This window comes from Eschrichtius robustus, chromosome 4 (genome assembly GCF_028021215.1).
Source record: "Eschrichtius robustus isolate mEscRob2 chromosome 4, mEscRob2.pri, whole genome shotgun sequence".
Lineage (NCBI taxonomy): Eukaryota > Metazoa > Chordata > Mammalia > Artiodactyla > Eschrichtiidae > Eschrichtius > Eschrichtius robustus.
The window spans coordinates 114716574-114777521 of NC_090827.1; the positions used below are offsets into that span (position 1 = coordinate 114716574).

The window sequence follows — 60948 nt, forward strand, 5'->3', positions numbered from 1 at the left end:
AAACTTCCAGCAAAAGGCAGTAAATTATATTGAGAAAGGGGTATCTTTTTCTAATTAACACAAAATTGATGTTTGAGCCAGGCTCAAACGTAACTACATCCCAGGCTCTGCCCTAAGTTGTGGGACACAAGAAGAATCAAATATACATTCCTGTCCTCCTGGGGCTTACATTCCCGAAGAAGGACGAGGTGGAGGAGGAGGAGGAAGAAGGAGGGGAAGGGGGAAAGGGAGAGGGAAGGGGAAGAGGAAAAGGAAGAGGAAAGAGAGAGAGTGTGTGAGAGAGAATGACACCTTTGAGCCTCTACCCTGGTCTTTGCAGTTACAAAAGCCTTTTGCTAACACATATCTGAGTTGAGTTTCAGTTGTCACCTATGACTGAAAAAGCCCTGCCCAGAGCAGGGAGTAAACAAGGTTCAGTGGTGACCTGAGAACAGGGGAATGAACTGCCTGTTTGGGTGGGCAGCACGGGGAAGGGCAGCATGGAAGAGAGGACACTCAAGCTGGAGGGCGGAACAGAGTCCACCAGCATTCCTAGCAGTGGGAACAGCATGTGCAAAGGCTCAGAGGCATGAAGCTTCGTGTGTGAAAGGACAGATTTCAGAACTCCAAGACTCTTTCCTTTGTTATCCAAAATATCAGGTTTCTCATCATTTTGGGAAACTGAGAGTTTTCTCTCTATCCATAAGACCTTGGGCAAGCAAAGTAAATTAATATGCTGCCAGGGTGCTACAGCCCTTGTCTCTTCCATCTTCACAGGGAGCAGTCTGCCTGGTAGGGATGATGGTTTTGTGTAGGCAGTCGCTGCTCTCTCTCACCCAAGCTCTTTCCCACATATTTCAAAAGAGCTGGGTAACAGCTGAAAACCAAGGAGTCTCTTGGGTCAGCCTCAGAACCCAGCCACGTCTGCACAGACTCTAACCAACTAAGCAGCTAATAAATTCCTTCTCTTATTTTATCCCAGCTAGAGCCCTGCCCTCAGAGGATGACAGCAAGTAAGTGATCCTCTCACACTTTTGGCTCCTGCAAAATTGTACTAAGAGGATTTTCTTAGAACATTTTAGCACAAAGGGGGTTTTCGTAATCCGGTTAGCAAATAGTCCTCTATTTAAACTCATTGATCCTTCTTTTTCTGAAGATATATTTTAAATTGGATTCGCTTCGCTGAGACAAATGGCTAAATCAATGGGCCAACAGCCAGGATTTTGCTGCTGCTGCTGCTGCCGCCGCCTGTTGATGATATCAAAAGAGTCAACTCTGTTTTACACCAAGACGGGCTTAGTTCCTTGGCTATAAGGTACACCAAGGCTGTCAATGTACTCAGCTTGGCTCAGCCGAGCCCAGGCAGAAAGGTAGAGATGAAACATCAGCCTCCATCCCTGAGGCTGGAGAAGCCCCCTCAAGCACACATCCACTGATGGTGACCTGGAGGCCTCTTCAAACCCAAAGGCTGGTCCCCAGGCCCCCACCCCTCTCCCAACTCAGAAACACAGGAAGCTGAAAGCAGCCATTTCTGGCAAGAAAAAATAGCTATCCCAGAAGTTAGCATATTCATGTAGATAGAGGATGGAAGAGGGGTTTGCAAGTCAGACAGTCCCATGTTCAAATCCCTCTTCTCTGACTTACTAGCTGTGGGACCTTGAGCAAGTTACTTAACTTCTCTGAGCCTCAGTTTCCTCATCTTTAAAATGGTAGCACTAATACCTACTATGCAGAGATATTACCATTAAACAACATGCCATACTTAGGAAATGGTAAGCCCCTGTATTAGTCAGGTTTTGTTACCATAATGCTGTGTAACAAACAGCCCCAGGATCTCAGTGGCTTAAAATAATGAACTTTTATTTGTCGCTAATGGTCTGTGGTCAGCTGGGGAAGCTTAGCCCCGAAATGTGGGTCAGGTTCAGTTTGCTCTTCCACTCTCTCATTCCCAGGCCACTGATATCCCTGGGGCTTGCCTTCTCAGGATGCAGGGTGGGAGCCAAGAGGGTTGCCCCAGCCATTCACATGCTTGGAGCTTCTGGTTGGATGGAGCATATGTTAACTCAACTCATGCACCCAGGACCAAAGCAGGTCAGTGGGCGAGCAAGAACTACGCCCCGTCCACAGGGAAGCCACGGCAATGTGAGGAGGCCAGGAACAATTGTGAGCAAATAATATCAGCCACATGGTCTGCAATAAAGGAAACCACTATAGTTTCATTGTCCTCAAATGGCTCCAACAGCCAACCCCTTCTACCTGTCCCCTCTGCTACCCCCAGTTCAGGTCCTCATCGCTTCATGCCTACATGGTTGCCAGAGCCTCCCAACAGGTCCGTGTGTCTTGGTGTCTTCTCTCCCCTCCATCTCGTGCTCTACCATCGAGATGATCCTCCTAAAACACAGATGAGATGTCTTTCATCAGCTTAAACACATCCCACGATGCCTTGTGACCCACATTATTAATTATTCACCCAACTAACAAAAGTTAACCTGTTAATTCCAAACTTCTTAGCACAGCCCTTCCCACCTTGTTATCAGCCTCATCCCTTGCCTCCCAAGCCTTTCCCAGTAGACCCCACCTTCTACCCACCTCAAATTGTTCCCTCTTCTCCCAGCACGCCTAGTTCTTTCGGGTCTTCTGCCCTTGCCCTGGCTCTCTCCTCTGCCTGAGATGTCCCCACCCTTTTCTGAGTGGGAGTGAACTCCCATTCACGTTTCAAACCCAGTGCCAATGGACCACCCAGATGGGTCTTCCTCAAGACCCCAGGGAGGTAACCATTCAGTGTCGGCGCAGCGCATAGCACCTACCCCTGCTACAGTTCGCAAGCCCACTGTCATGTGATGGTCTGTTCACTTACTGTTTACTTACCTTTCTCTCCCTGCTGTAAACCACCTGAGGTGAAGTCATCTCAGCCTCTTGGAGTCAGCTTGGCTACGAGGAACCGAGTTGACATTTGTTGCATGGATGAACATACTGTGGTTAGAAGGTGTAAGGGTGCACCAACTACCTGTGTGTTCCCTGTGCTGCCCAGACTCCCTTGGACTTCTGGCAAATGGCAATGTGAGCAAAAGTGATGTAGACTTCCTTGCTGGAAGTATCTTAAGAATGGGCATGGGCTTCCCTGGTGGCGTAGTGGTTGAGAATCCGCCTGCCAATGCAGGGGACATGGGTTCGAGCCCTGGTCTGGGAAGATCCCACATGCCGCGGAGCAACTAGGCCCGTGAGCCCCAATTACTGAGCCTGCGCGTCTGGAGCCTGTGCTCCGCAACAAGAGAGGCCGCGATAGTGAGAGGCCCGCGCACTGTGATGAAGAGTGGCCCCCACTTGCCGCAACTGGAGAAAGCCCTCGCACAGAAACGAAGACCCAACACAGCCATAAATAAATAAATAAATAAATAAATAAATAAATAAATAAATAAATAAAATTAAAAAAAAAAAAAAAAAAAGAACGGGCATGACTCCTCGGCCTTCTCTTCAGCAATGATCTCATGCGGGGACGTCAGGGCTGCAAAGATGGAATCTCCCAGGATCCACTAATCTGCATCAGACTCTCCATGAGTGACACATATGCTTCTTTCTCCAGGTCACGCTAGTTAGCATGACTAATACACGGATGAGTAAGTGCTGCTCCATTTCTCATGGCTTCAGACTAAATGTTGCTCAGTACCCACAGGGTACCCAGATCTTGGTTTATAAACACCAGCCTTCAACAGAAGGACTCAGAGAAATGGCTGATGCCAGAGCTGAGCAGAGAAGGTACCACACAAGTCTGGGACATCTTGTGGTGCCAGAAAACAAGAGCGTGCTCAAAGAATGATGGAGACATGTGAAAAGGGCACAGCAACCAAGTTGAAAGGGCTCCCACTTGCTAAACCTGGGACAATGTGAGCATCAGAACTGATAATAATAACGGATTATAACATATTGAATAAAATTAAAATTCATGAATCCATAGTGATAATCCTTTTAATAAGAATAAAAAGGAAGAAGAGGGGGAGAGAGGGAAGAAGGAAGGAAGGAAGGAAGGAAGGGAGGGAGGGAGGGAGGGAGGGAGAAGGGGAGGAAGATAGGGAGGAAGGATGGGAGGGAGGGAGGGAAGGGGAAGGAGGCTTCCTTACGGTAGAATGACAATTAATAAACATCAAAGTGGAGAACAGTATGGAGGTTCCTTAAAAAACTAAAAATAGAACTACCATACAACCCAGCAATCTCACTACTGGGCATATACTCCGAGAAAATCATAATTCAAAAAGAGTCATGTACCACAATGTTCATTGCAGCTCTATTTACAATAGCCAGGACATGGAAGCAACCTAAGTGTCTATTGACAGATAAATGGGTAAAGAAGATGTGGCACATATATACAATGGAATATTACTCAGCCATAAAAGGAAATGAAATTGAGTTACTTGTAGTGAGGTGGATGGACCTAGAGTCTGACATACAGAGTGAAGTAAGTCAGAAAGAGAAAAACAAATACCATATGCTAGCACATATATATGGAATCTAAAAAAAGGTTCTGAAGAACCTAGGGGCAGGACAGGAATAAAGACACAGATGTAGAGAATGGACTTGAGGACACAGGGAGGGGGATGGGTAAGCTGGGACGAAGTGAGAGAGTGGCACGGACATATATACACTACTAAATGTAAAATAGATAGCTAGTGGGAAGCAGCCACATAGCACAGGGAGATCAGCTCGGTGCTTTGTGACCACCTAGAGGGGAGGGATAGGGAGAGTGGGAGGGAGACACAAGAGGGAGGAGATATGGGGATGTAGGTATATGTATAGCTGATTCACTTTGTTATAAAGCAGAAACTAATACACCATTGTGAAGCAATTATACTCCAATAAAGATGTTAAAAAATAAAGAAAGAAACGAGAAGAAAATTTTTTAAAAAAACAAGCCATTGGTTAAGAAAAAATAAAATAAAATAAACATCAAAGGAATCAGAGAATTAGAAAATCACATCTTGTGAATGGATAAAGAAGATATGGTACATATATACAATGGAATACTACTCAGCCATAAAAAAGAATAAAATAATGCCATTTGCAGCAACATGGATGCAACAGATTATCATACTAAGTGAAGTAAGTCAGACAGAGAAAGACAAATGTCATATGATATCACTTATACGTGGAATCTAAAATATGGCACAAGTGAACTTATCTACGAAACAGAAATAGGCTCACAGACATAGAGAACAGACTTGTGGTTGCCAAGGGGGAGTGGAGGGGAGGGAGGGATGGACTGGGAGTTTGAGGTTAGTAGATGCAAGCTATTACACATAGAATGGATAAACAAGATCCTGCTCTACAGCACAGGAAACTATATTCAATCTCCTGGGATAAACCATAATGGAAAAGAATATGAAAAGGAATGTATATATGTGTGTAACTGAGTCACTTTACTGTACAGCAGAAATTAACACAATATTGTAAATCAACTATACTTCAATAAAAAATTTAAAAATTTAAAAAAGAAGAAAAGAAAATCACATCTTATAACCATAATAGTAATAATTGATTTAGACAAGAATCATCACTAAGTAAAAGTTTGGAGAGGAACAGGATATCTGCATGGTCTCAAAGCACCTCCACTCATATTATTCAATAATTACAAAGAGAAAAAATGATAACTTCACTGTTGAGAAACCTTAATGAGGTGAACAAAGTTAACACCCCCAGGAGTGGGACAAACAGACACCAAGTGGCCCTCGATGTGATGCACCAAGGACACAGCATCTTTATGCAGCATCCCTGCTCCCCGAGGAAACATCAGACAAACCCACATCGGGGACCTTGAACAACTGACCTGAACTCTTCAGAAGTATCAATGTCACAACAGACAAAGAAGGGCCAAGGGACTGTTCCAGATTAAAGAAGACCGTGGAAGCATGCCAGGGATCGGGGGAGACCCTTTAAAAGATGTTATTGCGACAGTTGGCAAAATGGTCATGTGGACACTACATCAGACAATCATTGACAAGTAGACCATTGACAATCAACAATTATTGACAATTAAGACAGTTGTATGGCAGCAACCTTAAATTTCCTGAATTTGATGATTGGACCTCCCTTGTTCTTAGAGAATACCTGCTGAAATGTTTAAGGGAAAAGGAGCCAGATGCCTAAACTAAACTTCACATGCTCCAGCAGAGGATCCATAACAGATCACATCAGATCAGGCCATATATGCAGTAGAGACATGGTCAAGAACAATTGGTGCATCTGGGTAAAGGGTAAATGAAAGTTCTTTGTCTTACTACTCTTCTGTACGCTTGAAATGATTTCGAAATAAAAAAAAGTTTATGGAAGCAACCTAATGGTCCATCAACAGATGAATGGATAAAGAAGATGTGGTACATATACACAATGGAATATCACTCAGCCATAAAAAAGAATGAAATTATGCCATCTGTAGCAACATGGAGGGACCTAGAGATTATCATACTAAGTGAAGTAAATCAGACAGAGAAAGACAAATATCACATGATATCGCTTATATGTGGAATCTAAAAAAAAAGTGATACAAATGAACTTATTTACAAAACAGAAATAAACCCACATAGAAAACAAACTCATTACCAAAGGGGAAAGGGGGTGGGGGAGGGATAAATTGGGAACTGGGGTTTAACAGATACACACTACTATATATAAAATAGATAAACAACAAGGGCCTACTGTATAGCACAAGGAAATGTAGTTGATATTTTATAATAACCTATAATGGAAAAGAATCTGAAAAAGAATATATATATGTATGTATGTATGTATAACTGAATCACTTTGTTGTATACCTGAAACACTGTAAATCAACTATACTTCAATTAAATTTTTAATTAATTAATTGTTTTAAAAAGAAATTTTAAATAAATATATTGATTAAGGGTGCTATCAGCTGTGCATAACGGAAAGCCTGACTATTCGTGGTTTATGCACTAAAGACATACATAACAGGAAATTCAGAGGGAGCCGGCAAGGGGTGGTGCAAAAGCTCAGTGATACAACTGAGGACCCAGAATCTTTTCACCTTTTCATCCAAACGCTCCACCTTCTCAACGCTGTGGCTTTGTGCCCTTGAGCGTCATGGTCACAGGATGGCTGTTACAGCTTTAGGCATCATGACCAAGTTCAAACTCCAGGAGAAAAATGGGGGGAGACTATGTAAGGGGGACTTTTCTTGATGTGTCTCTCACCTGTCACCAGTGAAGAAAATCTTCTTAGAAGGACCTTATGTCTCCTTAGCCAGAAGGGAACCACGTGGCCACCCCTAGCTACAAGGCAGACTGCAAAATGTTTCCAGTATCAGGGAAAAGGGAACAAACTGCCCATGCTTGGCTTCAACAGACCGTGAGTCATCACCTGAGACCGGGCACTTTGCGTCCCCAACCAAAGTCAGGGTTTTCTTAGCAAGCAAAGGAATCGTTCTGGGAAGGCAATTAGCAGTGTGTGTCATCATTGACATTTGCTAAATACCTCCTTGGTCGACATTGTACTGAACATCAGAGATGAATTAAAGAGATGAAGACTCAGTCCCCATCCCTGGAGCTCACAGTCTGTAATTCCCCCATCACAGCCCTCCATCTGGAGTGTGGAAGCCCCTTCACAGTTCAATTAGGAAGTGGTACCAAGAAAAGGTGACCTCACAAAGTTTACCTGAGTTTTTCCAATAGGAAATAAATAAATAACTTTTTAACCTTCTTAGCCAAATATCAAGCAAATACATGTCTTCTTACTGAGTTTTCCATAGTATTGAAACTATCTTCCAGTTCCCCGTTTTTGTCTTACAAGATCTTTAAGCATTCATTCATTTATTTTTTTCATTAGACAATGATTATAGAGCTCCTCCTCTCCTGGGACTGAGGACACAGTCCTCAGGAAAAAAAAAAACATACACTGTCTCTCCCTCTTGAGGCTTACAGTTAAGTAGTTTTAAAAAAAGGACCACTATTCAAACAATCTGACACATAATTGTATGATTAAAAGGTACAATAGACACAGTGAAGGAAAGCTTCACTGTGTTGCAAAAGTTCATAGGGACACCAGACCTGGTCTAGGGGTGAGTGAAGACTTCCCTGAGAAACCATTGTTTGGTTGGAGATCTGAAAGATGAGTAGGAATTAACTAACTGAAAGGAAGAGGAAGCAGCAAGTGCAAAGGTCCTGGGGCAAGAGGGAACATAACACATTAAAAAAACTAAAGAAGCTGGTCAGTGTGATGGAGCACAGAGGAAAAGTGAAGCACAAGGAAAGTGATATGAGATCAGGCTGGAGAGGTGGTCAAGAAAGATCATGCAGGACCCGGGGCCAAGGTAAGTTTCTCTGTCTCAGCAGTGAGGGGAGGCCACCGGAGGATGTTGGGCAGGGGAGGGATAGGAGCATCTTGGCCTTTCTCAAACACCACCCCAGCCATAGCATGAAGGACAGACTGGTAGAGGCAAGGGATGCACTGGAGAAATGAGTGAGGAAGCTACTTTGGAAGACCAAGATGGAGATGATGGTGGCTTGGAGTAGGTGGTGGGGTTGGAAGTGGGGAGAAGTGGATGGAACCAAGGTATTTGGGGGTAGAAGTGACAGGTGTGGCTACTGATTGGAAATGAGGCATAAAGGCAGTGTAAAGACAGCCCTTGTACGTCTGACTTGAATAACAGACAGAGGCTGGCACAATCCGTGGGGATGGAAAATATGAAGGGAGAAGTGGCCAGAGGAGTGGGATATCTTGAGTTTGGTGTTGGACGCATTCAGTATAAAGTGCCTTTGAGACATCCAAGTATGCTGCTGGAAATAACCAGCCTGCAGTTGAGAGGTCAGGCTGAAAATGCAAATTTCAGAGCCAACAGTATCTGTACAGTAGGCAAACCCTTGGCCATGAACTAGACCACCAAGAAGAGCAGTGAGAAGCCAAGAGGACCCAGTATAGCCCCCCAGAAATTCCAACACCAAATGGCCAAGAAGAGGGCCATGAGCCTGCAAACAGCTCTGAGAAGGGAGGCCAGAGAAATAGAACCAACCCAGAGGAGTGTGTCATTGAAGCCAAGACCCGATGCATGCTGCTCACCTGCTCCATCTGCAGACAGGGAAACCAAGACCCAGACGGCTTGGTAGTGCCCTGGACCGTCCCGCTTTTTCCGGTGTAAAGGGAAAAGGCATTTCCTATGCATGCTATAACAAACTGCCACAAACTTTGTGGCTTAAAACATAAATTTATTATCTTACCGTTCTGGACATCAAAAGATCAAAATGAGTCTTACTGGACGGAAATGAAGGTGTTGGCAGAGCCATCAACAGAGGCCTGAAGGAGACTCCCATCCCTGCCTCTTCCAGCTTCTGGTGGCTGCTGGAACTCCTTGGCTGTGGCCACATCACTTCAGTCTCTGCCTCTGTAATCACATTGCCTCCTCCTCTTCCATAGTCAAATCTTCCTTTTATAAGGACGTTTGTGATTACACTGAGGGCCTGCCCTGATACTCCAGGAGAATCTCCCACCTTAATATTCTTGACTTAGTCACATCTGCAAAGTCCCTTTTGCCTTCTAAGGTGACCTATTCACAGGTTCCAGGGATTAGGACGTGTGGACATCTTTAGGGGGCATTGTCTTTCCTCCTGCGGGCTCTCTGGGCCATGTAGAGGACCAGCGATCTGAGAATTCTCGGAGCAGCACTTGTCGTGTGCAAAGAGAGACATCTGGTCCACACTCGGCAGCATCCCTGGAGGTAGAGACCTGAAATTGTCCGTGTAGCCATAATAAGAGCTTGCTGCCCGCCAGGCTCTATGGTTCCAGCTTTACATGCATCATCTCAGTTCATGCTTTCAGTGACCCTTTAAGGTGTGTCAGGCTATCCCCACTGTCTTATAGAGGAGAAAAACCAAGTCTCAGTGAGGGGACGGTAACTTGCAGCAGAGACCTGAACCTGGACTCAAAGCCTGTCCATCTCCCCAAACCACACTTCTGCCACGGAAGTACCATTCGTCAGGGACACATTAAGGGGCAGCCCCGGCTCTCTGTGCACCTGGGAGGGTAGAATCAGGGCCCTTTCCTGGAAGGCCCCGTCCCTAACTCTTGCTGGGATCTTGTCCTTTCTTCAGGGTCCAGCATAGCACTCAGGGAACACCCGGATTGTAACATCAGGGACAGAGCCCTCACCTGTTTCTGCAGTTCACCTGTGACCACGGTGCTGGCCACAGTCTTAAACACCATCATGCCATCATATCACCTTTATAAATTGTAGGAGAAATTGCACTTTCGGGGACGGTGCTCAGTCCAGGAAGGTGATCTGCCCTGTTCCTCCTTTGGCTACTCTTTGGCTCTGTGACCTGGTGGACACAGCTGTGGAGCTCAGTCCTGCCCAGTGAGCGGGCCACGCCATCCCCTGCCAGGCAGGGTGGGTGAAGGGCTGACCGCGGCCAGAGTGGAGCATGGAGGGGAAGCAGGAGCACCTTTCATTCCCTGGATCACATTCCTGGAAAAGGTGAAACCGTTTTTGTTAAGGTCATGTGCTCACAGGACAGTTGTTAGGACTACGAGAAGATATTGGAGGAAACAGTGGGAAGCATGATGTGGACATGGAGAAAAGGACATATCAGTGGGTGGGCTTTATGTGCTAATCCCCCAGCACCAACCAGCACTGCAGCACCTCCCCACTCTCAGGCTTACCCCTCCATGCTAGAGCCCAGGGGCACTTCTGAGCTGAGGCCGACTTCAGAGAATGCTAGTTAGGATGGGTCAGCTGCAAGTAACAAAATACCCAATGCACAGCAGGCATCAGCAAACTCCCAGGGCCAGATCCAGCCCACTGCCTGTTTGGGTCAATAAAGTTTTATTGGCACAGCCCCGTCCATTCATTGATGAATCACCTGTGGGCGCTTTCATGCTACAGGGGCAGAGGTAAGTAGTTGCAACAGAGAGCTTATGGTCCACCAAACCTAAAATATTTTCTACCTGGCCCTCTACAGAAAATGTTTGCCCACCGTTTGCTTAAACAACAATAACGTTTACCTCCCATAAGAAGGAGTTCAGAGGACGACAGTTCCAGGATCAGACAGGGGCTCAGCAGTGTATTCAAGGACTCAGCCTCCTTCCATCTCCTTCCTCTGCATATTGGCCTCTTATTCTTGGGCTTGCTTCATGGTCACAAACTGGCTGCCACAGCTCCAGGCTTGACTTCCTCCCACAACCACATTTAGGCAGGAAAAAAGGCTAACCTCCTCCTCATCTCTTCCTTATTAGGGATCCAAATCCTTCCAGGGCTATCCAGCAGAGGCCTCTTACCTATCATGGTCAAGACCAGGGGTCAGCAAACGTTTTCTGTAAAGGACCAGATAGTAAATATGGTAGGTTCTTATGGGCCATAAGAACCTTATGGTCTCTGCAGCATATTCTTTTTTGAATGTGGTTTTTTAAAAAACAACCTTTCAAAAATGTAAAACCATTCTTAGCTCACAGGCATAGGTTACTCCCAACTGGTCTAGAGCTATTCACATGCCCACCTCCATACCGTCCATACCGATGCCCAGCGAAGGGGAGGAGGGTGTCCCTATGCTTGGCTTAGACCAATCACCCAAGACGGGTGTTCTAGAAACATCTGCCAAGACATGTAGGCAGCCCTTGCAGCTGTCAGTCTGTCGGGGAGACGGTCGGATCACTTCCTGTCCCGGCGGGAAAAAGCGATTGGCCGCTGGTTCCTCCCTACGGAGGAGAACAGACCCCACCTACAGGCCTCCGTAGAACTGGGCGCCCCTGTTTAGCTTCTGATGCAGAGCAGGAAGAGGGGAGCACATCCTAATGCACGGTCTTGTCTGGACTCTTTATTAAGCACCAGGCTTAAAGCGCCCTCTTGTGCCTTAAAGGCGAACGAGGGTCCGCAGATGTGGACGAGAAGCGGGCAGAGAAGTTCTGCGAGGTCTGAAACAGGCCAATCACAAGCCTTCCCGGCGTCTCCCCACGCCCTGCAATAGTCTGGGGTCGAGAGTGCAGCACATGTGGTCATGCAACCCACGTGGTGAGGCCCTGGGGGAGAAAGAGGCAAAGCCCCACCCTCCCAAGAGAAAAGGACAAGAAAACAAGTAAATAACCACGCAAGTAACGGTAAAGGGCGCCGAGGTGAAGCACAACAGAGGGTCTGTTTAGACAGATGATCAAGGAGGGGTGGGAAGCACTGCAAAAGTCCTGAGGAGCAGAAGAGCTTGGAATATTCAAGGATGTGCACTGGGAGACGGCTGTGGCTGCAGCAGTGCAGGCGGGGTGGCCGGGGGAGGGGGAGGCCGAGGGAGGGCCTGGCTTGAGAAGAAGATGAAGCTGCAGAGGCCAGGTCCTGAAGATCCCAACAGACCACGGTTAGGAGTCTGTACATTCTTCTAAAAGCAACGGGAAGCTGTTGAAGGGTTTTTAGCAGGTGACTTGATTTGATTTACTTTTTTTAGACAATTAACATACCGTCATCACTGTGGTGTTTCCTATGTTATTAATGCGGCTGAAACACCACACCAGAACGACCATCCCTTTTGAGCATTAAAACACTACACTCATCATTCTCCTGTCTCCTCACCACGGTCCCCTCGGCTCTGCTTTTAGGACAAGCTAATGTCTCGGTCATTCCCCATCAGACCCCACGGAGTGCCCTCCCGCCAGCTGCTCTGACCAAGTTCCACCCCAGCCTCATAACACCCTGCATACACCCTGTTCCTCCAAACCTCCCCCAGGAAGTGGGAGGTGGTGAGGGCACGGGGAAGGAGCATCCTTGTTGAAACTAACTAGTTCTCAGCTTCCCTGTGAGAACTCAGAATTTTCCCAGCCCTCCGCTGGGATGGTGACAGCCATCTCTGACACATCGCAGAAACCCAGAGCTATGGATAGAGTACAATCGGGGCATTTTTACCCTTAGGCTGCTACCACAACATCTCCCCTCACTTTGGCCTGAAAGTGCAAGTGGACTCAGAAGGAAAGGCACCAGCGCCCCCTGCTGGTCATGCTCTTCCACAGCAACGCTCATAATCCCAGGGAAGAGCCAGCTGTTTGCAGCAGTTTCCGCTCGCTCTTCACCCTGTGAAGCTAAGTGTAGCAATTTACAACTGGGAGAAAAGGGAGACGTTCTGTCCGTGGATGCATTGGCCTGTACACACATCCTCAAGCAATTGTTTGAATGCTATTTTTACCGAATTGGCTTTCTTTTTAAGATGATATGTCTAATAGAGAGGAAAGGCAATGGGTTTTTAAAAGGCTCAGTGGTCCAAATGCTACAACTTCCTTGTGATGTAGGCGTGGTCAAAGGTTCCCCGCATTTTTTTTTCGCCGCACCGCGCAGCATGCGGGATCTTAGTTCCACGACCGGGGATCGAACCCCGTGTCCCCTGCAGTGGAAGCACAGATTCTTAACCACTGGACTGCCAGGGAAGTCCCACACCCCCCCCCCCATTCTAATAGAGTAGTAACGCTTATCCAGTGAGGTCAGCTGGGAGCTGACACTTCATAGAGACAGACACGAGGAGCTTGGTGAATTTGAAGGGTTACGCAGTAAGGCAGGCGAGAGTAGTAATTACTCCAGCTGGGCTTCATGACCGATGTTCCCTGTGGGGAGACAAAGGAGGCTAATCTGACCTCCAGGCAAGGACGACTGGGCAGATGCTGGTGCGGTTTAGTCCAGCAGTTCATAAAAGGTCTTGTGGAAGGGAAATCTTTTCTAAGGCACACCCAGGTGCCACGGGGCTAGTTGTGACCCTGGGTGTCCAGCTCCAAAGTTTTTGCCCTTCCATTCAGCCTCACCAAGAGCCATGGTACCCAAAAATCACGAGTTCAAATCCTGCCTTGACCAGGGTCAGGGATGAATGAGCTCAAGCTGCCAAATGCATAGGCTCTTCCCTGATCAGGCTGCCACAGGTGAGAACAGATGAGAAAGAGATTATCCTGGTAACTTGAGTGCCAAGGGCATCGGTCCCCACAGTAGAGAACCACATGGGAAAACAAATCCAGGTCGGGTTTCCTGATGAGCATGGAATCATCCCTCGGGAGCGGGAGCGAGTCGGGTGATGTTTACAGCTAATGGCATTGAGTTACTCCACCTCTGGGATCTACCTGCCGAGGAGGCCACACAGCAGTAGCCTTGACACCCTCCTCCCAACAATGGTGGATGAATATTGCAAGTTCACCTTCTCTGATGACTCTGAGTTCATCTTCCTTATGTTGACTTTCTTTTGTCTTTCTTTCAAATGTTTTTATTATGAAATATCTTGTGTATATCAAAAAGCACAGAAGAAACTATAATGAATACTTTTATACCAAACACTTTGTCTAAGACATCAAACATTTCAGACACTGCATGCACTCAGCTGTTTGTCTCCACTCCAGTCCTGCCCCTGCCTCCCTCCCAGCCCACAGGTAACCACTACACTGAACTTGGGGTGCATCCTATCTTCATGTGTGTTTATAATTTTACTGTGTATGGATGTATCCCCTAAATATCAGGAATTGTTTTGCCTGTTTTGAAACATTATATTATACCAATATACCATTATACCATTATAATTATACCAATTATACCTTCGTGCTACTTCATTCTTAATTCAGCATTGTCTTGAGGGATTACCCAGATTGATACATGTTGTTCTGGCCCATTCATTTATTTCACTCCTGTGAAAAAATATTCCATTGCAGGAATAGTCCATAATTTACCTATTCATACTCCTAACTGATGGACATTTAGGCTGTTTTCAGTTCTTCCCAATGACAAGGACTGTTGCTGTAGACATTTCTGAACACAACTCCTATGTGTGATGAACACACCTCCTATGTGTGATGAACACGTGTAAGTGAGGGTACCTCTGGGGCACACACACACCAAGTGGTATTGCTAGGTCTTAAGGAATATGCTCCTTTAGCCTTAGCCAACATTGCCAATTGTTCTTCCATGTGGCTTTATCAATATACTCTCCTACCACCCGTGTATGTGAATTCCCTTTCTTTCACATCTTGCCAACCAACCCTTGCCAATCTGATGAATGGGAAATAGTATCTCATTGTTATTTTAATTTGTATTGCTCTTATTCTAGCCCTGAGATCTGGACACTTGTTAATTGCACACTCTGGTTCCTCTTCTGTGAATTGCATTGATATTAAGGTAATAAATTTTCCTTGGTGCCTAAACTGGTTGAGTCAGGATGCTTAACTACTTGTGGGTCGAAGCTGCCTGGCTGGAATAGCCACCCCTGAGGCTGTGGGCTCTTCTTGTTTAGGGACATCTTTAAGATCACTCCTCAAAAGCCCTGAGCCCAGCAAGGCTGTGCTGACTTTTCTGAGCTCTGATGGTGCCACATGCCCACCCCAAAACCACCACGCCTGGACCAGCTGTTCCCAGCATTACTGTGATTCCCTATATCTCTTTGGCAGGGCCTAAAACCCACAGGCTGAGGCCCTAGGGCTGTACTGATGTGCTTAGAACAGGGGGAAATTAATAATGACCAAAATGGGATCTTTTGGAGAAATTGGCATTCACATGTAGTCATCTCACACAGTGTCGTTTACCAATGTGCACAAAGACTCAGCAGAAGATGCTTGCCATGGTGTCATTTATAGTACCAAACAAACAAACAAGCAAACCACTTAAATGTCTCTAAATGTCCAACATCAGGGTTTCACTACGTCAGGAATGGTACCTCCCTCCAAGGAATGTACTTGGAAGCCATGCAAAGTCACGTTGCAGAAGAGAACACAATATCGAGGAATGTCCTTCAGGAGTCTTAACTTGAGGTGCGTGGACTCCTGAGATGCTTCTGGAAGGGAGTTGGCATCACCTGAGATGCTTATTTAAGCATCCAGGACCCCGCTGTAGACCAACGGAAGCTGACCTTCTAGCTGGGAAGGCAGGAATCCTAACAGGCTCCCTAAATGATTCTAATGCATTCAGAAGTGTGAGAATCAATGTCGGGGGACCCTAAAATAGTTACAAAGCTTGCTGGTGTATTAAGATTTAAAAAGCAAGTTACATGCAAATACAATATATATAAAAGCAATCCCATTTGTGCCTGTGTGAGTGTGTGTGTGTCTGTGTGTGTACTAATAGGTACCAAAAATTGACAGCAGTAACCTCTAGATTGCAATTTCTCAACCTAGGCACTGTTAACATTTGGAGCAGAATAATTCTTTGGAGCACAATAATTCGTGGTGGAAACAGTCCCGTCCTGTGTACTGGAAGATGTTTAGCAGCTTCCCTGGCCTCTACCCATTAGATGCCAGTAACGCCCCCTAGCGGTAACAAAAATGTCTCCAGACATTGCCGAAAGTCCCCTGGAAGACAAGATCACCCACGGTTGAGAACCACTGCCCTAGATGGAAGGTATGATAGATAATGTTTTACTCTGCTTTTAGTCTATCTGCCCATTTCCTACTTTTTCCAAAAATGAATATAAAGTATTTCAGTTATGTAAAAATTTTGGTGTTTCTTAATGTCCCTCTGTCTGTGCTGTCAAAAAAAAAAATATATATATATATATATATACACACTCAGATGAAAAGATGTTCACATTAGTACTTACAGTAAGTTAACTAATTTTATTATGATTTTAAAAGAATTAAGAAAAAGCATATACAAAGCGATCCCAAATGTCAATATTCCTTCAGAGGCTTTAAACTATTTATAACCTTTGGATATGGCATCCTGATTTTAAGGATATATCTTAAGAAGCAATTCTAAATATACAAAATGTTTTACATATATGGTGGATTTTTGCAGAGTCACTGATAAAAACAAAAAGTTATAAACAGTCTAAAACCAACAATAGGAAACAAAGTTAATTACGGCACTCAGTAGAATATAATATAGTATGAAAATGATATTGACAAAGAGTTTATAACAATGTGGGTGGGAGGGTTTGTGCCATATTGTTGAGGGGAAAATGCAAAGAAAATTGAATATGTTGCATCATCACTGGCAAGTATAACAAAACAACAATGAAAAGAATCCTGTGCGTCCAACACGGTTAAAAGAAACACATCAAGATGTTTAAAAAATGACTGTCAAGATCCTTATCTTTAATTTTGTGTCTAAAAAATGACTGTCAAGATCCTTATCTTTAATTTTGTGTCTAAAAAATGACTGTCAAGATCCTTATCTTTAATTTTGTATCTATATAAGATGGCCAGTGTTCACGAAGCTTATTGTGATAATCATTTCATGATGTAAGCCAAATCATTAATGTACACCTGAAACTTATACAGTGCTATATGTCAATTACATCTCAATTAAACTGGAAGAAAAAGATGATTGTCAATTGAACAATGGCATCTTAGGGGATTTTTCTCTCTCTACTCCTCTGAAATGTCCTAATTTTCTAAAATAAGCATATATATATTTATAGTGAAAGATACTAAAAATGTATTAAAAAAAAACTTTACAAATGAAAATATGCCAAAATTTCAGGTGAGAAATATGTCTTTATATTGATCTATACACAAATTTCCGTCCAGACGATAAAAATAACTTTGTTCAAAAAAATGAAACGTATTCAGAAAGTACAATATAAACTAAATGTGATTTTAGCTACATTCGTCAGCTCTGGGAAAGATAAAATTTAAAGGTGATTAGACTATGCAGATGGTCAGGAAAAGGTTGTATATAGTAACATGATAACAGAAAATATTTTAATGAAAAACAAACTGGATATATTTTTTTCCAACCGGAAATCACATTATTCTAAAACAGAGGATCTCATTTCGAAGGAGATCAAATAATTTAGGTTCGATTAGAATTAACTAACCAAGGGCAGACTTCAGCCATCTCAGATTTTGATCTAACTTGTTTACACTCATCCAGGGTGATGGGCAATTCCAGCTCATGGGAAAAACAATTATCGCAGACAAAAGGCGGCCCTTCTCACATTTGTAAGGCAGTATTTGCCCGACCTCGACATTCCCAGGTGGCTCCACTGAATTCTCTTGTTAGCTCTCTCCTCAGTCTTTGATGTGGACACAGATTATATCTTACAATAGACCTCAAAGAGGGAGGCAGCTGCGTGCATTCGGTAGAAAATAGAAAAAGGCATGGCCAGGTTGACCACTATTATCCAGGGTTCAAAGCCAAAGACAATTTCCTCCAATCCATTGTCGTACTCTGGGCGGCAGCCAAAGGCGGGAGGGATCCAGAGCTGCAAGAGAAGAGGAGGTGGTCCCAGCAGCCGCCCGGGGGTCCCCCACAAACCCAGGCGCTGACCTGGACTCAGGGAGACCAAGTCACACCTGTCACAGGGGTAAGCAGCCCCTGCGTGTTTCCCATCTCTATGGAGCGCGTCAGTCCCCTGAGCCCCGATCCTGCACGAACGTTCTTCACACCTACCTGGTTCTCTCCATCCCCACAGCCCTCACCTTGGTCTGGTCCTCCGTCTCCCCCTCCCCGGACTGCTGCAATGCCTCCCATGATCCCCTCCACTCCAGTGGGCTCCTTCGATTCCCCCCCCCCCTCCAGCCCATCACGTGGCTTCAGAGTGATCTTTATAAAGCACGCATCTGACCTTGTCACTCCTCTGCTGACCACTCACCAGGGCTCCAAATGCCTTCAGGAGACAGTCAAAATTCCCTCAATGATCGGGAACACATCCACATCTCCACATCCCTCATCACGCCCTTCACTCTGGCCCTCCCAGGCTGTTCACAGCCCCCAAATGTGCCTTTCCCCAGCCTTCAGGGTTTTGCTCCTGCCTCTTCCTCTATCAGGGACTCCCTGTCTTCCTTCTTCTGCTAAGTCCTACCTTCTTCCAAGTCCTGAGACACCTCCCTTCCAGGAAGCCCTCCTTGATCTAACCAGTCAGGCAGGAACTCCCTGTGTGTTCCCATAGCCCCCAGTGTTTTCCTACAGTGGTGCTCCCTGTTTCCCACACCCGTCTTTACATTTCACCATTGGTGCTTGGGGGTCCCAGCCACATGGGTCTGGGCTGGTGAGTTCTGTGGTCCTTTTTCTGGCTTGTCCTTGGCTTAGAGAGGCAGCCCAGGCCCTGCCCACATCCCCCTGATCAGGAGGAGAAGCACATGCCGTGGAACCAGCCCTGGGTTCCTGCCACTTACAGACTACAATTTAACATCTCCAAGCCACAGTTTCCTCACCTATAAGATGGGAATACTAACACCTGCCTCAGAGGGCTCAGATGAGAATAAAATGGCAACTAAGTCTGCAAAACATAAAGCAATAACCTATTATTTTTGTTGCTCATGGAACCCACACACTGGTTCCCCCTTCTCAGCCTCCCTGTCCCAGCTCCTCCTTCTCTACCTCCCCTTAAATTGTTGGGCTCCTAGACCTGCTTCCCTCTCACACTGACATTTCTACAACTTTCTCCATCCCTACACTGTGGGAGGCAGCCTCTCGGGTGACCCCCAATGGTCCCACCTCCTGGGAATCTTGTGGAGCCCTGTCCCCTTGAGTTGGACTGAATCTAGTGACTCTCTTCTAACCAACAGAATATGACACAAGTCATGGGATGTCACTTCTGAGATTAGGTTACAAAAGGACTCTGGAGTCCATCTTGCTCACCCCCTCTTGCAAGAGAGGAAGCTGGCTGCCATGTGAGCCAGCCTATGGAGAGGCCACATGGCCAGGAACTGAGGGGGATCTCGGGCCCGCAGCCAGCAAGGAACTCAAACCCTCAGCCCAACAGCCCACCAGGAACCGAATCCTTCCAACAGCCACATAAGTGAGTTTAGAAACAGACCCCCTTCCCCTCCAAAATCAAGCCATGAAATGACTGCAGCCCCAGTGGGCAGTTTGGCCACAGCCTGTAAGGGACCCTGAGCAGAGCCACCCAGCTAAGTCACACTCAGATTCCTGACCCAGAGAAGCTGTGAAATAAGAAATGTCTGGGGCTTCCCTGGTGGCGCAGTGGTTGAGAGTCTGCCTGCCAATGCAGGGGACGCGGGTTCAAGCCCTGGTCTGGGAAGATCCCACATGCCGCGGAGCAACTGGGCCCGTGAACCACAACTACTGAGCCTGCGCGTCTGGAGCCTGTGCTCCGCAACAGGAGAGGCCGCGATAGTGAGAGGCCCACGCACCGCGATGAAGAGTAGCCCCCGCTTGCCGCAACTAGAGAAAGCCCTTGCACAGAAACAAAGACCCAACACAGCTAAAAATAAATAAATAAATAATAATAATAAATAAAAAATAAAGGAATTCCTTAAAAAAAAAAAGAAATGTCTGTTGTTTTAAGTTGCCAAGTTTAGGGGTCTTCTTACGCAGCAATGGGTAACTGATACACGTGGCTTTCATTAACATCTCCATATAGAACACTCGTGGCCTTATATCTCTAGCCCACTGTGTTCTCTGTGTTCTGGGTCCTTAAGGGTCATCCTCCCATGCCAGCTGGCTCTTCCCTCCCTCCTTAGCTGGTTCCTCCTCCTTTGCTCAGTCTCTTAATGTTGGCTGGTCCCAGGGCTCATTCATTCCTGGGTCCTCTTCTCTACCCTATACCCATGACCCCTGATGATCTCACCCAGTCCTGGTTGTAAATACCAGCTATGGGCCTACGACTTCCCAATCTAAATCACCAGCCTGGTCTACCCTTGAGAATTGCAGGCTCGTATATCCCACTGGCTACTTGGTTGTCTAAAATGCATCTCAAACTCAACATTACATTCCCATTTCTCCCCGCCTCCTCAGCAACATCTTCCTCCCAGAGGCTCAATCAAAATTTCAGGCATCATCCTCATGTTCTCACTCATTCTCATAACAATCCGCCTGCCACCCAATCCATCAATTCTCAATCCACCCATTTCTCTCCACTCCACCAGCCAGGCCACCACCCCCATCTCTCACCTGGACCATTGCAGTGGCTCCCTGCTTAAGCTCTCAGCCTACAGTCTATTCACCACTCATCGCCAGATTAATTATTTATGTAAGATGGTGTCCCTTTCCTGGTTAAACACCCAAGGGCTTCACAGCACATTTAAAATAAGATCTACCTGCTACACGGGATGGCAGAGCCCTCTGTTAGATGATCCCTTACCACCCTCAAACCCAGCTCCCCAGATTGTCCCCCACCCACCCACCCCAGTCACATGCCCTTCCTCCTCTTCTCAAAGGAGGCAAGCTCCTCCCACCCAGGGTTTTGCACTGGGTACTTCCTCTGCCTGGAGCATCCATAGCTCCTTCTGCCATCCAGCTCTGGTCTCTAATCCCACTGCCTGAGAAAGCCCTTCCCACCAACTTGGCCATGTGATCTACCATGGCCATCCAAGCACCAGCTCACGCACCATCCTTTCTTACTTCCCTGCAGGGCACACATCACTATAGGCATTTCTCCTGTTTGATTTTTTGTTGCTAGTCCTGGCATCTGGTTTATAAGCCCCACAGGAGGAAGACCAGAGCTCTGGGGCATGTTGCACCCTCATCACTCACAGGACTGCTGGCCCTCAGTGGGCACACAGAGGATATATTGTCAGGAAAGGAGGGAAAATGAGAAGAAAAGGAAGAGACCTTCAAGATGGCAGAAGAGTAAGACGTGGAGATCACCTTCCTCCCCATAAATACATCAAAAACACATCTGCATGTGGAACAACTTCTACAGAACACCTACTGAATGCTGACAGAAGACCTCAGACTTCCCAAAAGGCAAGAAAATCCCCACGTACTGGAGTAGGGCAAAAGAAAAAAGAAAAAACAGAGACAAAAGAATAGGGACAAGACCTGCACCTCTGGGAGGGAGCTGTGAAGGAGGAAATGTTTCCACACACTAGGAAGCCCCTTCACTGGCAGGGATGGGGGGTGGGCGGGGGGGAAGCTTTGGAGCCACGGAGGAGAGCACGGCAACAGGGGTGCGGAGGGCAAAGCGAAGAGATCCCTGGACAGAGGATCGGTGCCGACCAGCACTCACCAGCCCGAGAGGCTTGTCTGCTCACCCGCTGGGGCAGGTGGGGGCTGGGAGCTGAGGCTCGGGTTTCGGAGGTCGGATCCCAGGGAGAGGACTGGGGTTGGCTGCGTGAACACAGCCTGAAGGGGTCTAGTACGTCACAGCTAGCCGGGAGGGAGTCCAGGAAAAAGTCTGGAGCTGCTGGAGAGGCAAGAGACCATTGTTTCAGGGTGCACGAGGAGAGGGGATTCCTCCCCTGTCTGCCCACAGGGGGCAGAGCACCGCCTAAATGAGCTCCAGATACGGGCGCAATCCGCGGCTAACAGCTCAGACACCGGAGACAGGCATGAATCACTAACGCTGCTGCTGCTGCCACCAAGAATCCTGTGTGCAAGCACAGGTCACTACCCATACCCACCCTGGGAGCCTGTGCAGCCCACCACTGCCAGGGTCCCATGATCCAGGGACAAGTTCCCCGGGAGAACACACGGCACACCTCAGGCTGTTGTAATGTCACGCCAGCCTCTGCTGCCTCAGGCTCGCCCCTCATTCCAATTATGACTACCATACCCCTGCCTCTCCCCGGCCTGAGTAAGAGCCACCTAATCAGCTGCTGCTTTAACCCCCTCCTGTCTGGGCAGATAACAGACTCCTGAGGGCAGCCTACAAGCAGAGGCAGGGCCTAAACCAAAGCTGAACCCCAGGAGCTGTGCTAATAAAGAAGAGAAAGGAAAATTTCTCCATGCAGCCTCAGAGCAGCAGATTAAATCCCCACAATCAACTTGATAAACCCTGCATCTGAAGAATACCTGAATAGACAACGAATGTTCCCAAAATTGAGGCAGTGGACTTTGGGAGCAACTGTAGACTTGGAGTTAGCTTTCTGCATCTAATTTGTTTTTGGTTTTATGTTTATCTTAGTTTAGTATTTAGTGCTTATTATCATGGGTGGATTTGTTTATTGGTTTGGTTGTCCTCTTCCTTTTTTTAAAATATATTTTTCCTTTTTCTCTTTTTGTGAGTGTGTATGTGTATGCTTCTTTGTGTGATTTTGTCTGTATAGGTTTGATTTTACCATTTGTCCTAGGGATCTGTCTGTTCATTTTTTGTTTGTTTTTGTTTTTGTTTTTTTTCTCTCTTCCTTTTCTTCTGAGCCGTGTGGCTGGCAGGGTCTTGCTGCTCCGGCCAGGTGTCGGGCCTGAGCCTCCGAGGTGGGAGGACCAAGTCCAGGACATTGGACCACCAGAAACCTCCCAGCCCCACGTAATATCAATCAGCAAGAGCTCTCCCAGAGAACTTCATCTCAACACTAAGACCCAGCTCCACCCAACAGCCAGCAAATTCCAGTGCTGGACACCCCATGCCAAACAACTAGCAAGACAGGAACACAACCCCACCTTTTAGGCAGAGAGGCTGCCTAAAGTCATACTAAGTTCACAGACACTCCAAAACACACCACTGGACATGGCCCTGCCCACCAGAAGGCCAAGATACAGCCCCACCCACCAGAACACAGGCACCAGTCCCCCCCACCAGGAAGCCTACACAGCCACTGAACCAACCTCACCCGTTGGGGGAAGACACCAAAAATAATGCGAACTATGGACTTGCAGCCTGCGAAAAGGAGACCCCAAACACAGTAAGTTAAACAAAATGAGAAAACAGAGAAATATGCAGCATGAAGGAGCAAGGTAAAAACCCACCAGACCAAACAAATGAAGAGGAAATAGGTAGTCTACCTGAAAAAGAATTCAGAGTAATGATAGTAAAGATGATCCAAAATCTCTGAAATAGAATGGAGAAAATACAAGAAATGTTTAACAAGGACCTAGAAGCACTAAAGAGCAAACAAACAGTGATGAACAACATAATAAATGAAATTAAAAATACTCTAGAAGGAATCACTAGCAGAATAACTGAGGTAGAAAAACGGATAAGTGACCCGGAAAACAAAATAGTGGAAATAACTACCGCAGAGCAGAATAAAGAAAAAAGAATGAAAAGAATTGAGGACAGTGTCAGAGACCTCTGGGACAACATTAAATGCAACAACATTTGAATTTTAGGGGCCCCAGAAGAAGAAGAGAAAAAGAAAGGGCCTGAGAAAATATTTGAAGAGATTATAGTTGAAAACTTCCCTAACATGAGAAAAGAAATAGCCAATCAAGTCCAAGAAGTGCAGAGAGTCCCATACAGGATAAATCCAAGGAGAAACATGCCAAGACACATATTAATCAAACTATCAAAAATTAAATTCAAAGAAAAAATATTAAAAGCAGCAAGGGAAAAGTGACAAATAACATAAAAGGGAAACCCAATAAGGTTAACAGCTGATCTTTAAGCAGAAACTCTGCAAGCCAGAAGAGAGTGGCAGGACATATTTAAAGTGATGAAAGGGAACAACCTACAACCAAGATTACTCTGCCCAGCAAGAATCACATTCAGATTCGATGGAGAAATTAAAACCTTTACAGATAAGCAAAAGTTAAGAGAATTCAGTACCACCAAAACCAGCTTTATAACAAATGCTAAAGGAACTTCTCTAGGCAGGAAACACAAGAGAAGGAAAAGACCTACAATAACAAACCCAAAACAATTAAGAAAATGGTAATAGGAACATACATATCAATAATTACCTTAAATGTAAATGGATTAAGTGCTCCAACCAAAAGACATAGACTGGCTGAATGGATACAAAAACAAGACCTGTATATATGCTGTCTAAAAAACACCACACTTCAGACCTAGGGACACATACAGACTGAAAGTGAGGGGATGGAAAAAGATATTCCATGCAAATGGAAATCAAAAGAAAGCTGGAGTAGCAATTCTCATATCAGACAAAATAGACTTTAAAACAAAGACTATTACAAGAGACACAGAAGGACACTACATAATGATCAAGGGATCAATCCAAGAAGAAGATATAACAATGTAAATATTTATGCACTCAACGTAGGTGCACCTCAATACATAAGGCAAATGCTAACAGCCATAAAAGGGGAAATCAACAGTAACACAATCATAGTAGGGGACTTTAACACCCTACTTTCACCAATGGACAGATCATCCAAAATGAAAATAAATAAGGAAACACAAGCTTTAAAAGACATATTAGACCAGACAGACTTAATTGATATTTATAGGACATTCCATCCAAAAACAACAGAATACACTTTCTTCTCAAGTGCTCATGGAACATTCTCCAGGATAGATCATATCTTGGGTCACAAATGAAGCCTTGGTAAATTTAAGAAAATTGAAATTGTATCAAGTATCTTTTCCAACCACAACGCTATGAGACGAGATATCAATTACAGGGAAAAAAAGCTGTAAAAAATACAAACACTTGGAGGCTACACAATACACTACTAAATAACCAAGAGATCACTGAAGAAATCAAAGAGGAAATCAAAAACTACCTAGAAACAAATGACAATGAAAACATGATGACCCAAAACCTATGGGATGCAGCAAAAGCAGTTCTAAGAGGGAAGTTTATAGCAATACAATCCTACCTCAAGAAAGAAGAAACATCTCAAATAAACAACCTAACCTTACACCTAAAGCAACACTCCCAAACTCATTCTATGAGGCCACCATCATCCTGATACCAAAACCAGACAAAGATACTACAAAAAAAGAAAATTACAGACTAATATCACTGATGAATATAGATGCAAAAATCCTCAACAAAATACTAGCAAACAGAATCCAACAGCACATTAAAAAGATCATAGACCATGATCAAGTGGGGTTTATCCCAGGGATGCAAGGATTCTTCAATATACACAAATCAATATGATACACCATATTAACAAAGTGAAGGCTAAAAACCATATGATCATCTTAATAGATGCAGAAAAAGCTTTCAAGAAAATGCAACACCAATTTATGATAAAAACTCTCCAGAAAGTAGGCATAGAGGGAACTTACCTCAACATAATAAAGGCCATATATGACAAACCCACAGCCAACATCATTCTCAATGGTGAAAAATTGAAACCATTTCCTCTAAAATCAGGAACAAGACAAGGATGCCCACTCTCACCACTATTATTCAACATAGTTTTGGAAGTTTTAGCCACAGCAATCAGAGAAGAAAAAGAAATAAAAGGAATCCAAATCAGAAAAGAAGTAAAGCTGTCACTGTTTGCAGATGACATGATACTATGCATAGAGAATCCTAAAGATGCTACTAGAAAACTACTAGAGCTAATCAATGAATTTGGTTAAGTAGCAGGATACAAAATTAATGCACAGAAATCTCTTGCATTCCTATACACTAATGATAAAAAATCTGACAGATAAATTAAGGAAACCCTCCCATTTACCACTGCAACAAAAAGAATAAAATACCTAGGAATAAACCTACCTAAGGAGACAGAAGACCTGTATGCAGATAGACACTGACGAAGGAAATTAAAGATGATACAACCAGATGGAGAGATATAACATGTTCTTGGATTGGAAGAATCAACATTGTGAAAATGACTATACTACCCAAAGCAATCTACAGATTCAATGCAATCCCTATCATGCTACCAATGGCATTTTTCATAGAACTAGAATAAAAAATTTTACAATTTGTATGGAAACACAAAAGACCCCAAATAGCCAAAGCAATCTTGAGAAAGAAAAACGGAGCAGGAGGAATCAGGCTCCCGGACTTCAGACTATACTACAAAGCTACAGTAATCAAGACAGTATAGTACTGGCACAAAAACAGAAATATAGATCAATGGAACAGGATAGAAAGCCCAGAGATAAACCCACGCACATATGGTCACCTTATCTGTGACAAAGGAGGCAAGAATATACAATGGAGAAAAGACAGTCTCTTCAATAAGTGGTGCTGGGAAAACTGGACAGCTACATGTAAAAGAATGAAATTAGAACACTTCCTAACACCACGCACAAAGATAAACTCAAAATGGTTTAAAGACCTAAATGTAAGGCCAGACACTATAAAACTCTTAGAGGAAAACATAGGCAAAACACCCTATGACATAAATCACAGCAAGATCCTTTTTGACCCACCTCCTTGAGAAATGGAAATAAAAACAAAAATAAACAAATGGGACCTAATGAAACTTAAAAGCTTTTGCACAGCAAAGGAAACCATAAACAAGGTGAAAAGACAACCCTCAGAATGGGAGAAAATATTTGCAAAATGAAGCAACTGACAAAGGATTAATCTCCAAAATATACAAGCAGCTCATGCAGCTCAATATCAAAAAAACAAACAACCCAATCCAAAAATGGGCAGAAGACCTAAACAGACATTTCTCCAAAGAAGATCTACAGATTGCCAACAAACACATGAAAGGATGCTCAACATCACTAACCATTAGAGAAATGCAAATCAAAACCACAATGAGGTATCACCTCACACTGGTCAGAATGGCCATCATCAAAAAATCTACAAACAATAAATGCTGGAGAGGGTGTGGAGAAAAGGGAACCCTCTTGCACTGTTGGTGGGAATGTTGATACAGCCACTACGGAGAACAGTATGGAGGTTCCTTAAAAAACTAAAAATAGAACTACCATACGACCCAGCAATCTCACTACTGGGCATATACCCTGAAGAAAACCATAATTCAGAAAGAGTCATGTACCACAATGTTCACTGCAGCTCTATTTACAATAGCCAGGACATGGAAGCAACCTAATTGTCCATCGACAGATGAATGGATAAAGAAGATGTGGCACATAGATACAATGGAATATTACTCAGCCATAAAAAGAAACGAAATTGAGTTATTTGTAGTGAGGTGGATGGACCTAGAGTCCATCATACAGAGTGAAGTAAGTCAGAAAGAGAAAAACAAATACCATATGCTAACACATATATGTGGAATCTAAAAAAAAAAAAAAAAAAAAAAAAAGGCTCTGATGAACGTAGGGCCAGGACAGGAATAAAGACACAGACATAGAGAATGGACTTGAGGACACGGGGAGGGGAAAGGGTAAGCTGGGATGAGGTGAAAGGGTAGCATTGGCATATTTACACTACCAAATGTAAAACAGATAGCTAGTGGGAAGTAGCTGCATAGCACAGGGAGATCAGCTTGGTGCTTTGTGACCACCTAGAGGGGTGGCATAGGGAGGGTGGGAGGGAGACACAAGAGGGAGGAGATATGGGGATATATGTATATGTATAGCTGATTCACTTTGTTATACAGCAGAAACTAACACAACATTGTAAAGCAAATTATACTACATTAAATATGTTAAAAAGATAAAAAGAAAGAAAATGAGAATAAAAGAAGAGATTATGGACCTCTTTCCTGAAATCCAGATCTTTCCATCTGTTGTGAAGTTGGCTATAATTCTTGCTACTCATCCCCTTGAAAGGCGATCTATGCCCCCTCCCCTTGAATCTGGGTGGATGCTGTCACTGCTGGACCCATAAAATATGGCAGAAATGGTGCCGTGCAATGTCCACACCCAGACCTTAAGAGACTGGCGCTTCCAATCCTTTGGAAGCTGGCTCTGGGTCCTGAGCCATCACCTAAGAAGTCCACCTCCCCTGAGACCGCCGGGCTGGAGAGTCCCCACGAACATGCTGCAGCCAGAGTCCCCGCTGAGTCCAGCCTTTCAGCCTCCCCAACCCAAGGCACCAGATCGTGGACTTTCCAACCCAAGCAGCCCATCCAGTAGCTTCAGTCAGTTTCATTAGGAATAGAATTGTCCAGCCAAGCCCTGCCAGAATTCCTAACCCACAAGGTCCTGAGACATAATAAAATGGTGGTTGTTTTTGTCATGCATTTGGGGTCACTGGTTACACAGCAATAGAAAACCAAAATATCTGCCTGTTGGTTATGTCCACTTGGATGTCCAAGAGACCTTACCACTGAATGTGTCCAGTACTAAACCCGCGTGCTTCCTTCCACCTGAGCCCCCTCCCAAGCCTGCTCCCCCTCCAGAGACCCTAATCTCCATAAATAGCATCACCATGTACCAGGAACTCAAGGCGGAACCTGGGAGCCGCTCTTGGCATCCCTCTCCCTTCACAGGCTACAACATGGATGAACCTGAAGGTCCTTGCACCACGTCAGATAAATCCCGTATGATTCCACTTATATGAGATACCCAGAGAGTCAAACTCATAGAGAAAGAGAGTAGAACGGTGGTTGCCAGGGGATGGGAGTGGAGGGAATGGAGAGTTGTTTCATGAGTACAAAATTTCAGTTTTGCAAAGTGAAAAAGTTTTAGAGGTGGGTGGCGGTGATGGTAGCACAATCATGTGAATGCACTAAATGCTACAGAATCGTGCACTGGAAAATGGTTAAAATGGTAAATTTTAGATTATGTGTTCATTACCACGATTAAAATTTAATTTAATTTAAAAGAATAAAAACACGAATCAGATCTTGTCACTCAGAGCATAAAACCCTTAGATGGTTTTCTGTTGCATTTAGGATTAAGTCCTGGCTTGTGGCCATGGCTTACCAGGCCACACCTCTCTCCTCTTGCTCTCCAAGTTCTAGCCACGTGGGTTTCCTTCCAGGTCTTGAGCGCATCCAGCAAGCCCTGCCTTGCTCTGCATCCGTGGCTTCCCCGTACCTGCTGCTCCGCCCAGACTGCCCCACTCCACGAAGAGGAGGCCTCCCCTGAACCCCAGTGTTCCCACAGCACCCAAACTCTTCCGTCATCACACCCACCACCCTTTACTGTCCACCCCACAGCTGCCAATTGCCCCACGTGGTCGTGCACACCAGCACCTCCAGCCGCTGCCTCTGTGCCAGCTCCTGGTCCCGGACAGAAACAGTTCCTGCCTCTGTCAGATGCCTTTAGCACAACATGGGATGAAGTGCAGGGTTTCAAAGTGCTGCCCGTGGAGTTGGCTCAGGTCATCATAAGACATCAGCCTGCAATGACTTCCGTCCTCTGGCTCACTCCCCAGGGAACGGAGGCAGTGCCTGGGGCCATCAGGGGCAGAGCACAGAGATGAAGAGATAAAACGTGTCCTTCTCCTGGTCCAGAGCCCTGGACCTGGCCTTCGGGTCCCAAGAGACCATCAGTTGCCACTCGATTCTAGTATAGCAGCGCTATTCTCGGTCAAGCTGGTCCAAAAAAGCAAGCCAAGTGTATCACCTGGTGATCAAGCAAAAAACCAACACAGGGAAAGTGGTCTTTCTGAACTCACCAAAAAGAGAGATCTTCATACCTTGGGTGCATAAAAAAAAATACGCTTTAGGGGCTTTCTAGAACCAACTCTGACTTTATAAGAATCTAAGCTGATACACCCCTCTCTGGAATGTAAGCCTTACCTAAAATGCAGCCCCATTGTAGTTATTAATATCTCTCTCTCTTGTTTTCCTGTTTTAAGTCCTTTGTTCACTGCTGTACCCACATAGCTCCTGACACAGAGCAGGTGCCCCATAAATGTCCATAAGATGAAAGAAGAGGGCGCACCTAGAGCCACACTCTTCTGGGACCCCTTCTCCCTTCAGAACTCCCCATATGTGTCTGCCGACCTGGAGGGGGACCAAGGTCCAGGTGACCCAAAGCAAGAATCAGATGTTGTTGGCAGACACATGGTCCTTTCAGCTTCAGATGGACCCTCCCAATTTTGTGGCCTTAGGGTAATATCAAAAGTTGCAGTCCCTGGGCACGCACCAACTGATATTAGGGAGAGGAAGCAAAAAAGCCAGTAAGCTTCTGGGGAAACAGAGCAGCCCTGATGATATGGAGGCTGGTAGCAGAGAGTTGGCTGTGATGATGGGCGGGCCCCGTGGGCCGGGGCGTCGTCACCATTCCACCAGCCACAGTCACTGCAGATGCCTGTGTGCACCAAAGGCTGCTTCTCCCTCCTTTTTACCCAGACCTGCCGTCCTTCTATGTACCTCTAGAACAAATCCCAACAACACCCAATGCTTTGTATTCCTTTTCCTTCTGCCCATCCCCACCAGCACTGCCCTGGTTCAAGTTCCCATCATTTCCTATCTGGGCAGCTGTGTGGGGCTTCTGCTCCGGTTTCCCTGACTTTGATCTTACCTCCCTCCATCCTTCCTGCACGTTGCTGCTAGAAGATCATTCTAAAACACAAATCTGAGAGGGTCCTCTACTGCCCTCAGAGTGAAGACCAGACTCAGCCAGGCTTATGAAGCTCTGAGCAAGCCAGACCCGTCTAACCAGACCCTCCATCCTGTTTCCCGCCATCCTGCTTCACGTGTATGGAATTCATGACAAGCTGCTGGTGCTACTCAACTAGGCCATGGTGTCCTTTGCCTCTGTGTCTTTGCACACTGTGTGCCCTCTGCCCCAAGGCTTTCTTTTTCTTGCCTTGACCACAGTTGGCAAACTTCCAACTGTTCCTTGTGGCTGAGGCAGACAACATTGAGTGGCTGATTATACATCTTTTTCTACCTTGTTACCGTCTATTATAGAGGCTAGAAAGCAAAGCATCCACTTCCCCCTCCTCCCTTGCAGTTAGGGGTGGTCACGTCAATTGCAGACATTGCCTGGCACCAATCCTTCCCTCTGTCTTCCTGTCTTGAACCCAGACGTGATGCCTGGTGCTGCTGCAGCCATCCTATGGCCATGTGCCAACCACATTCAGTAGAAAGGTGAACAGTGCCTGGATCCTTGATGATAGGGTTCAGCTGCCAGGCCAACCCTGAACAGCCAACTTCCAGAATTCTTGTCTTTAAGACTGAAGATACTGCTGATCAAGCGTTCTGCTATTTGCAGCCAAAAGCACTCCTAATGGAGTCTCTGTCTCACCTCAAGCATCCCCTACTTATTGAAGTCCCTCTTTGAATCCATGCTCCCATTCCACCTTGCAGATAGCCCTGTCCCAGCATTTGCCATATTCACCGTACTATATTTTCTCCTTGTCTCCCTCTCCCACTAATACTGTGATCTTTTTGAGGAAAGAGATTACGTCTTCTCACCTTTAATTCTTAGTTCCCACCCCAGTCCATGGCACACAGATACTCAGTAAGCGGATTTGTAGAATATAAGCCTACGTTCCAGTCTAATATTTTAACCTTACGTTTCAATTATTTTGATTAAAAGCTGCCTTCATTCCTTATTTGAAAACGGCAAGGAAAATAGATTAATCAATATTTTTAAATAAAGAAATAACTTGCAGATTACCGAAATATTGCAGAGGAACAAAAAGGCTGCAATATTCCTTAAGACTCTTCTCTGGGCATTGCCCTGCAGGAAATGGGGGTGGCAGGCTGGGCCCAGGGCCCCTTCCCAGCTCTTCTCCTCTTCCTCTTTGCTACCAACTTCTCTCAGACACATATTTCCATTGGCCGCATGTGGCATCTCGCTGCCCTGGGGAGCCACGTCCCCGGCTGCAGGTCTGCTCTCAAAGCAAGAAGAAGGGAGGGATGTGGCATTGCCATTGCAGACTGTGACCACCTGCAGGGTTCTGATGTCCTTGGAGAGCTTCTCCGGCTCTCGGTGAATGGACTCAATGATGAAGAGGTTCTGGATGTATTTCTCAGCAACCACCAGGATGGAGTAGGGCAGGTTGTACCAGGTGTACGGGGGGCGGGACTCGGCACAGAGGATGGCCAGGATGGAGCCCCAGGAGATGAGCCAGGAGCTGGAGGCAGTGCCCACCAACAGGTCCGCGTCCAGTTTGCGGGCTGGATTTTTGGACTCATCTAGTGATTGCTCATCTAGCCTGTAAATCCGGATCCCAGCCAGCCCTGCCGCCCCCATGAGCATGAGCAAGATGATGGCATACAGGTAGAACATGATGAGTGCTGACTCACTCCTGGTTTTGGAACGCCCGATCCAAATCAGATACACCACCACGACCCCTATGGTGGCAGCCAGTGCAGTCAGGCCCAGTATCGAGCCCAGCATGACCCCGTGAGACCTGAACTGCATCTTCTGATGCTGATGACTGTCAACTTTGCGTCCGATGTTTTTCCACAGGACGTAGAGCATCGTGGAGGCCAGTATCTGATACTCTATGTTGAAAGGGTAGAGGTAGTAGATCCTGTGGGAGATGGCAGAGCAGAGGGTCGGGGGTGTGCAGTTACACGGAGGCGTGTGGTCATCTAAAACTAGGGGGGAGACAGACCACAGGGGAGGGCAATTAGCACATTCAGTGGCAAAGCAGAAAACCACAAAAAAAATATTCTCACTGTGGATTCATGCTTGGGTTTGCCATTGAATTAAAAGCTTTATTTCATGGCTTTTTGTCATGTTTAATATCATGGCTAAATTGACAGCCATGAATACTCCCCAAAGAGTACTAATCACACGAATTAGATCTTATCCATACATCAGAATATTGTCCAGCCATTGCAAATGGTATTTTAGAAATTTACTTATCAACATATAAAGACATTCAGAAGATATTGTTGAACAAAAGCAGCTTGCCAAAGAGGCTAGAGTATGGCTCCGTTTTTATAAATTATAGATATCTTGGTGATATATATATACAGAGAGAGAGAGATAGGGAGATAGACAGACATAGAAAAAAATATGGAAGGACATAAACTAAAATGTTAACAATGGTTATCTCTGGGCGGAAAAATGGCAGGTGATTTTTTTTTTTTTCAGTAAAAGAAACTTCTATTGAGATATAATTGACATACAACCTTATGTAAGTTTTCCTCTAGATTTTGCTTTGCTGTATTTTCTAAACTTTCTATATGAATATGATTGACCTGTGTGATTTTTAAATTACTTTTAAAAAACAACTTTGTGAGGGAAAATGCCCCTTATCAGCAAAAATTTTCCTCTTGAGAATATCCAAAGCCAGCAAGTGTGGCACGAGACAGGCCCCACCTTCTGAAAGACACTTGGCAATGGTATAAAGGACCATTTCATAACAAGGACGGGAAAAGCTGTAAGTAAATAATGAAATATGCAACAAAAGCCTTAAAGATGATAAAGTCTCTGGCCTATAATTCCAATCTATTCTAAGGGACAAGTCAAAAATATAGTCAAAGCATTAGATAAAATTTTGTTGTGTGTTTTTGAGAAAGAAAGAGAAACACCTCAATGTGTAACAATTTAGAAAGTGTTAAATGAATTTTGGTACCTCCTTACAATAGAATAGTAGGCAGCCATAAAAATTATAATTGTGTTTTAACGATACAAGAAAATAATTGTTACAATAACAATGGGAAAAAAGTAAGAACAAATTGTATATCCAGTATTTGTAAATGCATACCACAACCCAGAACTCAGTTGTGAAATCAATTTACAGGGTAGCAACCAATATTTTTTTTAATGGAATTGCAATGGAATAAAACAGGATTGAATGAATGGAATCAAATACAATAGAAATTTGAGTGTCTCTGATATAGTAAGATTATTATTTCATGTGTACACACATACAGGTATGTATGCATTTGAGCTGCAATGTAAAATCTATTTCTTATTGTATGTTGTAGAAAAAACTGATTGAATATGTACAGTATGATCTCAACTATAAATAAATAAATAGCACAAGACCAAAAAATAACCAGATGTTAACAGCATTTAAGTGCACTTCTGGGTAGGTGCTATTGTGGATTTTTTCTTTACGTTTTGTCATTGTTTTAATTTATGATATATTTTAATTTATGTGATACTACTTATAAAATCAGACAAAAAAGCTTGGTAGTAGCATTAATTACCCTCACTTTTGCAGAACACTGCAATTTTCAATTCATAAGGAGTTTCCCCAACACTTGTAACACAATACAATACAATGCAAAAGACAAGGGAAGTACTCAGGAGAAAAGGTTCAGATTAACAGAATGTTAGAGCTGACAGAGTCCTTTTTTATAAATTAATCTAATCCCATCTTCACCAAGGTCTGTGGAGCCAGATTGCTGGAATTCAAATTCCGGCTCAATCGTCCATTTGCTTTGTGATCTTGGGTTAGTCACTTAACTTCTCTGTGGCTCAATGGCTTCATCCATATAATGAGGTCACTGTTGCCTACCTCAGAGTGTTGGGACAAGAGTTTAATGTGCCAGCCACTCAGAAAATGCTTAACAAAACTTTTTGTTATTGTTGTCACTGCTGTTACTGTTATTGATACCAATGAGGAACTGGGGCCCAAAGAGAATGGCCTTCCCAAGAGTGGGCTGCTGGTTAGGGGTGGTGAAGAAATGTGAGTGTGTCCCCCTGATTTTGTCATCCCCACCCCACTGGTAAGGAAACGGGTTTAAAGTTGCTCTCTGGGACTGAACTGGGTTTGTACAGAGAGGATAGATGTGCATTGCATTAACGCTGGAAGAACTCATGGAAAGTACATGGTTCAAGTCCCCTCACTTCATAAAAGAGAAAAGGGAGGCTCAGAGTGGTTGAATGGTTTCCAAAGGTCACACAGCTAGAATGTGATGGGAACAAGACCCAAACCTGAGACATCAGTCCCCTGTACCTTGCACCTTCCTCTACCCCATGTTCTTCTCAACCCCAGTGCTCTAATATAGAAGCAACAGGTCACAAATGCTAAAGAATTTTGGAAGAAAATGAAGAGTCATGAGACAGGCACTCCAATAGGAACAAGGGGGAATAAAGATGGGCCAAAATTATAAACTAAGTAGAGTTAAATGAAAACTTCAAATGAACAAAAAGCAATTAACCACAACATACCATTAGACTTCTATGGATTTTTTAAAGCTATACTTTTAGTAGAAAGAACTGGTAATAGAGGTTTAATTAAAAACACAAACAGAAACAACCACCAATCTTCCACAGTTGTAAACAAAGACATTCATTTCCATACCAAACTGGACCGTGAGAAATGGTGATCAAAATGATGACCCCTGGATCTGACAAGTCCCTGAGTCACTGAAGAAACCTTTAATTATGCTCAGCACACCCTACTTATGGAAGCAGGATGAGAGACTTAGGAGGTTTTGAAAGACTTTCAACAACAGAGGATTGTCTGGCCGATGTTGAACTGGGTGGACCCTGCAGGTCTTTGAAACCCGTACCTCCATCTATGGACATTCTGGTCTCTGCAGGTTTCCAAGCTGTTCCAAGATGGCAGCTGGGCAACTCTTACCACTCACCTATTGTTATGTTCCCGAAGCCCAGGGTGATGAGGCGCTCCTTGTGCTCATTAAGCTGGTGCTTTGATTCATTCAGGACGCTGTTCACCCAAAGAAGCAGGTTGGTGAACACTGAGTGGATCACCCCAAACCTGAAAAACACAAGGACTCACTTCCTGAGCAGCCCTGGGAAGCTCCTAGCCCCGTGAGGTGAGATGGAGACATTGCACACATGTACACGGGCACACGCACAAGCTTCCTTCTTAGCAGTGATTGTGATTTCATCTGGCAGCTCAGGCTCTGTGTGGGTCCCCTGTCTGGCTGGGAGAAGCAGTTCCATGGGACCTTCCAAAACCACAGCCTTGGCATTCTGCCTTAATCTTGAACCTGCCAGTACTCAACTCATTGTCTACGGGACAAAACAAAACAAAACAAATCTGGGTCTTGGAAGCAGGGATACAGGGATGGAAATTTACTAAAAACAGGAAACCAACCCCACCATACCCCAAACCCTTTCTTCCAAAAGGGAAGAGAACAATGAAGGAAAGATGAAAGGGCTACATTGGAAATCTGGAGAACTGGGTATGCCTTTACTGTTGGGTTGCCAACCCAGTGATCATTATCCACCCCCTCTGTCTTACCACTTACTTCTAAAGACACCAAAACAAACCAGAAGCTCACTATCTGGCCTCCCTTGAAGTTAGGCATGGCCACTGTGGCCAGTAGGATGTGAGATGAGGTCTACTGGGCACTACTGAAAAGCTTTTGCTTTCTTGACGGAAGAGATCAGAATGAGAAAAGCCTACTTATTCTCCTTCTCCCTGTTTTTTCCAGCCTTCAATACAGACATGAAGGCTGGAGTTGTGGCAGCTATCTTGTGACCATGAAGCAACAAGCATGGGATGAAACCCTCACCCACTGAGGGTGGCAGAGTGGAAACATAGAAAGATCCTGCTCTGTGACGACACTGTTGAGCTGCTGGAGTCTTGGATAGGTTCAGGAATTAGGCCATATTATTGACAAATAGAATAAGTAGCTGCATTTGGGGTTTGAAAGTTAGGAAGCGATAAGGCTATTCTAGTCTGACCTCAGAGTTCTGTCCCTGCCTCTGACCACACTGCCTCCTAAAGAAGAAGAAAAGAAATGACATAGAGGGTGGACTCTGGACTCTGGAGAACAGAGGAGGGATCTGGGAGAATATGGTTCCAATGGAATCACTGTCTGTTTCAAAACCTCCAAAGACTCCCCATGGCTGCCAGTTTAAGATGTATTCAGTTTGGTAGCTTCCAGGGTGCTTAACAATGGGCCTTGCAATGAGCAGGTGCAGCAAATACAGGTGATTTGAGAGAGTAATTCCTTGAAGCCTGTGTGTAACTGATCACTTCTCAGTTGGAGAGCAGAGGCCCAGAGAATGTGAGCCCCCTCCCCGTGTAACCAAGAGCACCCTTGTCCATAATCTCCCTACAGGAAGAATGGTACAATTGGGTCCTCAACCCTGACCTTGCCTCTCCTCTGAGTTTTAACCCCAGATGACCCCCTGGGGTTCCCACAAGCAACTGCAAGCAAAGTCTTTCCTCATTTGAACTCCAGCTTCCTTTGGCAGCTTCCCAGTGTCCAGGCACAGGTGGAGAAGGAAACAGCCGCCTGGGGGTGTCTGAGTCAGCTGTTTGCCCATCTGCTTGCCCCTCATGCTTGCCCAGTTGCTATAGATTGTGGCCAGCCTTCCCCGGGACATCTGGGAGGCACTGTATAGAGACTCTGACAAATGCAGACAATACTGTTTGCCTCGGGCTGGCTGGCTTTTCTTTTACTTATAATGCACACAGCTCCCCTTTCTTCTGCTCTTTCCTGGTCCAAATGGCGTTGTCTAATCCCAGGTCCACTGAACCTGAGCAGGTAATACCAATGCCGCCCACAGCTGCAGGATGTTGCCACAAACGCTCCCTGCGAGCTGGCAGCCTCCTGTTGATTTGATCTGGAAATTGTCCTACAAACTAAAGGCAGGCGTTGTTTCCTCATGCCAAGCTGCCTTTCTCACACTTGGATCCGATAACCCCAGACCACAATAAAGAAGGGTTCTGTGAGCCATTTTCTAATCTCAATTTATGTTTCCAGCTCTCTTTTCAGAACTGCAGCTCCTCGAAACTTCACTCCTGAGAAAAGAAAAGGACTCAAACCAGTAAGAGGAATTCTCACACAGGAGAAAAGTCCCTGTATGCACTAAAAGCACGGATGGTGGAATACTGGCTCGAAAGATCAGAAAAAAGGGTAAGTCCAGGAGAGGGAAGTTTTGAAAACTCCAGGGCATGGCAAGAAATGTCAATGAATAAAGCAGGCCTGGGATAACATTAGGGAGTGCTGGGGACTGTAGCTAACTGAGCAGCCACCCCCCCCATCTGGAGGGAACAACCCCAACTTGGCTCTAGCTCTTTGTTGCCATGCACATCTTGGATTATCAAACCTCCCAATTTTTCTAGAGACATCTAAATCTAAAACTGAAAGATGGGATTTCCCTGGTGGCGCAGTGGTTAAGAATCCGCCTGCCAATGCAGGAGACATGGGTTCGAGCCCTGGTCCAGGAAGATCCCACATGCCGCGGAGCAACTAAGCCCATGCACCACAACTGCTGAACCTGCGCTCTACAGCCCACAAGCCACAACTACTGAGCCCGCATGCCACAACTACTGAAGCCCGCGTGCCTAGAGCCCGTGCTCCGCAACAAGAGAAGCCACCGCGATGAGAAGCCCACGCACCACAACAAAGAGTAGACCCCACTCACCACAACTAGAGAAAGCCTGCGCGCAACAACAAAGACCCAGTGCAACGAAAAAACAAATTAAAAAAAAAAAAACTGAAAGGTGGTAACTCAAAAATGGTTAACACTTTGCCCTATTTAAAAAAAAACAAAAACAAACAAACAAAAAAACAAAAAACAGGCTAAATCAAGATATGAGCATATCTGGTTCAAACTACTCACTATCTAGTTTAGGAAAGAGGCCCAGAGACAGGGAGAGACTTGTCTCCAATTGCTCAACAAGCAAGGCCAAGGCAGGACTAGGCCCCAGTCCTATAGGGTTCCCTCAGATGAAAAATCCTGGTGGGAAATGTCTGCATACATGGCCTAGAACAGCATTATCCCCCAAAAGATAATGCAAGACACTGATGTGAGCCACATATGTAATTTTTAATTTCTTAGTAGCCACATTTAAAGAATAGTAAAAAGGAACAGGTGAAAATAATTTTAATGATATTTTGTTAATCCCAATATATCTAATATACTGTGATGTCAACTAATCAAAGAGAAAGATTTCACCCAGCAAACCCTGCTGGCCACTGCAGCCACTGCAATGCCATGGAAATAGCAGTAGATTTAAAGTCAGCATTCAGATCCCGCCCAGCTATGCACAGGCGGGCTGCCTGACCTTGGACATTTACTTCATTTCTCAGTTTCCTCATCTCTAAGTGGGATCATGATCATACCTACTGTCCCTGACAGGACTACTGTGAGAGGTTCTCATAAGTAACACGTGTAAAAGAAAATGCTTTATGAATGGGAAAGTCCATTTCATTCAGCCAGGAGTTCCCAGTAGGTCAAACTACCCAATATACATTTGTTGAAAACATCTCACCTTTTATCCCCACAATCCTACTTCTAGGAAGTTAACTCAAGAAAATAACCAGAGGATAAACAGCAAGGTCCTACTGTATAGCACAGAGAACTATGTTCAATATCCTGCAATAAATTGTAATGGAAAAGAAATATACACAAATGAATCACTTTCCTAGACAGCAGAAATTAACACAACATTGTAAGTCAACTATACTGCAATAAAATAAATTTTAAAAAAGAAAAGAATCAGAGATGTTCAAAAATATTTTTAGCCAAAGACGTTCATCACAGTACTATTTATAATAACAACAAAAACTTTCAGACAAATTCGATGTCCAACAAGAGGTGTTATGGACTGGATTGTGGCCCCTCAAAATGTATATGTTGAAGCCCTAACCCCCAATGTGACTGTACTTGGATGGAGTATAAGGAGGTAATTAAGGTTAAATGAGGTCATACGGGTGGGGCCCTGATCCAATAGGACTGGTGTCCTTATAAGAAGAGGAAGAGACACCAGAGAGGTCTCTCTCTCCCTGCCCAGAGAAAAGGCCATGTGAGGACATGGCAAGAAGGCAGCACCTGAAAGTCAGGAAGAGAGCCTCACCAGGACCACAACTGTAAAAAGAAAAAAAGAAAAAAATATATATCTATTCACCGAAAAAAGACTGGAAGAAAACAGACCAAAATGTGAATAGTAGTGACCTCTGGGTAGCGGCTGTCTTAGCTGTGGTTGCTGTAACAAAACAACAGACATTTATTTCTCACAGTTCTAGAGGCTCAAAGTCCAAGAGCAAGGTACCAGCAGAGTTGGTCTCTGGTGATGCCTCTCTTCTTAGCTTGCAGATGGCTGCCTGTCACTGTGTCTTCACGTGGCCTTTCCCCTGGGTGCGCTCAGTGCAGGGGTTGAGGAGGGGGGAGATCTGGTGTCTCTTCCTCTTCTATAAGAACACTAATCCCATCATGGGGAATTAGTGGGACCTAATGACCCTCATGACCTAACTACTTCCCAAAGGCACCACCTAATACCATCACATTGGGGGTTAGAGCTTCAACATATGCATTTGGGGGGAGGGACACAAACATTCAGTCCATAACAGTGGCATTATGATGATTTTTAATTCCACTGTACCCTTACAAGTTTTATCAGGAAAAAAGTGATATTTTTTAAAGAATGTCTATGGAATAGATGAAGTGAAACCCATGCCCCAGAACAAAATCAGCAAGTGTTCTCCTGAAGCTGCGAGTGGAGCCCAGGCTCACTGATGGAAGGAGGACCAGGTGACCTGGTCCAGCACACAAAATGGGAGAAACTGGATGGAAATCCCCAGCTGGCCACTTGCACTCTGGAGACCCAGGTAAGTCCCCTAAACTGCCACATCCATTTAATGCAGAGAAGAATAGTTACCATAGTTACCCTAGCAGAGCCTAGATTAAATGTGAGGATGGATGTAGAAGTCTTTGTCCTGCCCAAAGGGACAATTAAAGCTGCCTTTGCTGGGTCATCGGGGCCTGGACTTCATTCGTCCCTGACTTATCCATTGGACCCCATTTGTCCATTCTCCTCCCCTGGAGGCAGAGCAGTGGCGCCTTCTGTCAGGAGGCGTGGCTTCTCGTGTTAAGATGGGACTTAAAGATCACTGCCAAGGCCACTGCTTGGGGCTGCACAGGGGAGAACACAGGCTGCACATTCCTGGAATGACGCTCAGATGCCTGGATATCTCGGCCCTTTACCTCTGCATATCACCACCAGTGCCTGGCAGCAGGCTCTGCACACAGTAGGAGCTCAATAGATGCCTCACTCCTTGTCGAAGCTGATCCTTTTTGCGTAATGAGGTTGGTGAAAGTTATTTATAGTTCAATAGTCTATTAAAATAGTTCCAATCAGTGGTCTTACATAAGTCACTCTCTTAAATAGCAGTTTTCATTTCAAATGGTACTGGGGGACTTTTCTGTTCCTCACTGACAGTTTATATGATGAGGGATCTTTCTAGAAACCAAATAGTGATCCCTTGATTCCTCTGTATGTGTGCACAGAGGCTTTCTTACATGATAATCATACCATGCATTTAGGTAATTCACCCTCTTATCCTATAGATTCTCTCCCTTGACCCTCACAGTCATCTCGAGAGAGAGGAGGACAGAGGTAATAATAGAGCCACAACACTTACTGAGTCCTTGTTCTATGCCAGGAACAAGCTCTACATCAATTATGTCATCCAGTCCCCAGAGGCTGGCTATGCTATTATCTCCATTTTACAAATGAGAAAAACTGAAGCTCATAAAGGGGAAGTTTCTAAGACAGCAGAAGTGAAATCCAACCCACAATACCCTACTTCCAGAGCTGTCCCAGAGAGGCCAAAGTGGAGGGTCCCCTTCCCAGGCCACAAATGAAGGCTTTGCTTGTCAGGGTGGAGAGGAGACTCGGTCTCATTTAAAACCCAAGCAAGCTACTTGGCAGAGTCCAGAATGTTGCTTTTTCGCCATGGCTGACACCATATCATAACTCAGAAGACACAACGTATGCCAGCGACCAGGAAACCGAGGGCTTGCAGTGTGCTCAGAGCCGTTTCAGGAGGTGAAATCCGTTACAAACAAACAAAAGGATGTGATCATTCATTGTAAAGCGCTTTGTAAAATTCACATTTACAGAATAATAAAGTCAGTTCAAACACACACATAAAAAAAAAAACCCAATCAAGATGGCAGTGATGAGTTTTGTTCGTTCCAAATGAACATTAAATTCAACACGTAAGCAATTACCCACGATCTTTACCTTTCCAGTGTTTTGAAAGATTGGATGATATCCTTTGCGTGTCCCCAAAGAAAGTACACCTAAACGGAAATAAAGGAAGAAAAGAAAGATATATCAATGGGAAAGCCATCACTGTATTTGCACCCTTGAGAAGCTATAAAACCTAAGGGAAAGATGTGAAAAATTTTGGGGAAGTCAGTGCAGTGACCTCCCCCGCCCAAAAATGGCAAGTCACTATCCTCACCTCTGGTGGCAGTGCCATTCCCAGGGGTGTGGGGGGGGAACAGTGCTGCAGGGGCACTGCCATGAGAATCAGAGGGAGGCCTCCGGGTTTAGGAGGAAACAGTGCGAAGTCTGCCGTGGGGCGGGGCTTGGGGAGTGGCAGCATGCCTACTGTAACCCTTGTTCACGTGTTTATGTCATCCTTATCGGGCTTCATTTGAGAAATATTCACTGAACTGTTACTACGCCAGTGACCGGAAACCAGATTTTGAGTGCTTTAAATGAGGAACAGAATTAATTCAAGCTGGTCTTTTATTTCACTCTGTTATATACGCTGCCCAGGCCCCTGGCCAAGCAGTCACTAGAAGCAACTCAGGATGGGGGCTGTATCGGACCCGTGTGCAAATCCTGGCTCCCTCGGCCTTGGGCAGGTCTGTTTTCCCATCTATGAAATGGGTATAATAGTGAACCTACCTTGGAGGGTGTTGTGAGCAGTGAAACAGGATAATCCATGTCAACTACTTAGAACAGTGCCTGGAGCAGGTACCTTTTCAGTTAAATCTCTCTGCTCTCAACTCACTCATTTGTGGACATTGAATGAGCACCTCCTCTGTCCCAGGCACTTTCTGAGCTCTAAAAGCATTTGGGGCCTCATTTAAACACAAACGCATGTTGAGCACCTACTACGTGCCAAACACAGCTGGGCACTTTATAAATTTGTCTCATTTAGTGCTATAAAAAAGAAAATCAAACAACACACAAGAAATTACACTTACACATACTCTCTCTTCCACATCATTTCACCTAAGATTTACTATCCTGCTCTAGAAAACACTTTCAGGCATGATTCTCGAAACATCTAACAATTTAAAAAACAGATAGCAGTGACTCCTGGTAAAGAGGACATTCAACCCAACAACAGGGAAACACTGAAGTAAATTAGCTTTTATCTATGAATTCTAAGTTAAAGGACCACTTAACTGATGCTTAATAAAGACTACACAGCAACACAAAAATGTTTATGATTTTTTAAGTGAAACACTCAAAACAGTAAATTCTGCACCTTACATGTAAAACTTTGCCAAGAATGTACCCTAGAGTACAAAGAATGGAGGGAACACATAAAAACAGCAACAAATATTTCAGTTAATGGGCTTACAGACACATTTTTAGTCTCTTTTTCAATTTTTTCAGTAATGTTATACTATATTTTTTAAATAAATATTGTTTAATTACCATACAACCCAGCAATCCCACTTCTGGGTACAAATCCAAAAGAATTGAAAGCAGGGTCTCAAAAAGATATTTGTACACCCATGTTCACAGCAGCATTATTCACAATGGTCAAAAGATGGAAGTAACCCAAGTGTCCAACAGTGGATAAACAGATACACAACACGTGGTCCATCCACACAACGGAATAGTATTCAGCCTTAACAAGGAAGAAAATTCTGACACGTTAAGACATGGATGAACCTTGAGGACATTATGCTAAGTGAAGTAAGCCAGTCACAGAAGGACAGATCCTGTATGATTCCACTTGTCTGATTCAAAGAAACAGAAAGTAGTCAAATTCATACAGATGGAAAGTTGAATGGCAGTTGCCAGGGGCTAGGGGTGGTGGGAATCAGGAGTTAGTGTTTAAAAAGGACAGAATTTCCTTTGCAAGATGAAAGAGTTCTGCTGATTGGTTGCACAGCAATGTGAATATACTTAACACTGCTGAACCATACACATAAAAATGGCTAAGGTGGCAAATGTTATGGTATGTGTACTCTACCACAATTTAAAAATAAATAGTACGTTTTAGAAAGTAATGTTTTTTATTCTCCCATCATCTAATGTCGCAAATGCACGTAGTAAGTGTCCAATAGGTATAGAAAGATTGATTAATTGACCTACTGACCAAATGCCTTAAATGAGGAAGAAAGAGATCCCCAACCCACCAAGTAACAGTTTTTGAAAACTCACATCTGTCCAGGTTTTTCCTCTGCCCAGAACATTCAATGGCTCCCCATTGCCCTCAAGGTAAAGTCAAAGCTCCTAAGCGGCTGTCAGCCTTGACCAAGCGCTCACTGCAAAGTGTTCTACACACAGCACCTTAATCCTCACAACAACCCCATGAAGGAGGCATTTTTAGATGAGAACCATGAGGCCTAGAGAGGTTAAGACATTTGCCCGAGGTCACACTGCTGGTGTGAGCCAAAGCCAGGTCCATGCTTATAAGCCCTACACTAAACCATGGCTCCAGTCCGGGCCCATCACCCCTGCTCACCTCCCCCCACAGGCCACACATCTTCTCCCCATCGGGTGGAGAGACTTCACAATCCCAAATGTCCTTTGTAATGGTGTCTGACACACCACACCCCTCTCTCCTTGACAACCACCCCGCACCCCAAAGCTAGTGAGAGGCCCTCCCTGGCGCCCCCTCTGGGCGATTATGTCAAAGCATTGACAGTGCTGACAGAGTCTGTTTTGGTGACTGTCTCCCGCTCTGACACCTCCACAGGGCACAGACCACAGCTTTTCAACCCTGGACTCACAGTACTGAACACAGGGTTTTGCCCCGTGTGGAAGGAAGGGAGGGAGGGAGGGAGGGAGAGCAGAGTGGAAGGAGGGAGGAAGGGGTGGGGGGAGGGAGGAGGAAGGGAGGGAGAGAGAGAGAGAAGAGTGGAAGGGGGGCGGGGAGGGAGGAGGAAGGAAGTTCTTTCTGGTCCCCTAAGGCTTTCCATATTGTCACTGGCATCACTATAAGACTGTCATCATGGGATTGGACGCCCCTGGAATAAATAGCCAATTAACTCTTGTATTCCTTTACTGGCATTTCCAGAACAAAGTACCACAGACTGGGTGGCTTAAAACAACCAAAATTAATTTTCCCATAGTTCTAGAAGCCGTAAGTCCGAGATCAAGGTATTGGCAGGCTGGTTCCTCCTGAGGCTCCTCTCCTTGCCCTGCAGACGGCCACCTCCCTTCAGCGTCCTCACACTGTGTGTCTGTCCTCCTCTCCTCTGCCCATAAGGATGCCAGTCCTATTGGATTAGGGCCCACCCTCATGACCTTATTTAGCCTTAATTACCTCTGTCAAGACCCTATCTCCACACAGTCACATTCTGAGGTCCTGGAGGTTAGGACTTCAACATATGAATGCAGGGGACACAATTCAGCCCTTAACAACTCTCAAGACACAAGGCGACCCGTTCAAACAAGTCTCCCTGGAAGCTGCCACCCTGTTCCACCGATGTTGCCACCATGTTCTCCCGCGGAGGCAAACTGCTGCCAGGCTCATCTCTCACAGAGCTTCACTTGTGACAGTGTGTTTGATCTCAAGAAACACCGTAAGGTCACCAAGAGCTGACTGGCAGTCACCTGGGTGCAGAGCGGAGACCACTTTCTTATAAAAGACTGAGATTAAAAATGGCATCCTTGGCATTCGGAGGTGAGAAATAGGTCCTGAAGGATGTTCCTAAATCGGGAATGCAGAAATATTTTGAGCAATAACAGTATCCCTGGACCAAGTTCATGGTCTTTCTGGGTGACTTCTGTGGAGAAGAATCATGGAGAATGTAATATATATATATATGGATAAGATTGTGTGTGTGTGTGTATATATATATATATATATATATATATATATATATATATATATATATATATATGTGTATGTATAAAGAATGTATTCAATATATCTGTAAAAGAATGTGTGTATATATATGTATAACTGAATCACTTTCCTGTACAGAAATTAACACAACATTGTAAATCAACCATACTTCAATTAAAAAAAAGAATCATGGCATCTTGGCTGTGACTTAGGGCAAGTCATTTGTCCCCTTTTCTTCCTTAGTGTGACAATCCAACAGTTGTTCTCGTGGAGTTGTTGAAAGCATTACACGAAGTGAAAATGAAAAGTACTTTGCAAAAGTCCTATAGACCTACTACTTATTACTTTTACTGTTATCTCAACTCTGATAGCCATTTCCAGGGATTTCTGCCAAGGATGGAAGCTACATTGGAGATCCATCTAAGGTTTTTTTCAAACATGAGATTTTTCTGATTCTAAGCTATAGGTTTAAATTATATATCAAATCCTCATTTCTTACCCACACCAAGTTGACCAAGGCTGAGAATGAACCTCTCATTCATTTCTAAAGAATTTAATCCACAAGTAAGCAAGCAAACAAACGAACAAAGAAAAGGTCTCAGTGACTCAGAGGAGTGACTGTAATGGCACAAAGTTTCTTTTGGGGGTGAGGAAAATGCTCTAAAATGGATTGTGGTAATGGTTGCACAACCCTATGAATATACTAAACCACTGAAATGTACACTTTAATCAGTGAATTCTATAGTATGTGAATTATATCTCAATAAAACTGTTAATTAAAATTCCCCGGAGCCTTTTCTGGTGGACTCTGACTTGGCAGAGTTTCCTGATTCTTCATCAGTTCTGCCACTTAAGATTCCCACAAAAATGGCCAAGAGGACACAGTCCCACTTTACAGTGGAGGCAGCTGAAGGACTGTTTTATATACCCTGGGATACACTTAACAGGAATCAAGGCAACAAGCAACAAGCAACAAGCATCGTGTGGTTTACCTGCAACAGAGTATGTACCGCGTGGGTAACAGGGAAAACTCCTTCTGTGGCTGATAAACATTCAGAAAATCCAACGAAGTACCCAATTTTAAGGCATCCCAGGATGATGGTAATGACTGCAAACAATGTGATACTGCCTAAATTGGGGGAGGGGGAAGGGTAGAAATACACACATATAAGTGTTAATATGCACTAATATCATTTCAAAATAAATTATATTAAACCTTCACATAAATGGTCAAATGATTTTTGACAAGAGTGCCAAGACAATTCAATGGGGAAAGTACATTTGTTTCAACAACTAGTGCTAGGAAACTGGGTATCCACATGCAAAAGAATGAAGCTCGTTGCTTACCTTACAGTATATCAAAAATTACCTCAAAATGAATCAAAGACTTAAATGTAAAACCTAAATCTATAAAAATCTTAGATGAAAACATAGGGGGAAATCTTTATTTTGTTGGATTTGGCAATGACTTATTGGATATGACACCAAAAGCACAAGCCACAAAAGTAAGAAATAGGTAACTTGGGCTACAACAAAATGAAAAAAAAATTATGCATCAGAGGACACTATCAACCCACAGAATGGAGAAAATATTCACAAATCGTATATCTGATAAGGTGTGAGTATCCAGACTCTATACAGAACTACAATTTAACCATTAATAAAAAAATAAACAAAGGACTTGAATAGACATTTCTCCAAAGAACATATGTAAATGGATAATTAATACATGAAAAGATGCTCAACATCACTAATCATTAGGGAAATGAAAATGAAAATCACTACGAAATACCACCTCAGGGACTTCCCCAGTGGTCCAGTGGTTAAGACTCCATGCTTCCACTGCAGGGGATGCGGTTCGATCCCTGGTCAGGGAACTAAGATCCCACATGCTGTGTGCCATGGCCAAAAAAAAAGAAAAGAAATACCACTTCACATGCATTAGGATGGCTGCTACCCAAAAAAGAGAAAGAAAAGGGGTGGAGGGAGGGGGGAAGGAGAGGGGGAGGGGAGCGAGGGGAAGGGGGAAAGGAAGGAAGGAAGGGAGGGAGAGAGGGAGGGAGGGAGAGAAGGAGTGGGGAGAGAAGTAAAATAATAACAAATGCTGGCAAAGATGTGGAGAAATTGGAACCCTTATACACTGTTGATGGAAGGTAAAATGGTGTAGCCGCTATGGAAAACAGTATGGCAGTTTCTCAAAAATTTAAAAACAGTAACTCCACATGGTCCAGCAATATACCCAAGAGGATCAAAAGCAGGTACACAAAGCATGTACACCCATGGTCACGGCAGCATTATTCACAATAGCCTAAACGTGAAAGCAACCCAAGTGTCCATCAATGGATGAACGGATAAAGTGTGGCAGGGACTTCCCTGGTGGCGCAGTGGTTGAGAATCCACCTGCCAATGCAGGGAGCAAGGTTCGAGCCCTGGTCAGGGAAGATCCCACATGTCGCAGAGCGACAAAGCCCATGAGCCACAACTACTGAGCCTGTGCCCTAGAGCCCGCGTGCCACAACTACTGAGCCCTTGTGCCACAACTACTGAAGCCCACACACCTAAAGCCCATGCTCTGCAACAACAGAAGCCACCGCAATGAGAAGCCCGCGCACTGCAACAAAGAGTAGCCCCCGCTCGCTGCAACTAGAGAAAGCCCACGCGCAGCAACGAAGACCCAATGCAGCCAAAAATAAATAAATAAATATGTAATAAATAAATAATTTTTTTAATTGCCCTGTTTTAAAAAAAAAAAAAAAAGTGTGGCATATCTGTGCAATGGAATATGATTCCGTTTTAAAAAGGAAAGGCATTCTGACCCCTGCTACACCGTGGATGAACCTTGAGGACATTATGCCAAGTGAAATAAGCCAGTCACAGAAGGACAGATGCTGCATGACTGTGCTCCTATGAGATGCCTTAGAATAGCTCAATTCGTAGGGAGAAAAAGCAAAATGGTGGCTGCCAGGGGCTGGGGTGAGGGGGAAATGGGAAGTTATTTAATGATACAGACTTCTAGTGTTACAAGATGAAAGAGTGTTGGACATTACAATTGTAATGAAGTCACAATATGAATGTACTTAACACCACTGAACTGTACACTTAAATGATTAAGTTGGTAAATTGTATGTTATGTTTATTTTATCACAATTTAAAAAGTTTTAAATATATATAAAGCAAATTCTACTATTGGCCTCACGAGCTGAAAGTAGAAGACAATGTTATGTCTTGTTTATCATCGTACCGACCTCATGCATATTCCAGGGTCTGATAAGGGACGTACATTCAACAAAGTTTGGCCAAAACAACACAAGTCCTCTAGAAGTTTTCCCCCAGAAATGATCCATCTAAGAGTGTCACTGTTCTGCTCAAAAATCTCAGTTCTCTGATCCTAAATTCCTGCTCTAAATAATAAAAGTAAGGGGTATAAGGTATACAGGAACTTTCTGTACTATCTTTGCAATTCGTCTGTAAAATAGAAAGTTTATTTTTTCAAAATGATAGGGAGGGGTCTAGAGCAGTGGCATGAAAAGGGCTGTGCTAGTGAAGTGAAGAAAGGCAAGTTCTCTGACGATACATCCAGCATAGTTGACAACAAATAAAACAAACGAAAAATATGCATATGAATAAGACTGGGAAGGAATATGCAAAATACATTAAAAAGAAACTCGTAACCAAATGAAAAAAAAATAGCAAGAAAACCATAATGATGGTGGGGACTTGATCAATGTCACAATCCCTAATCCCCCTTCTGGGCCAACATTAACCACCATTCATACATTCTCTCCCACGAACAGAGGAAACTGGATCGTGTTTGACATGAATTTTGGCAAGAGAAGAGAGAAGGGCATGAGTCATAACAGGGAGCTATAATATTACAGCTCTGGCCTAAGAAGCCTCCAGTGAAGAGTAATGCAATCGCCTGGCTCCTTTCCATTGCTCAAAGCGTTATAGAAACAACTCTAAGTCACATTTTCTTATATCCTGGAAATGCCCCAGTGAAATCAGAAACTTCGTAAGAGTGGAGAATGAATCCCAGGGCTTTGAAATGGTTTGACAAATGCATGGTTCGTTCTGATTACAAAGAGAAATAGCAAGATGAGGTGAGGCAGCCTGGTTGGGTGGCAAGGGCACAGGCTGTAACTCTGGGAACCTGGCTGTGCCACCAATGGAACATGGGAGCTCAGACAGGTCACTTCCATGCTCCCGGCCTCGGTTTTCCCATCTATAAAATGAGATTGGTCCACAGCAGTGGCTCACAAACTGCAACAGAATCACCTGGAGGGCTTGTTAAAACACGGAGTGCTGGGCTGCACCCCCAGAGTTTCTGATTCAATAGATCTGGGATGGAGTCCCCAAATTTGCATCTCTAACAAGTTCACAGGTGGGGTGATGCTGGTGATCTGGGACCCCACCTTGAGAACCACTGATCTTTGCTACTGACATTTCAAGAGTTGTGACAAACACATCACGTGCCTTCTCACGCTCTTAAAGCCCTTCCTTCCTTCATCCATCCTTCCATCCATTTATTTGTACAACAAATATTTTAGGGACTCATACTATGCATGAGGGATTTTGCCAGGGGCTCAAAGGTAAACAAGTAAGATTGCTGGAGAAACAAAAATACACACATATAGTATTGCATAAATTGTGGAGTACACAAAATGTAGAGCGATGAGCTGGCATCAGACTTCTCATCTGCATCGTGGGAAACCAGAAGCCAGTGGAAGAGTAGTTAGAGTCCACTGCAAGGAAAGGACTGCATCTCAAAAACCCTATTCCCAGCCAAGATGGCACCCACTTGTCAGGGCAAAAGACAGAAAGATATTTGAAGGTATGCCAAATATAATTGTTTGACAACTATTTGTTGTTCAACTATGATCCAGGTACTTGGGATATAAAAATGTCAATAAAATAAAGTATCTGTCCTTGATGAGTTTAACATTGAGTGGGGAAGCAGAAAAATAAACAAATAAATAATAAACATAGAAGAAATGTCAGGAAGTGCTAAGTGCATGAAGGAAAGTAAAGCAGGGAAGAGGACTGAGGTTGATGGTGGTGGTCAAAAAAGGATTCTCTGAGAAGGTGACAGTTGAACAGACAAAAAAGGACAGGAGAAAAATATCATCCACATAACTCACCTGAAAAAGGGCTTTAACCAAACAACCAGTGAATTAGGAGAGAGTCCTCTTAATGAGAGAAGACGAAGAGGAGAGGCAACGATAGTGAGCAACAAACTTTGCAACAGAATGAAGAGGTAGATGGACAAATAATGGAAGGAAGGAGAGAAGGAAGGGAGGGAGGGTGTAAATGAATGTATGATGGATGGATGGATAGATGGAAGGATGATGGATGGATGGATGGAGGATGGATGGATGATGGATAGAGAATGGTTGGATGGATGGATGGATGATGGATGGATGGATGGATGATGGGTGGATGAATGAGTGAATGGGTGAATAGTCCAGTAGATAAACAGATTAATAGAAAATAAAGCAAGATAAGACAGGTTAAATCCGAATGGATGAAGATAAACTGTCTGGAAATGTGTAATTTACATGCTATATAAAGACTTGTGATACAGAATAAAATTGGGGATGACTGAGTAGGGAGCAAAGATGAAAAACCTTTCAAAGTTCTCATGGTAAAAAGATGGGTACTAGGGGAAAAGAGGGAAACAAATGTATACTCTAAAGGTCTTGTCTCACTGGAATAGAGAGTGGGTGGGAGGATCTTGGAGTGGGAAGCCATGCGTCTTGCTGGGGGAAATGTTGCGTACTTTGTTTTCAGGTTAGAATGGAGTAATATGTATCTGGTTATGAGAATGAGAAAAGGGAATCTAGCCATTAATGGAATAGAAAAAAACAATAAAATGTTCAAAGTGCTCCAAAAAGCAAACATGTGGAAAAGGCAAATGAGGCAACAATATGTAAAATAAATCATTATAATCAACATAAAGAAAAATAGAAATAATAAAGTCTGGGATATAAGTCATTACAATTAGAATGATCTAAGTCTCGCATTAATTAAGGGATGGGAATATTGAATTAAAAACAAAACCTAGCTATATGTTCTTTATACGAAACACACTTTTAACTAAGTGATAATAGTGGAAAATACAGGGATGGGCAAAGAGGAAGTAGCAATGAAAACAAATAGAAAGGAGGAACAGCAATATTAATATCAGACCACGTGGGATTTAGGGTTCAATGTAATAAATAGGATAAAGAATCCTTCCACCCTTATCACTACACATGAAAAAAAAAAAACATAATGTATGAGGAAGATATAATAATCAAATAACCCATATAAAATCATTTTTGTTTTGCATATTTAACTGCTACTTTAAAAAAAAAGAGTGGAAGATTTCAGAACTAGACAGATCTAGTAGACATAAGGTATGACACAGAAGAATTGAATCACACAATTGATAAACTTGGTTTCATAATACCACCTTGCATATTGATAAAAATCAATTATGCTATAAAAACAAACTACACAGAGTATAGAGGTCGGTACTGACTGCCTGGCTTCAAATCCTTTTTCTACCACTTATTATAGTTGATGACCTTGAGCAATTACTTAACTTCTCTGTGCCTCAGTTTCCTCATCTGTAAAATGTGGATAATAAGATTGACTATCTCCTAGGGATGTAGCAGAGATTAAATGAGTCATAACATGAAAAGCTCCTAGAACAGTGCCCCACAAATAGAAAATTCTGTAAACGGGATGTTATCATCATCGTCATCACTCAACCACAAAGAAACACTTAACGAATTAGAACCAATTAGAAAGTTCCCCAGCCACATTCGTTGAGAATAATCCTAAAATGTCTAGTGTTGGCAGAGGGGAGACTCCTCCTCTGTGTTAGGCTCCCAGATCCCTTCTAGGAGTCTAGAATCTTGAACCATAGGCTCTTAGAGGTGGAAGGTTCCACAAAGTTAGTTTACATCTCCCATCTCATGCAAGGATGCTTCCCAGTGCATCGTGACCAGCGGCCATCTGGTCTCCACCTGGACATGGCCAGGGCTGGGAGCTCACCCTTCCATCACCAGCTGGTGCTTAGATTACAATGCTCTTCCCCACACTGAACTGCAGTCAGCCTCCCAGAACTGCCATCCTCTTCCCTGGAGATTCTGCCATGGTTCACTCATTCCTTCATCCATGCATTCATCCATTTGATGATTCAGTAAATATCAGCTGGCACTTGTTACATGTTAGGCACTGCGCCAGGAGCTCAGGTTATAATGGTAATTACATTCAGACAGGGTCTTTGCCTTCAAGAGCTCACCATCTGGTCAGATCAACAAACAAACTGAATGACACAATCTCCTGCTTGAGAAGTGCCAGGAAGAAAACAGGGTGTTATGAGAACATACAACCCGGAAGCCACACCTGGTCTGAAGGCATCGGGAAAGGCTTCCCTGAAGAAGTGACTCTCGTTTGCTGACCCGGAGCTGACGGGGATGGGGCTGCAGCATTTTCCACCCCACCATCTCCACATCCTCTCTCTCCTGGACTAGACATCCTTTCGCTCCTCCTGGGGCCGCCCTCCTGCAGGCACCCATGTGATGCACAAAGGGGGACGTGACACTCCACGTTCAGCCTGACTTCCTTTCCAATCACTGCCCGACCAGCATCGGCTTTTTGGGCAGCTACATCATGAGGCTGAAATCCTGACATCAGGTTTACATTTTCTACTAGAGCAGAAATCCCATCCCAAAACCCCAAACATGCATGATAATGCATGCAGTTAGGCAAGACTCTCTCACAGTGACCCCAGGCTGGACCTTGGGGATCACCGCTCCCCTTCCTGAGGGAATTGCTCAAAACTCCCTGCATCTTGATCTGCTCCAGAATTTTGCTGGGGGTTGCTGTTATGCTCAGTTCTCTATATTCTGTGTATTCTTTTATCATTTTTAAAATTCAGGGTAGCTTCCTGAGACCCTACATATTCTCCCTAAGTCCACTTAATTCCTAACTGACCTCTCAGCCTCCTGTTTTACTCCTCTGAAAACCAGGTCCCACCCTGCAGATGGAGTGATCATTCTGAAATACAAGTATGATCACATCATTTCCTTTGTTCAAAACCTTCAATGGCTCCCCACTACCCACTGGACAAAACCAAGATCTGAAGCCTGCAGATAGGGTCCCAGCTAACTCAGATCTTGCTGTTATCTCTGGACTCACTTCCAGACTCCAGCAAAAGCAGAAGGTCCTCCTCTGGGACCTTTCCCTAAACCCCCAAACCCTTGCCCCAGGCTACCCTTCTGCCTACCCACCCATCCCCTGCACATCATAACACTGAATCATTTAGTTAATAGTAATAATGTATTTCTCAGACCAAAGTTTCTGCCCCGACGTCACAAAAGTTGTCCCCATGCAGTGGGCTTGGCCACCTTCTCTGCTGTTCCCTGCAAGTTCCAAAGACCCCTCTACTCGATGAAGAGGACAGAGACCAAATGGAAGTCAGAGGTTTTGCCTTCTCTGTCGTCTGCTAATATCACACCCTCTGTCCCGAAGCCAGGAACTTATCCCTCTTCTCTTTCTCACTCTGTCTGAATATTTCTGGTGACAGGGGCTCAACCCTCCCTCCTCCTGATGCCCTTTCAGCTTCCTGGTCTAGAAAATGAGGGTGATAACACCCACCCCAAGAACCGCTGGGAGACTGAAAACATTACGCTAAGTGAAAGAAGCCAGTCGCCAAGATGACATATTATGTGATTCCATTTATAAAAATGTCCAGACCAGGTGAGTCTAGAGACATAAAGTAGATCCATGGTTGTCTATTCCTGGGGAGCGTCTGGGGGATGATAGCTAAAGGGCACAGTGTTTCTTTTTGAGATGATAAAATGTTCTAAAAATTGACTGTGGTGATGGTTGCACATCTCTGTGAATATCCTACAAACCATCGGCTTGTGCACCTTGAATAGGTGAACTGTAGACTATGTGGACTACATCTCAAGAAAACTATTGTTTGAAAGAAAGGAGGAGAATTGCTAGGCACACTGACATGGGGTCGCTATACCCATAGCAGGGACAGAAGCCCAAGGAAACGAGGAGTATCTGGAGAGGCTGTGTCTGCAGAGGAGTGAGGTGATCAAACTGAGATGAGCGTGCATCCTGAGGAGGGAAACAAAGTGAAGCCCAGACCCGTGTTCATGAACTTGCTGCATCTGCCCTGAAGTCAGCAGGGTGGGCTGGAATACCACGGTGACCCACCCTGACCACTCCCTCCTTGGCCACACCAGTTGCTGCCCCAGGACTGCACACCAGGTTTTGCCATCCTGTCAATCATCCTCCAGTGGTTTCTGTGAGTCCTGGCTGCACTCCTAGACTGTGGGCTCCCCTGGGTGCAGGGGCGGTTGCATCCTCATGTCCTGCAGGCTTCATCCTTCCCCTCTCCCTCCTCTTCTGCTCTCTGCCACCATCCCGCATGGCACCCCGCCTCTCTTCACACATGCACTTGGAACCATTTCTTTTAGCAACCTTCACTTTCTCACACGTTGGACCGCCTGTTTCTAAAACCCATCACTGTGTCCCAACCTTTCTCTCTACAGCCTGTACAGCCACCTGTCCTGGGCAGATCTTACATAAGCAGCTCACTGTCTGCCCCTTTACTTGCAGCCCCTCACTGTGTTCCTTAACACAGTGCTCTGAGCAGCCCTTTTCCAAGGATGGTGCACTGGACAGAGATGTAACGCGTCGTATACATGGATGTGCCTCATTTTAAGTAAAAAGCACTTTGTAAAAATCTGATCTCATAAAAGTAGATTTGGGAGTGATTATTCACAAGCACAAAGAAAGCCTCACTGTGACAAACAACTGGGACAATGCGTCTAATGTACCAGCATTCCAAACGCACTCAATAAATGTGGCTATTAGTCTTACTGTCGTCATTGCCATGATTTTATGCTAATAACACTTCTCTGGGCTTGAGACAGGCCAGAAACAAGGAAAAAGACTACCTTCACCACTGTGGTCTTTTAAGAGACCAGAAACAGAACAGAAACAGGACCCTGGTAATTAACAGGAAGAAATGGCTATTCATTAGGTTTTCATGTCACTGGACACACGGGACTGGCATGAGATATCCCAGCTGCTGCCATCTCTTCCAGAAGAAATCAATCTCTTTACTTAGCAAACAGAGGATCTGGATGAATAATCCATCACTTCCTCTCATTTTTAAAAATTGGTCAATATTTTTTGTTCCAAAGGAAGTCTTCACTTTCTCACACCCAGTAGGTGGGACAGAATGTTTTCCTGCTCAAAGAAATGCCTCACAGCCCGTAACAAGACCCAAAAACTTTCTCTGGAAAACCTCAGTGCCCAGAATTCCACAGGTTGGCTCCTTCTCAGAGCCCCAGACTTCTAAGACATCACAGAAGCCAGGGCAGAGCTAAGTCAAACCTGTTTTTCCAGCTAGGATTCCAGGGAAATCCTCAGTCCCTGCTGGGGCTGAAGGCACTTCCCTTGGCATTATGGCCTCCTGGTGTACTTTGGGGATAATCAGGCTCTTGCTTCTTTGATAAACTGCAGCTCATTTACAGGGATAGACAGTGCTTTGCAAACAGCTTTCACTCGACCTCTCCCAGCTCCTCCCTGAGAGGTGGCCAGGATTCTTATTTTACTGATGAGGAAACCAGGACTCAGAAAGGCGAAGGTAGCAGAGCTGAGACATCAAGCCAAGACTTCCAGGGTCAGCACCACTTCCATGATCCACATAGCTCACTTGAATAGTTATGTTATTATGGGGTAACTTGCTGAGTGTCTAAACAGCCACACCCTTTACTGAACACCTACTATGTGCTCTCCTACACTACCTCATTTACTCCAGCTCTACCTGGTGTTTAATGGACATCTCAAATGTAACACGTCCACCAGAGGAATCCTGATTCTGCATCCCCACGCTTACTCCTCCTTTTGTCTTCCCAGTCTTGGGAAATGGCACCACCATTCACCCATTGACTGGGGTCCCAGTGCTTAGAGTCTTCCTGGGAAGAGGGAGAAAGAGAGGAGGGAAGAGTGAGGAAGAACAGGGTGGGGGAGGGAGAGAGGAAGGAAGGGAGAAAGGAGAGAGGGAGAGAGGAAGGAAGGATGAGGGGAGGGCAGGAGAGAGAAAAAGAGGAAGGAGGGAAGAGAGGGAGGGAGGGCAAGAGAAAGGAATGGAGGGAGGAGGGGGAGGATGGAACAGGGAGGGGTAACAGAGAAAGGAAGGGATGGATGAGGAGAGAAGAAGAAGGGAAGAAGAGAAGAAAGAAGGAAGAACAGAAGGATGGAGTAGGAAGGAAGTGAGGGAAAGACCAAGGAAGGAACCTGCCACTACAGGAAAGCATAGGTCAAAAGCCTCTGTATGCAATATTTTTTTAGCCTGTTTAAGTCAACAACCTCAAAATAACATTTTATTCTTGTTTCCTTGCTTGTTTGTTTGCTTGTTTGCTATGACACTGGATTTACTGCCATTTATAGGGTCACAAAACCATGAACCTCCCTGAAACAACCACTTTCAGAGCAGGAATCTGGGCCACGCTGCAGTTGTGTGCGGTTTTTCCAAAGGCAAGATGAACTAGACACAGTCCCTGAGCCTAAGAAACCTAAAATCTCATCCAGATGACAAGGCTTATATCCACTAGTCGTGAGACAAGGCAGAAATTGACAAGCGCCAAAGAGCTCTACACAGAGAGAGCCGTGGCAGCCCATGGGAGTGAGGAGTACTTCCTGCCAGGTGTGTAGAGAAGGTGTCATCGGGGCAGACCTTTGAAGGGAGTGTGGGTGGGAGGGAGTGACTGTGTGCTGGGCGCCCACCCTGTACCCAGCAGCCACTGGTCCTACACGTGTGTGATTCCCATTCTACACATGCTGAAACTAGGGGAGTGGGAAGACTAAGTAACGTGCCCAAGAGCATGCAAGGAAAATGACAGCCACACTCTAGGAGAGACTTAAATTCAGATCGAACATGAGAATTCAAGCAGCGACCTGTGATGGGTCTGGACCACACAGAGTGAAGTGTACCCGGCCCCTCCCGTGAAGATTTCTCAGGCACCCGCTTTCTCCACAGACTCCCCGCCACCTCCTCCCTTTGACCTGCATCATGTCTATCTCCCTTCCAAGAGTGCAAGGTCCTTGAGGAGGGGAGGGTTCCTGTCTTGACAACGTTTCAATCAATGTGTTGTGAGTACCTAGCAAGTGCTTCTATTCCCCGCTGCCTGAATATTTATGCACTCATTGATTACATCATTCACCTCAACCGCATTTTCTTAGCACCCACTCTATGCCAGGCCCTGAGTTGGCTCTAGGACTACGAGATGAGCATCTTAGAGTTCCCCCAGTGTTGGTAGAGGGGACAGAAGTGTCAACAAGAAGCACAGTGCCTTCCCAGGGCGCAGTGAGGGGTGAAGGAGTGCGGTCAGAATCCCAAAGGGTGAGAGAGGGGGTCTGAAAAGCATCACTGGGGAGCACGGGGTGGGGCCTGAGCCCTATCTCGTAAAGCAAGGAAGATGGGAGGCATTCCAGGAGGAGGGAACAGAATATGCAAAGGCAGGTAAGCATAAAATATTGTGAAGGGAACTAAAAGCCTTTGAGACTGGAGCACAGAATGCGGGCCAAGGAGAGGATAAAACTAAAGAGGCCATCTGGGCTCAGATCTTAGAGGGCCTTGAATGCCAGGATAAGGAGCGTGGCCTCCATCATGGGGTCCGTGGAACCATGGCAGGGCTTTAAACAAGGAAAGATGTGAATAGGTTTGTGTAATCGTAGTTCCAACGATGGGATGTAAGGCAAGAGCCTGGAGGCGGAGAGAGGAGACTACGGCAATAATCCAGCCTTAACGAAGAAAGAGAGAGAAGGGAAGGTGGGCGGGGGCGGGCAGAAAAGATGTGCAGGAAGATGGAGGCAGAAAAGACTAAAGGAGAGAAGTCCAAGGAGGAAAGGGCACAGAGCTGCTGTCGGGCTGCGGCTAGCGGGCGAGCAGGCTGGGTTCGCTGGGCACTCACCCGCCGGCCGGTTCGCTGCTTCGGGGACTCACCGCGGAGCCAGCGCGCGCCGGCGTGCGTGTCCTTGAGGCGGCTGGGGCGGCGGTGCGCGGAGCTGCGGCCCACGTACCACAGCATCCAGAGCAGCTGCAGCAGCATGAGCGCCGTGAGGAAGCACAGCAGGTCGCTCTTGCCCACGCCCGAGGCGTGCACGGCCCAGGCCAGCAGGAACAGCAGCCCCGCCACGAACACGTTCAGCCCATACTGGCTGCTCAGCGCCTCCGCCAGCTTCTGCGGGAAGCTGGAGCGGATGGCACCCCGACGAGGGGCCGGGGACTGCGGGGGCCCCGGGGCCGGGAGCTGGGGCGGCGGGCAGGCTGCGGGCCCCGACGAGCCCCTGTCCGGGCTGCTCCGAAACGCCTGGGGAGAGGCAGGCGCCCCCTGGCCCTCGGGCATCATTGAGGGACCCGCACTGAGTCTAGTCCCGGGGGTGGCTGCGACCCGGGCCCCACCCGCTGCCCCTGTCCCCTGCCCTAGCCCCGATGCCCTCTGCCAACCAGCTCGCTGTCCTGATCACCCTCGGACGCCTGATCTCCCGCCTTCTGCCCCCTGCCCTCGGTCAAGGTACCCACCCGATCCACTTACCACCTTTCCCCCCCACGCCGACCCGGGCTGACCCGGGCTGACCCCGGCTTCTTCGCGCTCCCCAATTCGCACCGCCCACCTTCCCTCCCTCCTCAATGTCCGGGGCAACACTTCCGCCCACTCTGGACCCCACGCGGGCCGCTCCCCGCTCCTGGTGCCTCGGCCTGGGGCCAGCCCTGCCCCGACGGCCGCGTGTCCTCCCGCTCCCCGACCCGCGCGCCCGGCCCGCCCGCTGTCCTGAGCTCTGTCCCCTGAGCCGATGCCAGCTGACGCAGTCCTGCCAGGATGACAGGTGCCTCCCAGAGGTGGGATGGGGGCACGGTGTCGCCCTGAGCCGGCCCGAGGGTGTGGGCGCGGAGGCGTGGCCGCGGCGGAGCGGCGCGTCCGGGGCTCCGCGGGTGAGTGCGCTCCTCTGGTGCCCCTGAGCGTCTCCGTAGCGGACCACGGAGGTCTAGGTGAGCCCGGACGAACGCGTCCGTGTGCGTGAGTGTCTGCCTGTCCTCGTCGCTGCGTATTTCTACGGTCTGTTTTCTCCGTGCTGTTGCTGTGTCTCTCTGCAGGTCAGTCTTTGGGTGTGTCTGGTTGGGTCTGGGAGGATGGGAGGGGGTGGCAGCTCCTGTCCCTAGATCTATGAATAGGGGGACGGGGTGTCCTTTTCGTTTGTGTCTATGTTTGTCTGTCCGTCTGGTGTACCTGTGTGTCTGCCAGGAGATGCCCAGATGCGGACAAGACAGGAGCCACTTCCCAAGAAAAGAGATCATCTCTCTCCCTCCTCCAAGGGAATGGGGAGCTACTTCTGGACTGAGCTGAGCTGGGGCTGGGGGCTGCCAGGGATCCTCCCTGGAACCGGGGAAACCGGAGCATCTCCCTCTGCTGCCCCAGGCCCCCCAAGCTGACCTGGTCCGTCAGAGTGCCCCTCTCAGGAGGTCTTAAGGGCTGGCATGGCTGAGATCAGGGCTGGAGCAGGAAGCTGGGAGTGAGCCACTGGGGGATGGAGCCCAGGAAAGGGCAGGCAGGGCTCACAGCGAGCCACTTGTGCAGTAGTATAGGGCTCAGCACCCAGGAGACACCCTTTCCCCCTTGGTTTAACATCCTGCTGTTGCCGTTCTGAAATTCTTAATTTTTGAACAGGGGGACCCACATTTTCATTTTTGCAGTGGATCCAGCAAATTACATAGCTGGTTCTGATTGCCAGAGGGTTCTGGCTGTGAGGGAGCCCTGGGCTGGGAAGGAGTCAACCTGAGGACTTGCCATCATTCACGTTTTCACTTTGTTCATTCATTTATGTGGTCAACACTCATTTATACTACACTGAATCATTTCAGGCTCTGTTCTAGGTGCCAGGAATTCAGTTATGAAAGACTGCCCTCA

The 60948-nt window shown here is 45.4% G+C and overlaps 1 protein-coding gene across 1 annotated transcript; it reads right to left on the minus strand.

Moving 5' to 3' along the window:
* Window positions 1-17755: 17755 nt before the first annotated feature.
* On the minus strand, window positions 17756-59391 carry OTOP1 (otopetrin 1). Its single transcript, XM_068542283.1, has 6 exons — window positions 58986-59391; window positions 46957-47093; window positions 42160-42218; window positions 35798-35928; window positions 31914-32842; window positions 17756-18116 (listed from the first exon to the last, which is right to left on the minus strand). Exons 1-6 carry the CDS (start codon window positions 59389-59391, stop codon window positions 17946-17948), a joined length of 1833 nt encoding a protein of 610 aa, XP_068398384.1. The 3' UTR covers window positions 17756-17945.
* Window positions 59392-60948: the final 1557 nt, after the last annotated feature.

Coding starts and splice junctions, on each gene's coding strand:
- OTOP1 (XM_068542283.1), bottom strand. CDS start 59,391: ATGATGCCCGAGGGCCAGGGGGCGCCTGCCTCTCCCCAGGCGTTTCGG. Junction 32,843..35,797: donor CTTCGGGAACATAACAATAG/GTGAGTGGTAAG, acceptor TCTCCCCCCTAG/TTTTAGATGACCACACGCCT. Junction 18,117..31,913: donor TGTTCCTCTGCAATATTTCG/GTAATCTGCAAG, acceptor CTTCTCTTGCAG/CTCTGGATCCCTCCCGCCTT.